The following is a 72,089-nucleotide window of genomic DNA, read 5'->3' as shown; positions in this document are numbered from 1 at the left end:
GTGATTTCTAAGCTAATAGGCTAGTTCCGTTAAATTTAATTTCATATTAGTGTCATCAACAGCTTTTAATCTTTATTCAGTCAATAAACAGCGCCTGTAATCCTAGTTTTAAATCTTTCAAAAACTCCTAAACTTATTTGCATCTATTTACCTATATTCGGGTAATAAAATCATACTACTATAAAATAACATTAAGTATTTCAATCATGACTGCAAAATACTTTTGGCCAGATTGTTCTTGCTGTTCTTTATTTTCGTGCCTTACAGACATTATAGTGGTACACGCATGCAAATACACCGCAGCATTCCCATAAAGCCCAATGCATCCAGCTGTCCTCAACGAACGATTAAAAATAAGATATAAAACATTCATGTAAACATCTTGCCATATACAGAATTGGCTATTACTAAAGCTATATCGGTATCAGACCACTACTACCACGGCTGTTTAAAGTTAAGGTTAAAGTTAAAGTAATCCTCGTCCTCTGTAGGCTCATAGGGCAGGCGCTGATCTCCCGGTTCTTAGGCCGACAGCCAGCGGGGGACAGTTCCCAATGCCTATGACACGTGGCCACGGCTGTTTACCGTATTATTATTATTATTATTATTATTATTATTATTATTATTATTATTATTATTATTCGGTGGTCATCTGACCGTTGACGTTGATTAGGAATGTGCGGGAGCAGAGTCCTTTGTGCTTCGCACTTAAAACTGCTTCCTACCTTCTATATAGAAAATGTCCTTGAGGAATGAATGAATTTTGTCAGAGAACAGAGGACTACCAAGGTCACTGGAAGAAAATTTCCCTCTTCTTGCAATGTTTATCTTTTTTTTTTATATTTCATCTTGTTATTGCAGGGTGAATTTATTATTATTATTATTATTATTATTATTATTATTATTATTATTATTATTATTATTATTATTATTATTATTATTATACAGTTAGTTCTTCAATATCTCTTTTGACAAGACCTGGCCTGATCTAAGCAGCTATTCCGGTCTTGATCTTCTGACAGTGAGAAGGGATCATCAAAAATTACGAGATACCTAAATCAATTACGTTGTCATCTGTAAAAATGAAGAAAAACGAACCTGAAAAGATTACAGTAAAAAAATGGAGAGGTGCGTTGCGCACCTGGTGAACAGAACCGACATTAATAGTGACCATGTAAACTCGGTTTTAAATTCCACTCCAGGAAGAATTAAAAAAAAAAAAATCTTTCAACGCTGATCTAAATCATGGTTCACTTGTTAAGGAAAAAGGTAAAACCTTTAAAGCGATTTTGTCTAGATATCCTAAGATGCTGATGGTATTCAGATCGAAGTTCGTAATATCCACGTGGCAGCGTTATAATATTTATTATTATTATTATTATTATAATTATTATTATTATTATTATTATTTCGGTGAATGAAACCTATTTACATGGAACAAGCACACAGGGGGCATTGACTTGAAATTCAGGCACCTAAAGAATGATGGTTCAACCTCCCACCGCAGACCCCACACTGCACCAGTAACTGATCATGATAAAAAAACCAGTGATTTTTCATCGCCCTGGGGGAGACGCAAACCCGCGACATCTGAGTGGCATACCACGACACTAACCGCTATACCAGCCTGACTAATAATAGATAACGCCTTAAAAACATTCAAATATTTTTTAAGAGGCAACAACAAGTGTTGTCAGATACTGCAAATCATGATAAAGAGTAATGTTATAAGTGCACAAATATTGTGGATAATGTCTCGTTGGATGAGTCAGTAGAGCTGTCGGCTAGCACTCTGCTAGGCCCGAGTTCGAGTCTCCGACCGGCCAATGAAGAATTAGAGGAATTTATTTCTGGTGATAGAAAATCATTTCTCGCTACAATGTGGTTCGGATTCCACAATAAGCTGTAGGTCCCGCTGCTAGCTAACCAACTGGTTCTTAGCCACGTAAAATGAGTCTAATCCTTCGGGCCAGCCATAGGAGAACTGTTAATCAGCTCAGTGGTCTGGTTAAACTAAGGTACACATAACTTTGTGGATACTGTCGCGTGATCGGATTATCAAGTCTTGGGGTCAACAGTGCTGAACCTCATCTACTTCTGGTACCAAACAAATCATAAATAAACTTCAGACTACTTTCTAAACCATAATTACTTCATTTTTCATCAAAGGAAGTAGAATATAATAAACGAGACATGGGTCATCGGTATTTTTGAAAACGCAAAGTTCACAGCGCACCAACAATTATATTATTCTAAAAACTCATGTTTAAAATGAATGCATTAACATTTTTTTTTTTCTACTTCCAAGCAGCATACCCTTCAGACTCTTACCATAGCACCTGAAAAGTTGTGAAATACGAGAGAGAGAGAGAGAGAGAGAGAGAGAGAGAGAGAGAGAGAGAGAGAGAGAGAGAGAGAGAGAGAACAACCAGCTTCGCGTAATAGCAGCAGCAGAACTCTCGTTAATCTGTCGACTATTAACGAGGCCAGTGTACTCACCCGTTAAATTAATAATAAATTGTTAATTGCCTTTCCAGGCTGAGAGGCAACCGTGCCTCCTGAAAGAAACGAGAACGACGGATATAATGGTGATGAAGAAGAAGCTTGTGAGGATGACGAAAATGAACAGGAACAAAGAAAAAAAAAAAAAAAAGAATTTTGCATTGCCCGCTGATCGACCGGGCAATCAGCACGTAGGGTTTATCAGAAAAATTACTCGAAGGTAAATTAACTATTTTCATATTAGGCAATGTTAATAAAGAAAATAATTAGTCGATTCATCATGTTTTGTAGTTTTTAAACAACAAATTTGCTCAAATTGTCATTTAAAAATTAAGCTCAAGAATCGGAGAGAATAAATATTGCTTATATCTCGGTACGTCAGAGAATTATTGCATCACTATTCATGGCTCCGTAAGAAAAATAAACATATTTTTACATTACTGCGGCACAAGAGTGGCGATGCAGCTATTTGCCGAACCCAGCAGCACATTCTATATATCGCAGGTTGTCTAGATGGTAATAGCACCACTGAGTCCGGTCAGTACTTGGATGGGTGATACTCAAAATGACCCTCGAAAATCCATAAAAATTTCTTGAAAGTAGGACGGGATGCACTTTCTGAAGTCACCCACTCGTTTGCATATTTATTATATATACGGGATATATATATATATATATTATATATATATATATATATCATATATATATATATATATATAATATATACATATATATAGGCGTTTAGAAATATATATATCAAATATATAAACACTCCATTTTCTCGTCAGAGCGCTAAGTCAGTGATGGGAAATTGGCAACACTGGATCCATCTGTTGTTGCAGAGACAGACCTCTCCCTTCCCCCCACACAGAACACACACACCAGTATAACACACACACGAGGTGAACTGTAGAAAATAAATGCTTTATTTATTGTCTGTTGCTTTTTATTTTCTTCTTCCCTTCTTTTCCCTCGCCCTCCACTCTCCCCCACTTTCCCTTCCTCCTGCCCATCCTCCTTTCCCTTCCTCCTCCTCCCCTTCCCTTTCCCTCCCTTTCACCCGTCCTCCTCTCCATTCTCCCTCCTCTCCCCTTCCTACTTCCCTCCCCCTACCCGTAGACTGTCATTCACAGTTTTCAGAGTTTTCCTAGACTAGTAAATATAAATATATATATATATACTATAGATATAAAAAATATTCTCAACTGTGTGTGTGTGTGTATATATATATATATATATATATATATATATATATATATATATATATATATATATATATATGTGGTACAATATACTGTGTGTGTGTGTGTGTATATATATATATATATATATATATATATACACAAATATATATATATAAATATATATATACTGTATATATATGCATATATATTCTTATCTTTCATTTCCCCTTAGAATAAGTCTCGGTTGGTTGGACTACACCAATCTCCTTATTCACTTTAGTACCTTACGATCATTAATGGACAGCCTTTGACCAACGCCCATGCTCCACACAGCCGGCTTATTCTAAAAACCACAACAATCTCCCCTGAGAAGGGAGCAGTTGCTAGTCTCATGCATTTTGCGACAAAACACCTCAGTTATCTACCTATCAGGTACATTTATTTCCTAATACTAACAAACACACAGTGAGTTTTAAACGGGGCTTGTCTATCCACTCGTCCTTGTCCAAAAGTCGAGCCTAGATCGCCGATGGGTCAAACACACCGATCACACCACGATACTTTCACACACATAAACACACAGCATATAGATTACATGCACACACACACACATACACACAGTTGACACCAAGTTATAAGTTATATATATATATATTTGTTGCAAATATATATATACCCGCAATAACACAAGTATATTTCATTATTTTCCTGATTTCAATAAAAGTGGTCAATCAATGAGCGTTGAAAAATAATGGAACTGCAAAAAATCCGTGCCAGTGTAAAATCCGGAAATAAACTATGTCTGGAAAACTAAAACTAAGCTATATCAATTTCTAAAAACCATGACAATAAAGACGGTATACTACAAAGAAAAAATATTTTGCACTGTTCCAGACACAAATTCATGTAAATAACAGCAGTTTCCATAATCAATCTCACAAAAATATCGCGCAAACAATGATAAAATACACATGAGTAAACTAGAATATACCAAATTATCCAGGAACAGAGGCTCACAAAATAAGTTGGTTATAAAACTTTTTTGTTGCAAAATCCTTTCAATCTTCCTGGTTCAGCAGTCAATCAATGAGACAAAATAATGGAAAAACGGAAAATCCGGTGAATGTCTGAAAAACCTAAGTAATTTCAAACCATGATAAAGCATTCGTTTGCCCTGTTCCAATTTTAGATTCATGAATAATAGCAGTTTCCATAATCAATCTCATAAAAATATATTACCGATAAAATACACAAAGGATAAAATTATCTGGAAGGTACAGGAAGCTTAAAAAAAAAAAAATAAAAACTTCGGTACACAGGAAGGAGTTCAGAAAAAAGAAAGAAAATGTATGTACGCGCTCCCTATATTATGTAAACAACTCCAGGGTGCACTGCGCGAATACTAACAAAGTAATTTACAAGAACATAACCAACTCCGGTGAAATTATCACATCACCCATAACGACAAAGTGTCGCAAAATGGACCTCTGAACATTGTCATTTGCGGCCGTTTATCATATCCCAGTGTACGAGAAGTGACTTTACAAAAATAAAAATGAAGTTAAAAAACGAGATAACACATCATTCTCCTGAATTATAGATATATAAAAAAGAATCACGACTAACACCTTCATTACGGTGTTCTAAATTTATCTACTACACAGGACAATATTTTATTTGCGTGGCATTAAGCGACAAGAACATGGAAGAGGCCGGACGGACGGCGCAAAAAAATGAGCCACACCTGTAACTATAACATTATTGTAAATCAGAATACTTAATGGGTACAAATCCTCTACCATGCGGAAAACCTGCCGTCCACTTCACGGATTGGTGGCAGAATTGAATAAGGCAAAAAATGCAAAGTAAACAAAGGAAACGTAACAATTTTTGTTCCTTCCCTCATTCGCAACTTCATTATTCGGCGGTCCACTGTTTGTCACCATTACTCATTATTTCATTCACAAGTTCCTTGGTTCAGCTCTTCGTTCATAGTTTCATAATTCACACACACAGATCGTTCGCCCATAGGACGCGAATCTGTTCATGTTTAACACAAATAAAAATATAAGTTCCCATTGCGAGAGCCCCCGTGGTTATGCCGCCGCCCGCTAGACTGCATTAGGTTGACCCGTTACTAAAAATATTTAGATTCAATTCTCGGCACTAATAAGAAATTAAAAAAAAAAAAGATTCAATTCTCGGCTCGGTGTGGACAGCAGCACGGCCTGTGGTTCCTTAAGGAGAGAGGCAAGGCACAAATCACGTTGCACAGGGAAAACTCAAATAAATAAATTGAACCTTAGCGTTCAGCCCAACAATAGAGGTCGTAGATTATGTGCTCCGAATGAAAGTCATCATTTTCAGATGACTGCATCGACTAGAACCCGGGGACGACAAACTAACCGTCCGACCGAAGAGGATCACAGGGAATCACATCAAGGCAAGAAGCACGTTCATGGACACCACTGCTATATCATACGTGCTCTCTCTCTCTCTCTCTCTCTCTCTCTCTCTCTCTCTCCCAAACCATTACAAACACGTAAAAATCTGTAGCCATTCGCAAGATAGTTACCGTGGGGACTAAAACCTAGAAGTAGAATAATCGCTGTGAATTACACTATCCAATAAGTCGGACAAATCACTGGAAGTTATCAAAACCTAATTTGGTCTCTGTATAATAAACATTCCACTAATTTCATCTATTCAATTATCAATTCTCAACACTTGAAAAAGTTATATCTTAATAAATCAAAAACATTCGGGAATAAAAAAAAAACTTTTACTGTTTTCCAGATTACTGGCAACAAACCTAACTCTAATTCCGGTCTTCTAGTAAACAACGACGTTCTGTCACGTTTCTCAATTTGGTCAGTAAGTAGACGCGCGGAAATATCTGGCTTCGTTAATAAAATTAAATATCATGGCGGTGTTACGTGCTGTCTTGTCTAGAGAACTGCCAAACTCCATCTAACTTTATGATTTATTTTTTTACATCTCGTTGTTCTCATTCATTCAAGTTAGTTTGATAATGATGATATCTATAGGCATGGGGAAGATGTAATTCCATTAAATTTTGGCTGGCAAGTCAAGCACTGGGGCACTTTCGGCAATTCAGTGCCCAAGACGATGAAAAGAGGGAGTCAGAGCGGTTGAACAGCATGATAAAGAGATCCTGAAAATACACAGATTAGGTACAAGTATATCTAAAGGTGGACGCAGTTGCACTGAGAAGTAATAGTTAGAGAGGCTGAACAGCCAGATTGATGAGTGCACTACGAGAGGTGCACTCTTGGCCCTTAGTCCCTCTACTGGGAACATTCAGAAGAGCACCAAGAATTGCAAATTCAAAATCGTTTCCAGCTGCTATATCGCAAAGTCTTAACTTTCTTCAAGCATAAATTTCTCTCACTGTCAAACAAAGAGATAAACGGGAACCCCATTTCAAAAAATAAATGTAGTTAGGTTGATCGCCTTATTGCTTATTTAGTAAAACGTGGAAAACTACAGAACTAAAATTAACCATGTACGTACTTTGAGTTCGGTATGTTAGGATTTTTGAGAGGAAAATAACATCAAAAACACCTGAAATTATGCCTATATGCTCTCTCTCTCTCTCTCTCTCTCTCTCTCTCTCTCTCTCTCTCTCTCTCTCTCTCTATCTCTATCTATCTCTCTATATATATATATATATATATATATATATATATATATATATATATATATATATATATATATATATATATATATATATATAAACACATATAGCCCTAGGAGAGCTGTTAATCAGCTCAGTGGTCTGGTTCAACTAAGGTATACTTAGTTTCTCACTTACGTTTTTGCTATGTTTCATCTTCTGCAAACCTTCATTTCTCTTAAGCCTCTCTTTTCGTAGTTCTCATCTAGACAGGTCTGGGTTTTTTAACTCTTCCGGTGCCCACAGGTGCCAAGCTCGAACTACTACGGGCTATTCTCCAAGGAGTTGTGGGTAAAAGGACATCCCACCAATCTCCAGTTCCCTGTCCTTATCATCTCACCAACATAATGAATTTCTGTAACCTCCGCTATGGTATTATTTCTCATTCCATTTCGCCCGGCAATTTGACTCTTAAAATTCTTCTCAAAACTTTATCCTAGGCGACAATATCTTATAACGAAAGCAAGCTTACCTTCGTAAGCAACTTCAATCGATTTGATTCCTAAATCTTATTCGTTTTTCGCATTGTTTGATTTGCCTTCCGTAGTATTTCGTTCAATTCCAATTCATGAGAACTTGTATAATTGTTATTGTTTTTAATTACCTGGAAGCTTCAACCTCATCAATCCATTCTTCATATAATGGTATTTCATCTCTCTGTGTATAATCTGTCCTCCTCACTAAAGTTTTCCTTTATTCTTTTGAGTCTTATCTATCTATCTATCTATCTATATATATATATATATATATATATATATATATATATATATATATATATATATACAATATATATATATATATATATATATATATATATATACATATATATATATATATATATATATATATATATATATATATATATATATATATATATATATATATGAAGCATTCTATTAGGAAAGCTGTTTACCTGATTTGACCAGCATCATCTGTAAACACATACATACTTACACATACATACAAACATACGTACATACATACATACTGTGGAAGCATTGTATGTGGGTATTGCAATTCTAATACATATCTAATGAAAAGTGATCAGTACTCTCTCTAATATATATATATATCTCTCTATATATGAATCTTTTCTCTAATATATATACTATTTAAACGTTGGTTTACGTTTTAAATATATATATATATATATATATATATATATATATATATATATATATATATATATATTATATATATATATATATATATATATATATATATAATATATATATATATATAATATATATATATATATATATATATATATATATATATATATAATTATATAAAATCTAGAATCTTGGACTCTCACAGCATTCTGTCTAATTATCAGTGAGTTTGCTGTACGACCGAGTCCTAAGCACATTTGGCCGTCATCTCTAAAGAAATCAGATAAATTTTTATCATCTGACATGTCAAAGAAATTTAAAAGAATCTGCCTTAAGGCCATGAAAGCCAAACTCACGGTTTATGGTTTTACTTCCCTCAAATTAATTCCACTTTCCTGTCAAACCAGAGAGTATCTGATATAGATGATGTTGGCACACCTATCGCTAGCCTTAGCGGTAGCGGTGCTACATAAAGATCTGCTTATTGATTTGTCATTTTTGTTCGTTTCATTTACGATCTTTATCCTCTCTTTCCTTACTCTCAATAAATATTTATTCTTTTCTTCCCTGCTCACTTCGGAAGTACGTAACAAATGCCCCATAATCTCGTGAGATGCTATGAATGTGGATTTTGAGGGCTTTTCTTTAAGGAACAGACAAGCTTTGTTACTATTTAGCGCTAACCAAAACCAATATTCTTCTTACCACAAATAATTTTCAGAATATGAAAACAAAATCCCAATCTGTAAATATTTAGAGCTTAGAAATAAAATAGCAGCCTGTGTCGTGAAAACCCCGTTATATGCCCGGCATTCAAAGGATGACAGTAGTGTGAATAGAGCTGCATTTTCAAAGATAATCAACGAACAGTATTAAGAAGTGCAGAAATAAATCTTGGAGGCATTGATCTCGACCAAAACGGTGAATATTCGTTAAGATATGGCTCAGGATCATAAATAAACAGTGAAGAAAAGCAAGGATGTCTCGGAAGTGAAGAAGACAGGATGTCTCGGAAGTGACGAAGACAGGATGTCTCGGAAGTGAAGAAGACAGGATGTCTCGGAAGTAAAGAAGACAGGATGTCTCGGAAGTGAAGAAGACAGGATGTCTCGGAAGTGACGAAGACAGGATGTCTCGAAGTGAAGAAGACAGGATGTCGAAGTGAAGAAGACAGGATGTCTCGGAAGTGAAGAAGACAGGATGTCTCGGAAGTGAAGAAGACAGGATGTCTCGGAAGTGACGAAGACAGGATGTCTCGGAAGTGACGAAGACAGGATGTCTCGGAAGTGAAGAAGACAGGATGTCTCGGAAGTGAAGAAGACAGGATGTCTCGGAAGTGAAGAAGACAGAATCATCAAAAAGAGACGAGGTAGATTGGAGGTCAATGACCAAGAAAATGAAAGAGAAGGCGAAGGACCCGGACACTGAAAACCACTTGCAACAAAATTCTGATGCCAGGTTTACTTTGAACTTGTCCTGGACAGCACACACCTCACGACAAAGAATATATAAAAATGTGTTGGTGGCTCCCTCTTCTTCAAGAGATAACCCAGTCCCTCGATGAAAAACATAAGAAATTGGACATTCATATCAAACGGGCCTATTCTTTAGTTCCTCATTCCACCATGAGGAATGTCAGTTGTTTCTATATACCAAAAGACTTACCAAATTACTGTCAAACAGAATTGGTTGAAAACAGAAGCCCGAATTGTATCGTGCACGGAAACACTTGTCTGATCCACATATATAATCCAACCATACACGAAGAAAACTATAGACGACTCGACTCCAGTGTGAGGTTGCCCGGTTACGAATCATTTGCCGAGAGCGCCACATCACGTCTACGTTCCCGTGGGAGTTCCGTTCGGATAAATGACATCACGTGGAACCACGAAACATTACCAAAACGAAGGCTCGCACGTATTATTGCTTCAAAGTAACAAATGGCTCTTAAGATGAAAGGGCTAAAATCATCACCATCTTCGATCCGGTAAGTGAATTAGGAAAAATCATTACAGGCACTTACAGCTGTGAAGTCTGTAAAATCTGCAAAACCAAAGATAAGCAAAAAATCGTCATAACATGGCACGGACATCTCCCTCTTGAAATGTTCCACGACCGACGTTTTCTTTCAGGTATCACAGAAGCCTCTTTCACTCCCGTTACATTTAATAAAGACTTACTACCACTACTATTTTTCTACCGCTGCTGTTAATGGTAATTATAATATTAATTCACTTTGAGGTTGACATAAACCATTCAATAGCCGTAGCTATTACTGCTAATATTACTATTATTGCTATTTTTCTTATGGCTGTTCTTGTAATCATTGATGCTCATATACTTATAGAATTTTAATTGTTTTCATCAGTTTTATCACCGTAATATGTTAAATGAATATTCTTTTAACATCTTAACGTGCTATAACTGACATAAAAAATTAATTAAAATAACATGAGTAGCATCAAATGTTACAAAAACTAAAACAAAAATAAAAGCATAAGCAGTAATGGCAATATTAGCAGTAATAATTACCACTATTTACTGGTCACGGTCACGGTCAACATTAAAAGGAATTATCATTACAATTATTATTAGCAGTAGCGGAAGTAACAGTAGAAGTAGTAAGAGGAGTAGGTTTAAAGTCTTAAGAAAGAAATGACAAAAAGTCTACGAGCCCAAAAAAGGACAGGCAGACAATTAGCAATTTTAATAACTGAGATAATTAGCAATTTTAGTAACTGAGATAATTAGCAATTTTAGTAACTGAGATAATCAGCAATTTTAGTAACAGATAATCAGCAATTTTAGTAACTGAGATAATTAGCAAATTTAGTAACTGAGATAATTTGCAAATTTAGTAACTGAGATAATTAGCAATTTTAGTAACTGAGATAATTAGCAATTTTAGTAACTGAGATAATCAGCAATTTTAGTAACTGAGATAATTAGCAATTTTAGTAACTGAGATAATTAGCAATTTTAGTAACTGAGATAATTAGCAATTTTAGTAACTGACATATGATGCAACATTAACACCCCTGCCTAAGAGGCGCAGAAGCAATTAATGTAAGGAAATATGCGCGAATTCTTAAGATAAATGTATCAGAATTCGTTGACAGATTGTATAATAATTTCCGCAATAATAACATTTTCAATATTGTCAAAACAATTAAGTCGCGTTTTTACCTGAAAGACCTCTTTATTATGAAGGTTTTCTTTCCACTAAAAACTCAATCACTAATAAAATCTGTTGCTGGACAATAAGAAAATTAACTAAAATATTTAAAATCCTCGAATATAAACCAAGACCAAGACAATAACACAAACTTGTTTATGTTGCGTGTTTAAACAATAAACACACTTCCCAATAAATCTTGACAGGATGCTGATCAGATATCATGAACGCCATTTTCATCTCATTTCTAAAATAAAAATAATTTCAATCACATGACTCATGAGAAAAAAAATTAGATTGCTTTGGCCTGCAAGAAAATGACACAAACAAAATCAGAAATTATCTGTAGCTAAATGACGCAAGAGCGTTAAAGGAATCATTAACGGAGTAGGTCCTCTTCCACTGAAACACAAGCCCAGGAAAGATATTTTATTTGGATTTATTCATGGCAATCTTAATAAACTTACATTTCTCTCGCATTTTACTGGCGGTTAAAACCTAAAGACAAATAAAAGCTATATAAAATAAAAAGAAGAATATTCGTGATTTTCGTAGGTGCAACGACAGAAGGAACAAAATTTGTGTAAGTCAAACTCCACTTCGCAATTTAATGTACCTAGATTTGATTTTTTATACAGCAAACTAAAAGTTATTAAATATTTCCAATAGAACATTATTGCTAGGAAGATTGGCTAAAATATGACATTAAGAAAAATTTCAGTACATAGTATTTAATACAATGTTTACGTCTCTCACTTCGTTCAAAAGTTACATGATTATCCTGTTCACACGGGGAGTTCAAGAAGACAGAATCTTAGAACAATTTTTCAAAAGTACATACGTAATCAGTACTTCAAATAATATAACTATGCAGTTCCTCATTGGACGGGTTGGTACCGTTCTCGGCTAGCGCTCTGCTGGGCCCGCGTTCGATTCTCCGGCCGGCCAATGAAGAATTAGAGAAATTTATTTCTGGTGAATTAGAGAAATTTATTTCTCGGTATAATGTGGTTCGGATTCCACAATAAGCTGTAGGTCCCGTTGCTAGGTAACCAATTGGTTCTTAGCCACGTAAAATAGGTCTAATCCTTCGAGCCCTAGGAGACCTGTTAATCAGCTCAGTGGTCTGGTTAAACTAAGGTATACTTAGTAACATGAAGAAATCTCCCAAATTGATTTGCCTTACTTTAATTTCAGGAAAGATTATGTCATCTTCTGAAAGACTTCATTTAAACCTTACACTCCTGAGAGTGACTGTTATCTTTTTACTTCTTGCTATAATTATTAGTCATTCTATGTATCTCAGATGAAAGAATGAAAGAAGTACGTCCAGATCATTCTGTTCCGCAAAAACAGTGACCATATTTATAATCATTCCTAAACGATAAGAGTATCCTGTCCACCACCGAACGCAACTGCCATTTATCTAAGAACTATATATATATATATATATATATATATATATATATATATATATATATATATATATATATATATATATATATATATATATATATTATATATATCTATATATATATGTATATATATATATATATATATACATATATATATATTATATATATCTATATATATATGTATATATATACATATATATATACATACATATGCACACTATATATACTGTATATAAATAAAAAAAAATATATATAACATATATATATGTGTATGTGTGTTTGCGCACCTACGCAAAACAATACAAGTTTTTTCTATTGAATCCAAATCACTAATTCAAATAACGACTCGCAAAAAGAGGAAATGAAATCGTTCGCAATTCGTTTTTATTTAAAAAAAACAATCGTTGAAGAGCCGGAATCACTTCGAAAGTTAAAACCTAATAATGATGTTGAGGAAGGTTTCAATTCTCCAGCTCTTTTAACAGAAGACAATAACGAAAAGAAAAAAAGAAAAAAAAAAAAGTTTTTACGTCAGACGCCGACGACGACGAAGCTAACCACACAGATTCATTTTCACGTAAGAAGCCTATTTTCTTTGCCTGGTAAAAAGTTAGTACAGTAATTACCAACAAAAAAAAAGGAGAGAGAAAAACTGCGGAGTTAAATGGACTGAGTCAATTACTCATTAACAAAAAACCGTTAAGGCCTTAAAAAACCGATTCGGTATAGTCATCAACACGTAGGTTCTCAAGGCAACAGCTATTTCAAGCTTTGCCTTTCCTCAGTCTTTGCGTAGTCTCTGCTTCTCTGATCTTTCTCTTCATTCCTTTTCTTATTATCCGATAACAGGTAAAAATTACGGAGTCAATGATTAACTTCAATATTTTAGTGATTTAACTCAGTGTCATGTTAATATACTATAAAATTCGTACATGCAGCGACCAAAATGCTCATGTAATCCCACTTCCACAAAATATTTGCATCATTACTTACTGTTCTTATAATACCGGAGATAACTGAATCGAATACAGAATTTAGGCCAAAGGCCAAGCACTGGGACCTATGAGATCACTCAGCACTGAAACGGAAATTGACAGTAAAAGGTTTGAAAGGTGTAACAAGAGGAAAACCTCGCCGTTCCACCATGCATCAACTGTTAGGAGAGGTTGGAAAGTAAGACAGAAGAAAGAGAATATGAAAGGAGGTACAGTAAAAGGAACGAAAGGGATCGCAGCTAGGGGCCGAAGACACGCTGCAAAGAACCTTGTGTAGTGCCTGCTACCGTGTACATACTTGCTTATGAAAACACCTCAAAAGGGAAGGGCCTCGCATCGCCACTTCGACACAATCTGCAATTCTTTTTGCCTTCACATTTCACTGGTTCATTCGGTCTCTTATTGCGTCCATGTTTTCTTCCTTAAACTTGCGTTATTCCAATTTTCACTACTCGTTTGCATTGCTAAAAATGCGACTTAGTGGTCCCGTTAAAACAATTCAAAATACTGATAACGAAGATATCTGGAAAAACTGAAACTTTAATGACCATGATGATTTCAGCAATTTGTATTCAAGGATTTTTCTGTAATACTTTTAAAATACTCATATTTAGCACGGAATTTTCCTAGTACCTAAACTAGACAGCCTACGTTTCAACTTGAATGTAGGTTACGTAAATGACAACCGCATAATGCTTACAAGGATCTAACGGTTTACTCAAATTCCATTATTACTCGCAAATATTTACTCTTGTGACAGTGATTACCATATGTTAAGAGAATACACATGAGAACAGCTTTTTCCGAGACTTATCTTTTTTTCGTTAACAAAAACAGATTATATATTAATCATCAAATGTTTGAAAAATCAATTTCAATACAGTGAAAAACATCAAATTCTGCCTGCTCAATAAATAATCCAGTTGACGGAACAAAAAGTTAAAAAAAATATGGGGCCATTAAAAACGTTAACAATTTTATTGTTACAACTATCAAAACTAACAATTCATTATTCTTTCTGATAGCCGCAATGACAAAAAAATCCACAGGAAGAATATGAAAATGGTTTCACTGAATGACGTCAGGCCTTTTTCGGGAAGAAGATTGTTCTCTTACCAAAGCTCTTCGATAACTACAGTATATGGATTGTAAGTGCAGCGAGCCAGTGCCATTATGAGAAGAGACTGTAGATATGTAACAAAAAAAAAAAGTTAAGTATATCTTAGTTTAACCAGACCACTGAGTTGGTTAACAGCTCTCCTAGGGCTGGCCCGAAGGATTAGATTTATTGTACGTGGCTAAGAACCAACTGGTTACCTAGCAACGGGACCTACACCTTACTGTGGAATCCGAACCACATTATAACGAGAAACGAATTTCTATCACCAGAAATAAATTCCTCTAATTCTTCATTGGCCGCTCGGAGGGTCGAACGCTGGCCCAACAGCGTGGTAGCCGAAAGCTCTACCCACCCCTCCAATGAAGAACTTAGATATGTAATAACTGAGGTTTGCGTATAAATATGGAAAAACTTTTGAAACACTGCAATGTGTTTGTGAAAGTTGAAGTGTAAGCTAGCCAGAGTAAGGTTATGAAACTAAATGAGTACCCAGAAAATGTGAGTGATGCATGCCAATATGCATGGTAGAGAAAAGGTGATCGCTTCATTTATTTTAGGAGTAAATGTTAATCATGGCAGAATGAAGGAGCAGGAGAATTACAGAATCGCTGAGACAAGAAATCGAACGAGAGTACAATAAAAGAAGAGTATATCCATGAAAAAATCAATTAATCTTCATGAACGTAAGAGTGGTCGCTAAATTTGAAAGAAATTATAAAAATATGACAGTGTTTTAAGGTGGTTTGGTCATTTCGTGAGAACGAGAAAAAGGTATATAATTTAGAAATACAAGGACAGGAGAGAGTGAAACAAAGTACTGGATTAACATTTGAAAATCTATTATAATGAATGGGCGATAACATTCAGGGAGCGCTAGGGAGCCTTTAGGCTAAAATGGTAATGATGATATATCTTAATGTTTTTTTTTTTTTAGCAGCTTCTGGTCACCAGTAATTTGAAAATTATAAAACTGGGATTACGTCAATACCTCGAATTCTCGTACAGTAACGAGGCACCATTTTTAGCTACAGTTTCTTAAGCATCTCAAAAGCAACATGACATGTAGTGAAAGGATTAAAATATCTAAACAGACATAAAAAAATGATACAGATTTATTCAAGGAATAATGAGGAGGAGGACAAACAATGACAGGAAAACAGCCGAAGGGCCATGTCTTGTAAAAATCGGGTGGGTGGTTGGGGGGAGGGAGCGAGACCACGAGTGAGAATGGGAGAGCGGGACGCTGGAAAGTACACGGTAGGAAGGGGGAGGGAAGGGGAGGGAAGGGGAAGGGGTAGGGGTGGGTAGGGAAGGGAGAGGGAGAGGGGAGGGGTAGGGGAAGGGAGAGGGGGTGGGTAGGGGAAGGGTGAGGAGGGGGAGGGGGAGGGGATGGGGAAGGGGTATTGGAGCCATTGGGGAAGCCTTGCGTGTCAAGAGGCGATAATTAGAATCATTGTATTGATGGTGGCGGCTTCTTTCTCTAATTCCCTCCTAACTGTCGCCGCCCGTTAACCCTTCCTATTGTCTTGCCAACACAGGAGAAAACTGTGAGAATCACCTCTCTCCCGCATCTTCAGTGACCTTTTCGATGATCGTTGAGGGTCCCCGCACAATCGTTCAAATTTCATCGCACACTGAATACGTCATCCGACGGAATGAAACAAAACAAGGCTTCAGTCGGCGTCCGCTTGAAACGGTAATTATCTCGGCTCTTGTGAATGGAGTGGCCAGTCTTTGACACCGCTGCCACTGCTGAGAAAGAAGTCGCTATTTGCTAGAAATGGCGGTGGCTTTCCTGGAGAAAGGGCCTTTGAATAGGGCTCTGAATAGGCTCGGGAGTAACGGGTTGCTGCGGGCTGAGCAAAGAAATGATGAATTAGCCATTATCAGAAACAGTCTCCGTATATTTTATTACAGTCTTGTTCAAAGTTCATATCGTTTGTACTTTTATAATGAAGGCATGGAAAAGCTTTATTTTTCACTTGAGAGTCATAATTATCATACCCTCTTCCTCAGCTCATGGTAGAAAACCACAAAAGCAATACCCTGAACAACTCTCCGCCGGGAGGCGGGAAGGAGCGGCCGAACGCAGTAACATTTACTGCAGCGGCTGAAGATCCTGCCGAGATAACCGCCGTCACTGTAGGATCCTCATTTCCTCGGCTGTTCGAACAGCCTCCGCTCGGTGCTTATCATCGTAATTTCCGAACGATTTTGGGGTGATATCTAAATGGAGTTCATGTGATGAATGGATCTGTGCTGCTCATGCGTCCTAGTGACAGGACGCAAAGCACCTGTTTGATGAATTTGGTATCGTTAGCCCGTTAAATATTTGACAGATAGTTTTCGTTAAAACAGCGGAGTATTGGGATTTCCATAAATATATTGGAGGATGGTAAATTCATGCATGAAATCAAGATATTAAAGTCTCGAAATATTCCTGGTTCTGATTATATGAAGAGTTTAATAGAAGAACTACTACTAAAACAAGTTCTGAATCGATTCCAGCTATCTATATTGATTTACCATCACGCCGCAACTTTAAATAAAACATTAGAAAAAATAATGTACATATAATAATGCTTCTCCAAGTAATTACGACCAATTTATTATTATTATTATTATTATTATTATTATTATTATTATTATTATTATTATTATTATTATCTTTTAATAAAATCAACCACAATTATACAGTAAACTATCTTATTTACCTTTAAATATATGTAGAAGACATTTTGTAATAAAAAACCACAATTATACAGTAAATTTTATTGCTATGTAGAAGACACAAGCATAGACATTCGAACGCCTGAACGGTGTTCCTCATCACTGTTTACGTCGAGATTGTGAATTTTATTACATTATAATTATTACTTTATAATGAGCATATATTCATTGTGGAACAAGCAAAAAATCCATTAACTGAAGGAGAAGAAACGGGTAAAAAACATGCACGTAATATTTTCAATAAAGAAAAAGATTTAAATGTGCAGTTGACAAAACAATAATCAACTAAAAATGTATAAAGACAAAACTGAATGTATCCCCAAGCAAGGGAGCTGTAAAACTACACGATGTATTGGCATACAGGCTAAGGCACATTCCAAGGTTTGGAACATGGGTTAGACGGTCTCCAGTTGGTGTAAGGGAATTAACTGCCGGTGCAGAAGCCACAAAAGCAGCGCACACGTACAATAAACAACGTGTAACTTGAAATAAATTCCTCTAATTCTTCATTGGCCGGCCGGAGAATCGAACGCGGGCCCAGCAGAGTGCTAGCCGAGAACGATACCGACCCTTCCAATGAGGAACACTTAATGGATGCGAGCACACACCTACTCACTTGTACGGAAATAGAAGAAATGCCACTTTTCAGTGACAATAACAAGGTCAATCTTCAATCATTAATTTTACGAACTGTAACAAAATGTCGTGAGAGATAAGAACAAATCTTTCGGCGACGTACTACAAAAAGTTTGGAATAAGTGTTTTGACCACCATCTCGAAGGTAAAATCGTGAAGGGAAAAGTAACAGTTTGTCAAAAGACCACTGTTTTTTTGTGTATGTCCAGAGAACCACTTTTATGTGCTGTTAGAACGTAGGTGAAAATCAGTAGGTACAGTATACATTTGTAGATTTACATGCTTGATTGTATTCTACATCAATTTCATTTATCTGTTTAAATACAAAACTACTCGCTTGTACATAAAGACTGAATAGACTGGGTGTGGAAATGTGTGTATACCTTTGTTATATATATATATATATATATATATATATATATATATATATATATATATATATATAATTAAATATATATATATATATATATATATATATATATATATATATATATATATATATATATGTACATGTATATATGTGCATACATACACATATATATGACTACATAACACATAAGCACATACACCAGTGCATTCACATACAAGCACAGGTCTGTCCATAAACCCAATAAGAGCTTACGCATTCGTATTATACAGATACATAACAACAAATCTATCCCTAACATGTAGAACCACTGGCCTGTGGAATGACCCAACGCCATTTGACTAGAAAATTTAAAATATGATCATTACATACTTCACTCTCTAACGTCCAAGGGTCCTCTATCCTACTCCCGACCGTGAAAATCCTACAATACCTAAAACTTAAAACTTACGATGATGAGAATGAGTCTTAATCATAAATGCAAATATCATCATTGTAACATCACGTGTGTAAAGGCAAATCAAACCCGACTCGATTCAACAGTCGGGAAAGTAATTTAGGAAATAATTTCGGTAATAATTTATTCTCTACTTTGTCTTGTTTGGCGTTCATGCATTTAAGTCTTATTTTTTCCCAAAGTAAACACTGCCATAAAATCTGGATGTTCAAACTACAGTGTGTTCTGACCAATACTATGATATGCATATCTTTGTCAAAAAATGTCGTTGCTGGATGGAATGATTTCATATCTTTTTATCATTCCGTTCCTATTACTTTGAACGTAAAATTGTGGTTATAGATTTTATTATGATTATACAAATATATTCACTGTGGTTATAGATTTTATTATGATTAAACAAATATATTCATATCTCAAATCTTTAAAGCACAAACATATTCACTGCATCACGATAAAAAAAAAAAAGGCAAAGTGTTGAAGACAGCCGTAATAGCCTCAAATAAGCAAGGATTTCAGTTACATGTAACCGAACAATCAGAGAAAGGGGGGGTGGGGGTGAAAGGGTAGGCCACAAATGTGTCCAGATGAGTAGAAAACGAACAAATCAGATCACTTTACAAGTGAATCTCAAAGTGAAGGGGTAATGGGATGGCAATGGATAGGCAGGTGATGGGAGAGAGAGTAGGAATTAAGTGATGGGTGTATAGGGTAAAGTTAAGGAAGAGAATGGAGGAGGAAGGAGAGGCTGACAGGGTTATTTGTTGGGTTGTGGGGTGGGGTGGGGTGGGGGGGGGTTATCGAAGGAGCAATCCGTCTGTTGTGTGTTAAGATTACCATCGAGGGTTCACACGTGGGTATCCAAGGATCACTGCACACGAGGCGCATCTAACGTGTTACCTGATCAACATCTTGCATAGTTACAATGACCTCGCAAAGGAGAGGTGGGGGGGGGGGAGGAGGAGGGGAACAGGAGGGCCTGCAAAACTCAGAGAGAGAGCAGAGGAGGCGAACGAGTGTTAGGAGAGGCCGTAGAAGAGCTGGGTGGTGTTGGATGGCTTATCTGATGGATGCATGATCGGAATATGCAAGATGGGTACGAAAATCGATGGGGCGCAATGGCTGTGATGTCAGGGATGAGATTAACGTTGCAGAACAATGGGGACAAGAAAATATTTATATACTCCGGCATCGTCTTAACACTTTACAATTTATTTCCATAAATATGACAGCGACGCAAAAGAAACCTCAGTCCCTCAGACTAGTCGACAGATTAGAAGATCCGTCACCACCATTCGCTCTAAAGCTTTCGGTGTTTTAGCTAATGTGAAAATGGCATAACAAGGGGCATTTAAATCCTCCGACATTCCCAGCCGTTCAGTTTTTATAACTGCAGGTGTCGTTATGTCTTCCATAAGTGAAAAGTAAGTAATATGGAGCGAACGAAAGGAATACTCAACTAACAGTGTTAAACCACACATTTAAAATGAAAATTAAAAGATACATCAACTAAATCAGGCAGATTATACCATCCCAAATATATAGATGCAAAAGGTGAAGGTGACCACAATCTCGAAAATAAGTTAGAAAGTCCCAATTCGATCCACGGAATAATATCAATTATGCTGACACTTGACTGTTGCTTTAGCCAATCGCCATAAACATACTCACTTTCAAAATTACGAGTTTTATTTCGTACAGATATTTAGTTTGGATATAAAATGAATGAGTATTCACAGTGCTGCATCATTAATCTTAAAAGGAGAAGGGGTGTCTAGGTTAAACAAGACCCACCGCTCCCTCCTAAAATGTCCACTGTAAACCCCACTTATCCTTCTCCAGTGATTAATGATATCTTTGAGCCATTAACAGTAATTAGAGGGAAAGTGTGGAATGGGACATACTGCAGGAGGGGGTCTCGCCATGAGGTCCACAGCTCCTCACCGCAACAATCATCACGAACCATTGCTCGGTGGTCCTCATTAACTCCTTCCCATCCTCACTGTCCCCATTTTTGTCGAATCCTACGCCAGTACTCATTTCCTGTTACTTCCTCCCATGAGGATGCATGAGCATCCGTTTCAACCCAGAGCGATTTATCTTTCCTTTTAACCACAGCTCGTAGTAGCTCAGGTTAATGGTCGTATCTTCTAGCCTGTGTTACAAAGTCATTTAAATTGAAATGCGCGCAGGAATTAAGTGTTTATTAACATCTACTCTTCATTTCACATAATATTAAGCCTTGCTATGTTCCTTTCTATATATAGAAACATAAACAATAAATATCATTACCAATCACTTTTCTGTGACGAGGATTTTTCTTCATCTTTTTCGCTTCCATGCAAATGATCATGCAAGCCTAGAGCTCTTGTTTCTCACAACCTTTAACAGTTACCTTTTCTTATTGCATAAAAATACTCTCTGCAATGCATGCCTAACCCACATTTTTCTCTTGAAGTAACTGTTTCATTTTCTGGCACTGTCATTCCCTGTATGAAATAGAGAACACAATATTGAATTCATTATTATTATGCACTTAACATACATTGCCAATATAAATACCAACACTTTACAAAGTTACACTACCTGGATATTATTCCTCTTAAATTTTCGATCATGGAATTATCGACAGCGCATTTCACAGAAGAAAGACAGCAAGCCTTGATTGCTGACGTAACTCGGTCACGAGTTCCTACTTTTGTAAAGTTCATGTCTCTGCAGATCTAGTTCTCATTAAGGATTTCTATCTTTCATTTTATTACTTGCTCTGGCACTTCCCTTTCGCAATGACCTTTGCTTCACTTCTCGTTTCATATTCATTAACTTTATCACTTTAACATCTCCATAACCTTTACTTTTCACTTTGAGACATGTAAATATAACTGAAAACGACAGATATTAGCGTCTAATCCATAGTTTTCGAGATCACTGAAATAATGGTGACACTTTCGATACCCTTAAGTCCAAGTTCAGCCCCGGCAGGAAGTGGGGGTGAGAAGGGGTGAAAAATAAAATGTCAAAAATGACAGATATTAGTGTCTAATCCATAGTTTTCGAGGTCGCTGAGATGAATAGTAACACTCCCAATCCCCCTTTAAGTCCAAGTTCAGCCCCATTAGGAATGGGGGGGTGAGAAGGGGTGAAATGTAAAATGTCAAAAATGCTGGGCAATGTAATTGAAGCAACTATCTTAACAGGAGAGAGAGAGAGAGAGAGAGAGAGAGAGAGAGAGAGAGAGAGAGAGAGAGATTTTATCATGAGTTTTGCCATTCAGAGTTTTGTGTGTGTGTTAAAATACCAAGTGATAACTACAGCTGTATTTTAAACACCATGAGTTTGTGGATACCAAATATTTTCGATCAGCTTTTAATACAATTTGTGAAAACTGTTGTAGGATAACTACACTTTTGACATTATTCCTGCAAAATCTATCATTAAACATCATTTAAAAGTTCTTGTCACGTTCATCAAGTAAGAAGTCCTCAGCAGAAAGATCATAAAACCATTCAAGGAGATATCCTCTCTTTAAAAGTTTCAATAAGAACTATGTAAGCAAATTAAGCTTCAAAACTGAAGAGTTCAAATGCAGAGTATTTAACAGTATTTAACAGATCAATTCCAATCTATATTGTTACTTTTGCAATAACAGTTATAAAAATACAGCTAAAAATTATTTATATCAAATTTATTACACAACTCCGGTATCACCGCCTATCAAGTCCCGAAGCCAAAATAAGGCCAACAGACAGCCCATGGGCATTCAACTTGTGTTCACTGGACAAATGGCATTGTAGCATTCGCCAGACCATTATCTTATCCATCCCACTCCCTACCATGTACGTGTCGCTTATTTGGGCAAAGTAATTACTGCAAATGGCTATACAGCCTTCCATCAATGCCCGTTATATCAAGAAAGTCAGTAATTACTCTGTGGCAAACAGTGTTTATGAACTTTAAATACAGATCCCGTTATCAAAAAAGTGAAGCATATAACTGTAACAAAGTTAGGGGAAAGCCAAATAGAATGACAGTTCAGTTCAACAAATCTCTCTCTCTCTCTCTCTCTCTCTCTCTCTCTCTCTCTCTCTCTCTCGAAGCTGTTATCATTACACCTGTGGCAGCGGCTCAGTGCTGACAATTTGGAACAGTAGTGTGTATATATATATTCTATGCATGTATGTATGTGTATATATATATATATATATATACAAAAACACATATATATGTATATATGTATACATGTTTGTGTATACTAACAATAATAATAATAATAACAAATGTCCAATTTACAAATATAACAGACACACTACAAGATATAATTAGGAAAAACAGGGGGATTGAACGGTCAAATTCATAATAATAATAATAATAATAATAATAATAATAATAATAATAATAATAATAATAATAATAATAATAACGGTGACGGAAAAAAAACAATAAAATGCGTTTTTGAGAAACAATGAAACAAAAAAAGCACTGGAGGTTATCCATATTGTCAAAAAAACGAGCCAGCCATAAGGACACAAAAATTTAGTTCTGACATCTTCCCCATACCTTAGATCTTCACGGAAAACATATTCTGGATAATCAAACTACACATATTCGCCCGATGATAATTTACTGATTATCTAGGCGGTTTCATATGGACGCCAGCAGTTCGGTTCCCTCTCACACAATGCAAATCTCAGTCCCCTGATACAGATATTCACTCACGATTCCCACCTGTGACTTCTGAGCAACACTGAATGCTCTTCAGTTTGTCTAAACGACCTAAGAAGCAACATGCACTAAATCTAGTTATGTGTAAATTATATCAAAATCGCTTGAATGTCTACGACAGACATCGGTTATTTGCTGGAGGCCTTGCACTAATGAAGAGACTCGATTCATATCATCTAAGTAGCGGAGATTGATAACTGACGTCCCCTTGATAGCTCATTCGATTGGGAGCAGCGTCAGTTTAACAATAAGCGCATCTGCGCGCAGATTAAAGAAATACGGTGATAGACCGTCACCTTCACAATATTTGATATTACCCTACATAACATAGGAGAGCCAGCAACGTGTGTGTATATATATATATATATATATATATATATATATATATATATATATATATATATATATATATATATATATATATATATATATATATATATATATATTTATATTTATATATATATATATATGAATTTTATCACATCACCGTGATTTATACAAATGTGTTTAATATCTAATTTTCCCTACCTAGGAAATAATTTATGTATATATGTGTATATATTATATATATATTATATATGAATTTTTATCACATCACCGTGATGTATATAAAAGCATTAAGCCACAAATGTTTAGCATCCAATTTGCTCTACTTCGGAAATTATATAATATATGTATATATATATATATATATATATATATATATATATATATATATATATATATATATATATATATATATATATATATAAAACTGAAATAACAAAAGAGCGAGCTCAGCCACCAGAGAATTCTGGCAACTGCTAAAACATAAATGGATCAATTCAGACGTAATCATAAGTGAACATTTGATGAACAGCTCATGAAATTAGCCAACTTCAATTATTTTCGCGTCGAGAGCGCTTCGACTCGCTGAGAAATCTTTTTTTTTTTTTATTTCTAGAAGAGGATTAACCGACAATATGTACAAAGTCAACATCAATTATGTATATTAGATGTATTATGAAAGCCAAAAAGTAATTTTTTACGCTCGAGTTATGCTATCATCGTCATTAAAACGCCCCTATGACTTGCTTTAGACAGCGGCTGTCTGCTTCAAAACCACCAGCGCCGACACATGATCATTATATACTGACATTTCCTGGTATTTATCTTTATTCTTTTGATTTATGTGCATTTAAACCTGAAAGCAGTGTACAAAGTGTACCACGTCTTGATACGAACGTAACAACTCGTCCGATGTTGTTACTTTTAGTTTTTACAAAAACGGAATCATCCGACTGCTTCAGTATTAATGGTTTTCTTGATAGTGTGATCAGGGCGTTATTTGTATTTCATCGCGTTGTGAGTTTTGCCGAGATTTCCTTACCATCAGCTTCATTATTCCACACCACACATGTATGGACTTAATCTATCTTTTGACACATTCGGAACTAGTAGCTCCGAAATGATCATCAGCAGTTATGACAAAACTTCTTCCGTTTGTAACTCTTGCAATATTATTTACCTCGTTAACCATTAGGAGCCCGGATTAAAGTAAATAACTTTTCCATTATAGTCGGATGGTCAAAATTACATAAATTTTCTCGCTCACAGAGACGTAACCAATTGTCTAGATCTGGCAAAAACTGTACAACTAATTGGCAATTTGACCAGACAAAATTCTTTGACCAATTACTCTATATCTTCTTGTTATATATCAACTGTTCAAACTTACTTATACAGCCTTTACAAGTGAGGATAAAAACATTAGCCGTCTATGTTGCTAATCTAATAACACCTACGGTTAATATAAAATCAAATCAAACACACTTTCAGGACTTACAAATCTTCAAATGAATAAATCATTGCACTTCTCATTCCCACACAAAAACAACTGTATTTTTCTATCTTTTAACCATGTCGTACTCAGGGTTTTTTGTGTTGAAATATAATAAGCATTCCCACGGTAAATCCCAATTCGAAAAGTAGCTTCCATTCCCATAAAGAAGAAAGTAATCTCTAAGTAAGAGCATAAAATATAACAGAGGCTTGTTTAAGATTTTGGGGGTAAACCCCATCCATTGCAGCACCATCGAAAAGAATTTATAGTAATTATCCTTTATAGTATCGGAATGTACTTCATTGTCAATAAAAATAAACTCTTCATGTCTGACTTTTCGTTAGTTCCTTAGGACGGCCGAACTGTTCCCACGCCCATATTTTTCGTTTTATATTTCTGCAAGTCCTTCAAGAAAATACAAAACTAATATTTCACCTTTCCTATTTCATTCATTATAGGCCTCGCGAAATATTCGGAAAATATTCACATAATCCTTCCAGGTTTCCTTACATCTGTTTTGACATTACTCTACAAGTTTAGTTTTCGATTTGGTGCTTCGATTCACTTCTTCGCCTGACAGGACCTGATGTAAACTTGATAGTAACGTGAGCCAGACGACGTGAACCCAAGTCTTCAGAAGACTGGGATGCAACAAATCAGTCCACTACAAAATCATACCACGAGCAAAAGTAGCATTTCCCGGCTTCTCTCACCTGAACAATACCTCATTTTCTTTTTGTTTTCTAAATGTATTTCCTTCTAGAAGACCTAAAACAACCCGAGATCTTCAATCTGTTTCAGTAGGGAGAATGAACTGAAATGGTATGAATAACACACTTACTGCACAGTCAGTCGAATATAAATCGCTAATATTTTAAGAGTTTCCTAAATCTTGGTAACAACAATTTCGATAAGTTTTTGCTTGTTCTTAAACGTTTTAAAGTATTACTGCCTCCGTTAAACATACAAATTACACGAGTTTATACGATAAACGATTCTCTGAGGGGCATTAATAGACACAAGACTGGAGATAGTTTAACGGTTCTTTTCTTATCTCAAACTGTTAAAAAGAGACTGAGTGCATAAAAGCTGACTTGCCCATGAGTGATTTGCATTGAAAACTACGATAACGTAACCCAGCAAAAGAGTACGTGCTCAATTTACTTTTAAGTCATCAATTTCTTAAGGAACATACTTTGTATGTTCTTGACAATATCACACTGACAAATGGCAGAGTGCCTGTCAGCTTGCTGACACATCCTAGTTTATATATATATATATATATATATATATATATATATATATATATATATATATATATATATATATATATATATATATATATATATATATATATATATATATATATATATATATATATATATATATATATCTGTATATATATATATATGTATGTATGTATGTATGTGTGTGCGTGTGTGTGTGTGTGTGTGTAGCCTTCATAGAGAAACTATCCATTCTCCCTCCAGTCCAATTTCAAATTTATTAAACAATAAACTTTATATTTGTGATCCTGTGTGCATGACTCTATAAAATACCATTTCCCTCTTTTCACAAGTAACCATTACGTTACTTTTTTTTCTTATTGTCATTCATTCTATAATTTTATTTGAGAGAATCCGCTCCCTTCTTACCATTCTCCCTCCTCGATATTCCCACTTTGTTTTTTAAGTTCTAATGAAGCTATGTGTTCGCTACTGGACAGCAAGGAACACAAACAAATTTGGCGTAGTTTACCAAAACTGATATTCTATATATCAAAGAAACAGCACTTCTTACAATATTTTACGTATCTATAACTACTTCAAGCGTGATTCATTCATTTAAGCTATAGCCTATAGTATTCTGTGACGATAAATACAAAAAATACTAAAATATTTTCTTTCTCTAAACTCGAATAACATCTGACTCAATTTTTGTGCAGCATTATGTCCTTAACCTTTGACAGCATTTACTCAACTCACTGTTTTCGTAAAAATGGTATTCAAGGAATTCCTTTTAGTATCTGCACGATGTCACAATTTCGAGTAAGTTGTAACTGTAACACTACGTTTTTGACTTACGATCTCAAAATAAATCAGGTCTGCTAAATTCATGAAAGAGAAGTGCCCAGTACCTTCCTATGTCTGACCAAAGATAACTGAGTCCTCAGTTCTTCATTGGAGGGGTGGGTAGAGCTCTTGGCTAGCACGCTGTTGGCCCAGCGTTCGACTCTCCGACCGGCCAATGAAGAATTAGAGGAATTTATTTCTGGTGATAGAAATTCATTTCTCGTCATACTGTGGTTCGGATTCCACAATACGCTGTAGGTCCCGTTGCTAGGTAACCACTGGTTCTTAGCCACGTAAAATAAATCTAATCCTTCGGGCCAGCCCTAGGAGAGCTGTTAATCAGCTCAGTGGTCTGGTTAAACTACGATATACTTAACTTAACCGAGTGCTCACTACCCAATAAAAAACAAAAGTGAAGAGAAAAAAAACTTCCTCTTCGTCAGGCGGAACACATAATCACCCTCGAACATCTGGAAGCCAGATTTCCAGTTCATTAAAGCTGCTTTATAATTCAAACATCGTTCACAAAGTTACACTGGCCATGTTTTTCTTGGAAATTTGTTCATCTTCCTTGGGCAAAAAGCAGTTACGTCGTTACCACCATTATCATCATTACTACGGTTATTAGTGAATTCACTGGTAGACTTGCGTCTTAGATTTTATTGAGAATTTGTCTTTTCGTAAGTTTCCTACTTAATGTTTATAGGAAGGCCACTCCAAAAGCTGTCAAATTAACGCAGAAGACTAGCATCAGAGTCACATTCAAATAAGAGGCAAAAGAAACCTGCCATTCACTAGCTTACAAACAAGATATGGAGGCCTCCTCTTTCTTCAACTGGAAACGCAGTTAACGGGGCAAAAATTACTCTTCCAATGATGAAGTAATTAAAGATGCACAGATGAACTATAAAGAAACCATAAAAATAAATGACTAGAGAAAAAAAAATGAACGTCTCCAGGCCACTTTCTATCACGCAATGTATGAATGAAGATATTACGAGTGACAGGTGTGTATATAAATCTGAAAAGGTACAAAATAACACACGCGGCAGAATACACAAGGGGGAGGAAAAACAACTACAAAAAAAATACGCAAAACATCTCGGGTTTTCCCTTTGGGGTTAATGAAGTAACAGTTATTCAAATGCAACTACGATTTCTCTCTTAACAACGAAATTAGGGCCGATATAAATTCTTTAATTCGCCCACAAATAAAACTTCAAACGCAAATTGCTGCCTGGCCGCGCTTAGGAAGCCTCCTTCGTATTATCGGGGTCATAGCTGACGGCCTCTGAATGACGAATTAAAAATAATGGTCTCTTAATTAGACGAGAGGGAGCCATTATAATTATGCCAGAAGTTAAATCGAGTTTATGGTCTATTTGTGGCCTTTAATGAGCCCGAGCGAAACTATTGTCAACAATTATTCAGTGTTTCCCATTTCTCAGACCTGGGAATAATTACCGGTTAACTGCGCGTTCAACCTAAGGATCGTTTTTTATCAATGGCTCGTTAATCCACGTGTCAAACTCGTTACTCCCGGGATCCTTCGAAGACGTTATTTAAACACCGTTATTGCTGACTTTTATTTTTCGCAGTGATTCGTCAACATGTCGAAGCGACAGGGCAACTCCGCTAATTAAGGCATTAGACTTCCCAACTCATCTCACGCCGGATGTTTCTACTTGCACTGAAATATCATTCATTCGCTCGTTACTTCTACAAGCTCATCCCTCCTCCGAGGCTCTGACAGGTCCCAGAAATACATCAGAAGTTATATATCAGAAAATAGTAAACAATAAATTCTCCTAAGACGAATAAAAACACCCAAATCTCCACAAGAATAACTTTTAAGTGGTTAGAATAAACTACTCATGAATGCCTCAGTTCATTAATGAGCAAAAATCACCTAGGCCTACAACTGAGAAAATGAATATGAAATATGTATAGGGCTGCACATGAATCAGATCACCTAAGCTTACAGAAAAATAGTTAGAATTACATCGAAACCCACAGATGGCTCAAAAATATCTATGCCTGCAGATGAATAAAAATTATTGTCGCCATTTCTTTGCACTTTGACCTTAAATTAAAAAAAGAACCAACTGGTTACCTAGCAACGGGGCCTACAGGTTACTGTGGAATCCGAACCACATTATGACGAGAAATGAATTTCTATCACCAGAAATAAATTCCTCTAATTCTTCATTGGCCGGTCGTGCTAGCTGAGAGCTCTACCCACCCGTCCAATGAAGAACTCACTTTTACCTTAAACTTGGCTACAACTCACTGACGTGAATGAAGCTCTTGAATGTTTCGTGATTAAAATATAATTCAAATTTATCACAGAAATGCAGAAAACGTGTCCGTCATTAACGTTGCTGATAGAAATAACAGGTACCTGTAATGCCAAAGGAAGTAGGAAAGACTACAAAGGAAACTGCAATAAACACAGAAGGAAATTTTAGGTGCATTTAAGCACAACTGTCACCAAGAGTTCTACTTAATGGCTACCAAAAAGAGTTGCCAAAATATTCATAGCCTAGTCATAAGATCTTCCAGAGAGAGAGAGAGAGAGAGAGAGAGAGAGAGAGAGAGAGAGAGAGAGATTCATGAAATTATATGCACTCTCATCGGAAATTTGTTTCGCCCTATCGGCAGTCGGTTTGTTGGTGAACTGACATCACAGTGAATATGTTTCCAGACCGTGGAAACATTACGTCACAGCGTGTGAAATTGCCACTCGAACCGATTTTGATGCGTACAGGTGGCCCATTCCTCTAGTGTCCACTAAACAGGAAGTTACGTATCAAAACACTCCCGCCTATCTAGAGATGAGCACAAGATAGGATTTTCCCAACTATTTCTAGAGTCGGCCTCCCCCGAAGACAAACTTTTAGGCTATGACGAAATCTGTTCGCAACCCAAGAACTGATGAATGAAGACAAGTTTTACAACAACAATTGCTTCGGTCACCACATATATTTGCATCGTCAGGATTTTGATATGTAAATATACTACATAGGAGATGTTATTCTCCTAGATGACCTCGAATGTGCACATAAAAGCGATTGGCATTTCTTAGGCTACCAGTGTCCAGGTGTACCACTTAGGACCATCGAAAATAATAACAGATATTAAAAGCTAAACAACTTGGCGTTTGTGACTACCACTGTCCTCGAGAGAAAGAGCAAGGTCTTGAGAAAGAGGCCCATCCATCTTTCAGGGGCCTTTCTCCCTATCGAGGGGTTCACAAAATTCGCTGGGCTCTCCTCTGCCCTGAGGCCTTATGAATTAGTGTCCCAAACCAATGAAGTTTTCTAGTGCAGCTGTAACTAAGTTGTATATATGGTGGTTTATCGACTGCATGGCGGTTAAACATTCTTATTCAAAAGCGTGCCATTCTTATTCAAAAGCGTATTATAAGTGTTTGAGTCAGGTAAATATGAACTACTGTTGTTTCAAATTAAGTTTGTTTAAAGGCAAAATCATCCTCTTGCATTAAATTTTTTGGGCATCCGATATTATGTCAATATGATCTGTACTGTGTATATATACAGTATATCTGTACTGTATGTATATAAGTTAAGACTCTCAACTGCCGCGTTGAAAATCACTATTTCCTGTCCAAAAATTACTCCAAAAAACCACCCTGTGAACCCTTTCAAATGAGATTCTGTTTTGCTGGTAAATAAATAAAGAGGCACATGGTATCTGCAACAGAACCAGCTACAGCTCTGAAAAAGTAGCACAAAAACTTAATCATGATGAGCAGCGAATTTAATTCTAGGCGTCGTATCTCTCTCTCTCTCTCTCTCTCTCTCTCTCTCTCTCTCTCTCTCTCTCTCAAATGAGTTTCCGAACTAATGTATGGCAAACATACTTCACAAATATGAAAAAAAAAAAAAAGTTTCGTTCAGGAGACCTCTCTACACAAGCATAAGTCTACGAATTTAACTAATTTCCACCGGGATTCCCAAAAGCAGGCTTTAAATAGACTCTTCCTTTTATGAACCTATCATAAGAAGTCTGAGCAATATATTAACCGACGTCTGCACCCTCTGGCCAGAGAGCCATTTGCATTTAGCTCTTTGCCTCATATTGCACTCTTATCCATCGGCTAAATATTCAGCTCATTCCTTATTACCGTTCGCCCTCTCCTCCACTTCTCCTCCTCCTCCTCCCTCTGCCCCTCTTCGGTCGGCCATCGCACCATCTTCGGCTTCGGCTTCTTTCCCCCTGCCACTTGTTCCCCTGTAATCCAAGTGGTCCTCTTAATAAGTCAGACTGGCGGGCCAACTAAGTGGACCATAATTGCATACAATTAGCGGTTAGGATTGAAACCCATAAATCAAAACTCAGCCTCCACTACCGTCCGTCTCTCTCTCTCTCTCTCTCTCTCTCTCTCTCTCTCTCTCTCTCTCTCTCTCTCTGCAGCAGCACATCCGCCAATACCGCCAACATTGCATTTGCACTTTACAAAATATGGTGATAAAGCAACAACAGCTCGGAGCTGGTTCGTTGGTCACTATGCAAATGTGATGACAACGGCCATTATCTTCCTTGCGTCAGCTATATATAAGGCATAATTTCCTTGTCACCCTAGATAAAAGTGGCGCATATAAACTTCACAAAATATGGAATAAACTATCGGGTCTAGCAGTAAGATGTATGCAAATATGGAGTTATTAATGAGCATGACCCTTAAGTTGTCGGTCAATAAGGGTCACATTCCGCTAGACGCCCCAAACGGGGAAAAAACGAGAGCATATAAACTTCGCCAAAATATGGAAGTGACTTAGTATTTAGCAAGCGCGGGGTTACGCACCTCGGTGATTGATTCATTGCAATTTCGCCCTTGGGGCAACGTAGCATTAAGGGTCGAGTGTCCAGGAGGGAATCTGGAGTTTTACGACACACACACCGCCACCCTCCTACCAGGGGCCCCTCCCGCCCCCCCTGCTCACCCACCTCCCCAATACGAGAAGGAACGACCTTCATCCAGTAGCAATTACAGACCCGCAAGCACAACCAAGTTATGGCAAGGAAGAAGCCCAAGGGGATGATTAGAAATGCGCCCTCCCGCTATCACCTTATCGCCCAGTGCCCAGAAAATTAAAAAGGAAAAGAAAAAAAATATTGAGTCGTGGGGGCGGGGGGGGGGGGGCGGCGGTTAGGAAGGGGGGAAGAAAGTTCATTACGAGGAGACTTGAAAGTATTTAAGAATGGTAATCTAAAAGGGGGAAATGAAATGGGAGGAGGATAAGGAGATGAGAGGGATGGGAGGGTGGTAAGGAGAGAAGACAGAGGTGGATGTGATAGGGGAGGGGGAAGAGGGAGGCATAATCCCCCAACTTAGTCAGGTGGACAGCGGTGCATGAATTAATCTTCCTCCTGCCGTATCCGAAACAAAGCAACTCCTATATTTGTGCGCAGGAGGAATTATCTCGCGAACATCATAACTCGAGCATCAGCGTAGATGGAAGCCGATCTTTGGTAGCGCCATATTAGTAAGCATGATTTCATAGCTAAACTGTGTGCTATCCTTTGTTAAACACATCCTTCGTTCCTTCTTTCTCTTTATTTGCTGTGTCATCCGATCTAGAAATTGGTCCTTTTTTATAGAAGTCATTCTGGGTACAAAGTAAAATAACAGGCAATTATTCGACATGAACCTAAATCCAAAGTTGGGGTCAAAAGCTCTACATACATCATTCATTCAGTTACTCTTTTTTCCACTTAATTATTCGACCTTACTAAAAAGCGACTACGAAATTTTCAGTTCACAAAAGTATGATTATTTCATTCATAAGAAATACAATCAGTGATGTCTCTAGACTTCTGACATCAAGGTTTCGTCATTCTTCATCCAAGTTTTCATATTCTAGATATTACTACAAAATACACTGAAATTCATAATAAGCAAGTTAACTCCAGCAGTCAAATTTAGAATATTCACGATAACAGGAAGAATAAGGAAGTGCACAGAAAGAAACAAAAAAAAAATCAAATTCTCAATATCATGGTTATTTCATATTTGCTCGATTAATATTGGCCTATATAGAGCCATTACTACAATACCAGTTATGTAAGTTAATTTGCTAACTAAGAAAAGCTTTTCCAGTTCTTGAAAATTTACTCGGTCGTCCTACAGTAAATTCTAAAAAAAAAAAAAAAAAAAAATGAACAAGCCTTGCAATTGATCAGGTTCTTGAAGACCTCTAAGTCTTACCTTATTTTCCTTTCTTCGATAATGGCCCATTCACAAATATTTTGTGGAATACCAATAGGAAGCATCTTACAATATAGACAAAATTGCAGTTTACATGTACTTTAACAGAAAGGGTCTTTAACCCACTTGATCCATGCTTTTACTGTAAGCGTTTATGAGCAACGCGTTCACATGTAAATTGTTTGCAAACTCCACAATATCAACAAAAACTGTGAAATTTCCAAAACTACAAAATGAGAACGCGTGGAAATATAAGCAGTCAAGAAGAAATTCACCCAAGGGATTGCATCCTTCTCCCTCAATGATATAGCATAAATACCCTTTTGCGTTTTCTCTCATTCCAGTAACTTCTAAAAGGAGGGTCAGTCAAGACCAAAATTCACCAATTTCTTCCAACACCCTTCTCCCTACTTCTTATTTAGCTTGGGTATCTTGTGGGCATCGTTGTAATGAAAGAAGACAGTAAGCTCTGAAAACGGACACACACATTCAGGCACAAAGCAAACGCAGTACCAAGGTTAGTAACGGTTCTGTAAACGTGAATGCCATGGAATAATATAATAAGGATTTAGGACATACATCTTCGCTAATTTTGTTAATTGGAACAAATGATGTGTATCACACAGATTTATGTAACGGTGATGACGGGCGAGAAAGTTCAATCAGAGTAAACGGGAAAACAGTTTGGCAACAGCTTCAGTACAACTTGCAAAAACATACAGTTCGAACGTTAAGCTTGTTACGTCCTTGCTAACAAGCAATCAGTGCAAGAAATGAGCTCAGGTAACAACAGTGTTCACAATTCATTCAAATGTATTACTGATCCATTGAGAAATACTGCCTCCTGAAGCGATACAATCTTCCACTCGTAAATGGACGCCACCGTTCCAATAATGGCGACAAAAAATCCTCATAGGCAGGAACGAGAAATTCCCTAATTATCTTCAAGGTGGTAGACGTTCAATAAATAATTAGGCCAAAGCAAATATGCCAAATCAAACAGGGCAATAAAAAATTCATAGCCAAATGACACGTCAGTAACCACTCACTGAAGGCTTATGCCATTTCTAAATTGCCGACCTATGTTTATCTATTACAGGGTAATTAATCTATTGGCTAAAAGAACAAGGATCGAATTGCTACACTGCTCTCCCCTGCTCTTAAAATTAATTTATCAGAAACCAACCAAACGTGTTATATTTCATATATATCGTACTTAAAATGAATTGAACAAAAATATGTTGTCTAGTTCGCTTTTTGTATTGTTAATACAAAAAACCCAACTAGACAACATATTTTTGTTCAATTCATTTCAAGTACGATATATGTGACATATAACACGTTTGGTTGGTTTCTGATAAATTAATTTTAAGAGCAGGGGAAAGCAATGTTGCAATTCGATCCTTGTTCTAAAGTTAATAGATTAATTACCCTTCAATAGATAAACATAGGTCGGCAATTTAGAAATGGCATAAGCCTTCAGTGCGTGGTTACTGACTTGTCATTTGGCTAGGAATTTTTTTATACGAATGACCTTGCTCTGTTTGATTTGGCACATTCGTTTTGGCTTAATTATTTATTAAACGTCTAGCACCATGAGGATAAATTAGGGAATTTCTCGTCCCTGCCTATGATTGTCAGCGTTCCTGGATAAGAAATTCACAGACGATTCCCGTAACGAAATTGGAACAGGGGGGAAAAAATGAAATAATGGCATCCATTTGCGAAGTTCTCGCAGTTTAACTGACTCCGTTCGCGATGAGGGTCAAAAGCCTCTTGCAAGGCAACCCCAGCTAAAACTGAAATAAATGTACACAAAACTACAAGTAACGAAAGCAAACCACGATCCATTTCATTTCGTTTCATTCCAACCTTAACCCCGCTGTGCAAACCGAGAATGAATAGAGCTTTCGAATTTTACTGGGCATTTACTTGTAAAAGCATATTTTGCTAACTAGATGTTCATATTATCTTTATTACTGATTACACGAAGTCGCTCATTTGCGAGAAAAGACTTTCGTTCGAACGACCTCAAAACTAAACACAGAAACGAACGAGCAAATTTCTCTCCTACGACTTCAGAAAAGCATCTGTTCCCCTTGCAGGTTTAAGCCGAGGTTTAAAAACCACGGAGGAAAAAAAGGCGCGACTGAAGATTCCAATAGTGTATCTCGTCGTAAACTACTTAGCAAAATGATACACATGAAAACACCGTCTGAGCAGAGGAAGAGACCGCTTTGGGAGGGCGAGGAGAGAGAGAAAGAGAAGAGAGAGAGAGAGAGACAAGAAGCACAAGTAAGGGGGAGGAGACGCTCGCCGATAAAAAAAAAAAAACAATGAACCAATCAAGCTTCGCGTAACACAGGTAGCGGCAGTAGGGCATGAAAGCAAGCACAGGCAGCAACAGAAGCAACAGCGGCAGTCACAAGCACAACCGATAAAAACCCATAGTAGCTTCATGAAAACTTCCCTCTCTCTCTCTCTCTCTCTCTCTCTCTCTCTCTCTCTCTCTCTCTCTCTCTCTTTACTCCTCCTCCTCTACCTCCCACGACCCCGAACCCCACCCGAATCCTTCCTTCCTCCAGTAACAACCGATGCGATGGGAAGGCGTTGGTTGTTTCGGGAGCGTTGGTAGCCCTGAGGCCGAACTCAACCTTGCACTATTGCGGTTTTGCGGTTAATTACTGGATAAAGGCATATCCAGAGAGAGGGGCCAGAGGTATTCAGACGCCCTCCGGCACTACACATCAACCGACCTACTGTTGTATTATGCTTAATTAACAGATATTATGTGACTTTTTTTTTTTTTGGGTATCAGGGAGGATCAAAATGGGTGGAGGGTACGGGAGGCACAAATCTGTACCTTTACAATGGAATCTCCTCTCCTCAATTATTTACTTTCACCACGATTACACCCATATATATATATATATATATATATATATATATATATATATATATATATATATATATATATATATATATATATATATATATATATATATATATATATATATATATATATATATATATATATATATATATATATATATATATATATATATATATATATATAATAATACATATAACTGTATAAAGACAACAAATAAATAGTATAAAGACAACACAAGAAACTCAACGCAAGAAACTTTATGCTACCATCTAATAGTAAATTGAAAGATATTCCTATCTCCTTAAGATCTTCGGAGTTAATGCAGAAATTAATAACAATAATACAATAAAACAAGCACTTTTAAAAAACTCTTCCCAGAATAATAATGCCTATATCAAACGCCATTAAGTCATGTGTCCACTTTTACAATGGTCAAATCAGCAAATCGGTCGAGATAACAGACCAGCATAAAGAATATATAAGATACGCACATAAGAACAGTGTCATTTTCGTTCATGCTAGTGAAAACCTTAATGCCATCAATTTTTCAGGGGCTAAAACGTTAGTTTATTCCAATAATGTAATGGAAAGAAACTTAATTAAACCGTTTAATAAAGAAAGGGATTTTTAAGATGAACATCGGTCCAGAAATGCATAAATGCTATCCATTTATTTCAAAAGAAATACGTAAAATGTATAGCTTTTAAGAAAGATAGTTTACCTGAGCCCAGAGCAAAGGTGTGAGACATCCTGCATAGATAACCTACATTTGTAAACGGACTGCTGACCTCAGACACTAATTGCTGAGCCTCCACTTTTTCCTGGATATCAAATTTGAGTATTTCTTTTAGTCTGTATTGTAACTCTGGCATTTACGTATCAGTCCTCTTAAGATGCCTTACAAAGACTAAAGATGAAGCTGGTCAGTGCTTCATTTTTACCTGTGGTACATTACATATAATATATATATATATATATATATATATATATATATATATATATATATATATATATATATATATTTATATATATATATTTATATATATATATATATATTATATATATATATATATATATATATATATATATATATATATATATATATATATATATATATATATGGTTGTTTTCCCAAGCGCAGAATACCTGCAGAAGAAATCAACACTATGATAATGACACATCCACTAATACCACAGTGCAGAAAACTTCGACAACCTTAGCTGATTCACAGACATACTGTACACAGAAGAGTCGCCTGCAGCTTGTCCAAGTCTCTACCTGGTCACCTCAATCTTGAATTCGCCCGCACTTTTCGACTCTTCTGCATCAACTATCGAGCGTTTTCTAGGTCTTCCTCCCTTCTTAAATTTAACCATCCTGTTTCTTCCATTGTTTCCATATGACCATACCATCTCAAAGTCCATCGATTCATCCTTTAACATAAGATAAATTATTTACCACTTCCATGTGTCTCCAAACAGAGGACGCCCCTGATCTCCAGTCCAGAGATCCAAGTCCAGGTCCCCTCTCTTCTCCCGGCCTGGCTCCGCTACCAATGCCGGTAAGAGAGAAGGATCCTCCCGACCACAGTGGAAGCTCACCCAAAGGTGCGGCCTCGCAACCCGTGCCAGAGCTGATCATTCTTACCTTCGAGCCTCGCATGCCCCCCACGACCGCCTCCTCTCTGTCCAAGTCTGCCGCAAACACAACAGTGAGTAGGATTTTGCCATGTCTCAATTGGCTGATGAACTCATGGGACTGCGACAGATCACGGTAGAGCTTGTAAAGAAGGTCCCTGCGTCAGCCGTCAAAGAAGCCGACACAGGTGGCACTCAATTACCCTCCCCGGGCTCGGTTCCGCTGATTCCCTGACCGAGACAAACCATCACAGTAAGAGAGGTCCATGGAGGAAATACCATGGGCGTGGATAATTCCAGGTAGCTTAAAGAGAGCCCCAAGCTCCTCTGGCACCCATGCCAAAATGGCACAGTGCCATCCATTTTTCTTATGAAGACTGGCACCTCTATCCAGAAGAGGATGTCAGAGTCCTCCCCCTATTTTTTTTTCCTTTAACATTTCCCTTCCTTACTTTTGATTATTACTCACATTTATTTTATGCCTTACCAAGGCCCCCATTTTACGTTAATCTTCTCGGCAAATACAGAGTGCCACTGACACTAGACAATCATCCAGTGCAATATTCATTCATTTAAGTGAAAACTCTCACAGGATCAATTGGACTGACTGTTCAGTGATCGCCAGATCGACAGATTTCTCTTCATGAAATCTTTTAGAATCTGCAATTATACAGCTTACTTCCAGCTGTAATTTCAACCTTAGACCTGGCATGTATTATTTGGACCACTGTATTAGTAAAATGTTCAAGAATCACTGACTTAATTACTAATTAGTTACTTTATATATATTTTCTATGTATTTGTATGTTTAACAGTTTTTTAAAATGTTCATTTTGCAAAAGTTTTTATTGCTTACCAAAAGGGGAACATATCAAGTGTTGCACCTGTATAAATATGTAATCATCTTACTCATTCCAATATCATTTTTGCATGTCATTCTCTTCCCCTGTATATTCCTTTAATCGACTCCTCCCTACTTCCAAGCCAGTTGGGCTTAATCCTTTGTAGAACCTCTGAAAGATTTACCTTTGTTTTGGTAGGTCCACTAATTCTTCGACTGTATTGGATTCCAGGTGCATCTGTTCCTTATAATCCCCATCCTCAGGGATATCTGTACGTCATCGGTCAATTATACGAGCTTCTTTGTAACCTTAATTTTATGTTTTTCGTCATTCTGCTAGTAAAGGACCGTGTATTGAAAGGCCTAGCAACCGCTTTGTTGTTCCACTTTTCCTTCATTGCATTTGCCTTTATTTATACATTCGTCACATTCCATATCTTCGTGATTCAGTTATACATACATATACAGTTTATATATATAAATATATATATACACATACATGTGTATATTATATTTATATATACATATATATATATTATATTATATACACACACATATATATATATGTATGTATGTATGTGTGTGTGTGAGGAAGAGAACGAGAGTGACATAAAGCTGCATTCTTATTAGAGCGAAAATATGATGCACATCAAATTATTTCGGATGACTAATAAAAATAATTTGAAGCAGGTATTTATTTCGTAAGTTGGACATATTTCCTAGGGCATATTTCTCATACCTTCATTTTCATACTCATCTTACTGATAAAGTGACTATCATAAACAAATTTCATTTTTTGAAGCTGAACGTCTTCCGGACGAATAATTTACCACTGCACTCAGCACAAAGCAAATGTGACATACAACTAGAATGGCTTGATAAACGGAATCAAGAGGCAATTAAATGTCAATAAAAGTGAGCAAGGTAAAATAATAAACACAAGTTCTGCTTTTTAATGCTTCGATGTACATCTGTAATGGGACTTCTCGTATCAAAAAATCTACAAATCTACAACCCACTGATAAATACATCTCCCAGTTTATTCTTTCGTCGCCACTTATTCGTAATATACATGCGATTCTTATTCTTTGCTGTGGTAGGATAACCAACATCTCCTAAAAACGTAACAGACACCTCACACTTCTCGAACTGTCGACCTAACCGCTCAACGTCTCCTCGCTGCTGGGAGAAAGGGAGCTGGTGACTGGTACGATACATGTACCTGCGCAAGCGATGTCAAAGCCGATCGAGACTATGGTCTCAAAGCCAAATCATTCCTTCAAAGAAGGCATCGTGCTTACCCCATACAAAAAATGGGGAAAAAGCACGTTAAAAGAAGAAGTTGTGGAAGGATAAATTTCTTCTTAATCTAAGTTCAATGGAAGTCCAACTAATGTTATCTTATCACCACAATTGCCATGGAGTACCAGGCAGGATTTTAGATCAGCAAAGGAATACTTATTTCATTATTTAATAAACCAAGGCAACAGAGTAGGTAAAATACGTTTCCCAAAATGGTTTATTTTTCGTGGGATCTGAATCTGATCAAGCGTATTATCAAACTCTAGTGGATTTGAAGCTGGTTCCTGGAGGACCTTCCCAAAATGTTTATGAATGCCTTAATTACTTAAAGACTCAGAATGCATTGCTATGACGGGATGGTTCTTATTTCATAAAGCAGACTCCATAGGGAGGTACAGCTAAATGCCCGCATTTATCACAGGTCAAAATAAAAAGACCAGACGACTGCGGAAGGAAATATTTCTGTCTCAACACAAAGGAAAAGAGACCTGGTTCTACAGAACGCAAAACTTTCATAAATATCAACTAAACACTAAAAATTCAATATCTTTTTAACAGTATTTGAATTATTCCAGTCGACAGTACCACAGACTGTTCTCATGCCCAATGGTTCTCTGTACCTGTCCACACTACCGGGCATGCCCGTCGGGCACTTTCAGCTGTTTATATTTTCTCTCGCTTCTGAAGCAGTGTTACCAGACAATCGCATCGTTGTGGCTCCATACTCGGTCGGTCAGTATAGTGGTACGGTTATGGGAACAGTGTTTGCCCGTCGGTGAGTGTCCGCTAGTGTGGACAGGGCCTAAAAGGATCTAGAGCCAAGTTGCGTATCTACTATACTTCCTGATTATGATCCTGATCACAAGACTAATTTTGCAAAATATTCTTTGTCCGATAACTAAACTTTCTAATTAATCCACGTTTTGCAAACATCTGTCCATATATCAATCAAAAGGAAACAATAAGAGAACTGAGCTACGATGCTTTTCTTTACCTAAAACCTTTCAGGTCCTTTTAACAAGCGTACTGCACAAGTACATCCAAGATTTGTTTTATTTGTAACATATTATACTGTATGTAACTTGAATGTCTAAAGATTCTTTCGTTGCTTATGAAGCTATCTCAATCAGAACTTATTTTAAATGATAAAGATATTCACGTATGTGAAAAATATCTACGAAGGCTGAAAATTCACCTCATTTGCATATAATTTTCAAATGAAGTTATTTTTACAAATAATGTTTGTTCTAACCCTTCCTTCATTTATGCCTTCAATATTAACAACCTTATAATCTCACTTCTTCATTTAATAACTGCTTTTATTCCCCCCGACAAGATGTTGTCCGACAAACTGCTCAGATATCTTTAACCTGCAGACGTTACGTATAATCTTTGAAAATGAGTATCGTTCAAAAGAAACTCATCATCAAATTGATAGATTAATGATTGCCATATTTAGACCGAAAAACACAGTAAATTATAAGTGCTTGTCTTGACTAGTTTATTTAAAATACTTTTCGTCCTCAAAAATAAACATAGACACCAAATCTAATCAAGTTTCTCAATCAGAAAGGATTCTTTAACAAATTCTTGCTGATCAGATGGCTCTGCCACAATCGGTCGTAAGTGGGAGTTTGCTTAGCTGATTCTCTTAATGATGAACAAATAATTCGACACATATCCCACGCAACCAGACAAAATGGAAACCAATCAGAGATTTTTTGTACTGATAATCGCCAAATCCAGATCCACCAACTGAAAAATACAAACATCTCAAGTTGGGGCAAAAGGACGTATGACGAGAGAGAGAGAGAGAGAGAGAGAGAGAGAGAGAGAGAGAGAGAGAGAGAGAGAGAGAGAGAGAGAGAGAGAGTTTATCATAAGGATCACCGAACACAACTGATAACAAATAAAAGGAAAAGAGAAGTGAAACCTCTGTTTCTCTCTCTCTTTTATTTGTTTTATTCCTATGCTTTATCACCACTCTCGTAAGTACAAATATCAAATTAGTGGATTATTAAAACAATACGAGAAATACAAAAGTGGATAAAAAATATCAGTTAAAGTAAGAAAGTGGAGCAAAATTAAAAGATAAAAAAAAAGAACGCGGAACGATGTAAAGAAACTTTAAATTAGTGACGCAATGTCCGAAAAATAAATTGAATGAAATGTGAAAATGATCTGAACCTAATCAGAAAAGAACAAATCAGAATTAATACTAAACAATATCAGCACAGATCAGGTGTAATTCAATATAATTAGATCCAAACTAGAGGGTAAGGGCAAAAACAGAAAAAACACAATGAAGTGAAAGTTCGCCAGATCAGCCCATTGTCGAGGACTATGATTGCTGGGCGGGGGAACAATAGTATGATTCTGATACGTCTCGCGAAGTCTTAAATCACTTTCAAACGTGCGCTGGCGCATCGGACGTATTTGCGTGCATGCAGACCCAGTAACTGCATCATGCAACTTTACTTTCAGGTCATAGTACAGATGATTATACGATTACACCGACCACCGATAAGATAAGCATGAAATCCTATCTAAGCCAATTCTCCCACAGCATGCATTCGACTTTGGAATTGCCCATTTAAGCCTGTTCAGACTGAAAACGGCTTCATCATCAAAACTTCCCTCGAAAATAATTCGTCAAGAAGAAGACTTCAACTCTGGAATCTCCCATTTAGACCTATTTACCCATAATGTGCTTTGGCTTCAGAATCTCTCACTTTAACAAATCGGTTGGGAGACAATTTCGGCTTTGGAATACACTATTTAAACCCATTTGTCTAGAAATCGACTTGAAGTTTGGTGTCTCCCATTCAGACTTTATCGTCCATATTTCAAGCAATTCATTTGCAGCACGACTCTGGCTGCAAAATCTTCCAGCTAACCGAGTCGTTCAGAACACGGCTTTGATACTGGAGTCTACTGATGCAAAGACATGATCCAAAACACGGCTTCTTCAGAATTTTCCATTTAAACCAATTCATTCGTGACAGGGCTACGACTTTGGTATTTCCCATTTAGAGCCATTCAGCTAAAACCAATTCTTTCAGAATCTCCTGTAATACAGTTCTCCAGAGTCCGACTTCAGCTTTGGAATCTTCCTTTTAAACCAAACTGCCCAAACCACAACCTTGGGTTTTAGGATTTATCCTCCAAAACAATTTGGTCTGAGAACTGTTTCGTCTTCAGAATCTCCCTTTTAAAACAGTTCATTCAGAATATGATTTTGGCCTTGGTATCCCTATTTACATATGTTCTTCAAAAACAAGGCTTCCTCTTGCGATTCTAACATTTTAGCCAATAAGTCCTGAATACTCTTTCGGCTTTAGACTCTATTTAGAACAATTCATTAAGACTGCGACTGAACCTCGAGATGTTCCATTTAAACCAATTCAGCCATGATAATGTTAGTTTAAGATTTTCCATCTATTAACAACACGATTTCGGCTTTGAAATTTCTCATTCAAACCTGTTTTCCAGATAATGATTTCATTTTCAGAATCTCACATTTAAAATAATTCATTCTGAACACTTACCTTTTCAATCTCCCATATGAATTAATCGTCCAAGCTAAAATCTGGATATAATTTTTGCACCATTTAAAACCAAGAAATTCAGAACACTCCTTCAACTGCTGAATCTCCTACTTAAATCAATTCGTTCAGACAACGACTTCGGCAATGGCATCTTCCAATTCAACCAATTCATCATGAATACTGCTTCAGATCCATGATCCCCATTTTAACCAATAAGCACCTAACACGATTTTGTCTTTGGAATCTTCCATTTAAACCTCTTCGTCCCAGAGCACGCCTTTGTTTTCAGAATATCTCATTTAAAACATTAAATTCAGCAGACAACTCCAGTACTCACAATCATTTAGATAAATCATCCAAAGCAAGATTCATAGAAAAAATAATTTCAATTTTGGGATCTCCTAAATGAACCGGTCAACGCCCCTAACACCGAGATTTGGCTTCAGAAACTTAACATAAACATACCTTTCAGCGTGATTTCGGTTCGAAAATACCCCATTTAAACCATTTCATTCTAACAACAGCTTTGTTTTTCAAATCTCCCTTTCAAATCGACTGGTTTTATTCATGTTTTCAATTTCAGAATCTCTCCGTTACAACAATACGTTTAGTGCACTACTCCGGCTTTAGAATTAACCTGTAAAACCAGTATGACTTTGGATCTAAGATCTCACGCTTAAATAAATTCGTTCAGGGTGTGGCTTTGTCTCTGAAACTGCCCATCTCAACCAGTAAAATCAAAACACGGCTAGTAAGTTTCCCCCAGCGAACAGGCTGTGTGGCAGACACTATAAATAAACTTTATAAAAAGGAAAATACGCGAATAAAATACATAAAAGCGGGCAAAAAAAAAAAAAAAGGGAAAAGTAACTCTTTAGCTTCTAAAAGGTTTATGATCATCAGGTTATATCCTCAAGGTGGAACGAAGACTGGCAGAGCTACAAAGTAAGGGAAGGGAAGATAAACATAACTCTCAACAACAACAACTAATAACAACAATAACACTATTACTGTTTCTGCCATTAATAACAATACTAATTTTACATTAGTAATAATATTACCCTTATAAAAAATCTAGAAAAGATAGAGAAAACGTGCTGCTATTAACAACAGTAAAAACTACTGCAAATATTATTATTATTATTATTATTATTATTATTATTATTATTATTATTTTTTATTTTATTATTATTATTATTATTTTTATTATTATTATTATTATTATTATTATTATTATTATTATTATTATTATTATTGTTGTTGTTGTTGTTGTTGAGGGATAGAATATCAACTGTATTGCCAGTAGAAATAAGAGACTTGTTAGAAATACTGTCAAGAATAAAGACAATGATACAACTATATTACTCATCAATCCGCAGAAAACGAGCAAATTATATTCGTAGGTGTGACAGCAGCTCTGATATTAATGTACAAAGGCTTGAGTAAACACAATACAACGAATACTTATACACATTCACTGACAAAGGCGGATGCGTACGTAAATTTCAAATAACCCTAAAACATTCAAGGATCCACTCTGCAAAGTATGAAATACACGATCAAGAAAAACTCAAGTATCCACTCTGCAAAGTATGAAATACACGATCAAGAAAACGCTAGCCAGAAGTTGTGTGACGGAAGGAACACGTCGTCCATCTAAATGGTCTGACCCCAAAGGAGTACAGCACAGTAAGATCCGTCCCAGAGAGGCGTCAGGCCTGGCTCAAAGCACACAAGTTGACGACAGCGACAACACTCAAATGAGTTTTCCCTGCGCTGATGATATTGGTTCTGTGGCCGCAGCCTGGCCCTGGCAATGATCCTCCATCGCTCTATAGTCTAAATTGAGGAGCTGTCTTCTTTCAATAATGACTGTAAGTGATGACCTTGCGGAATTCCGCATCTTTTCTGGTGGGGAAGAATGACGTGAAGCGAGTGGATTATTGGAGGGATCAACTCTTAATGACTTCATGATTAGAGAAAGATTGACTTTCCAAAAAGTTAAAGAGAGGTGGAAACATGAAAATGACAAGAAATATTTTGATGAGGCATAATAAATGAATAGCTAAGGACTGAAAACGTAAGCTTTGTATTTTAAGGAATAAAAGCTAAATCCACAAAAATTTTCAAGCTATCGAATTGACTTGCTGAAACAGCTAAACAAGCAAATGTCAGTGATAAAGCTAAGAATGAAAATGTTTGCGGCAAGATTGAAATTTATAATTATGGTTCTCAATCTGCATCAGTGAAGAAAAGTAATAATTACATTTTCTGTATATATTAAATGGAAATATTCTTCTCTTCATCGAAGGGTACATGTATCAAGAGTTTGAAATATGAGTGAATATGGAAAAAATTTGTTGACAGTAACATATATAGTTTCAGAAGATGAAAGGATATTTATAATGAATATATATATATATATATATATATATATATATATATATATATATATATATATATATATATATATATATATATATATATATACATGTATACATATGTATAAATATAATTTATATATATTTAATACATATATATATATCAATTTTGTCACATCACCGTGGTTTCTTATACATAAACATTAAGCTACAAATATCGTTTAATATCAATTCGCTCTACCTGGGAAATAATATATGTATATATATACAATATATATATATATATATATATATATATATATATATATATATATATATATATATATATATATGGCAGATTCGGCATCAACTTATACCTCTCTTGGTGGCTCAATGGTTTGACCGTCGAATGGAGTCGCTGGAGGGTACCGTGTCGAGTGATCGAGACCCGGCGGTACCGATCCATCTATCATTTTAAAAAATTCCCCTTCGGTGATAATTCCCCATCTGGGAATTCCCGAATCAGCGAGAACTGGATATTAAGCGACATTTGTAGCTCATGAATATATATATATATATATATATATATATATATATATATATATATATATATATATATAAATATATATATATATATATAAATATATCAAATATTTATATATTATATATTCATTATATATATATATATTATCTATATATATATTTTATAAACTCAAACAGTTATCCATTGATATTCCTCCACTGTACATTATCTACGAAGTTTTTAAAACTAGCCTGTCCACAGCAGGGAAATCACAAGAGAAAAACAGCAGCAACTATAACGAAAGTCTACGAACGTCGCCAAAAATTCTAAAGATATGTGATGTATCTCGAGACGACATCTTCTGAATACGAGTCATGAGAGGATCATGGTGAAGGAACGAAACTTACAAAGCTCTACCTGTTTACTGCGGAACCAATCAACTAGCACAACAAGAGCAAAAAGAATGCCGAAAGAAATAAACGTTTACTCTTTTCGGTTCAGCAAAAACCCCAGTGAATGAATTGCCCAAACGCAAGAAATTCCCGTCTGACCAATAGCTTAATTGTAGCTGGTGTGGTGAAGGTACAAAGATGAGTTCTGCAGAAACCTAACTTCATTTTTCTGTGGAGTTAATTTCCGTCAAAACGTGAGTATGCAATTATTATTATTATTATTATTATTATTATTATTATTATTATTATTATTATTATTATTATTTGAACAAAACTGCCAATATGAAAAGGTTCTAGAACTTCATTCCATTCAACTATTTACCAGTCTCTCGACTTTCAGATCTTCAGGTAATTCTGACCAAATCAACACAAATTGTCAAACTATTCGTAATGCAGAATCGCGACACACTACACGCTAACGATTAAGAAAGAGGCATACTACGTTAAACAAACAATGGACATATCCATCACTATTTATAAAAAATGAAATCTCAGTACAGGGGAAAAAAAATTAAGAAATATAAAGACATTTATACGGGACGTCTTATAAGACAGAAACCGTATCAGACGGCAGATTCAGGACTGCTTCACGACTCCCGCAATAACTCATTGTTGCAGATCATGCAAACTCACCACTCGTCACTTTCAAGTTCATCACGATTAGCGGTGATGAAATCCTGGCGATGGTGGGGGTCGGTCGGTCTCTCTCTCTCTCTCTCTCTCTCTCTCTCTCTCTCTCTCTCTCTCTCTCTGTAATTAGAGCTAAACAAGGCGAACTCGCCGCGCACCACACGGACTGGAAGGAGGGTCAAAGATGATTGGAAGGAGGATCTGAGACGATTCCATTCCATCAAGAGACGTGACGAGAAAATCGAAGTCTCCAACCGATCAGTTTTTCCACGAAAATATTTCATTTCAGCGAAACCGGGTTAATTCCACATCATTACGGACGAAGAAAACTTTAACAATCTTATCAGAGGTTTTCACATCAATTTACAGTCCATTTTAATTCTTGTATTTGCTGTCAGCAAATACTGCAAACAATAATATATATATATATATATATATATATATATATATATATATATATATATATATATATATATATATATATATATATATATATATATATATATATATATATATATATATATATATATATATATATATATATCTAAACGGCACCATATTTTGGCAATCACAGTTTTAATTAAATTCATGCGAAAATGTCTTCAGGTTAAATATTTTCATACTGTTAGTCTAAGACTTAACTATACAACCGGGTAACGGGTGTTGCCCAAAAGAGGGGGAGTCATGTTAACGGTTACACACCGTATACATCTTGATGGGCCAGTGATGATTATTCGCTTCTTTTGCTCTTTCCCTCTCGCGCCCGTTGACCAACAACTGTCGATTGACAATCAGCTACCTAATTTAAATAGTAATTAGGTGCGTAAGGGTGTATTCGTGGTATTTTTGTAACATTTTTGTAACCGAGAAATGAAGTAAACTCTACGAATTTGAAGCTGAGAAAAGAATTCAAAAGTAGCAAACTGGTATTATCAGTGCCCCAATTGCTTGCTTGTAGGACATCTGCACGGTTAATGAATGAACTTTACCGAACTTGTACAGAAAACTCATATCGTCCTTAAACATTAAGAATACAAAGGTATATAATAATAATAATAATAATAATAATAATAATAATAATAATAATAATAATAATAATAATAATAATAATAATTCATGCCCCGGGCAGCCAATCATAATTCAGCACCGACCAAGACCCCCCCTATAAATACCAACCCGAGCACCTCGTTTCTTCAGACCTTCTGCAACCACGTCCAGAGGATGACCAACGAGCTGGTCGAAACGTGTCGACGGTACCTAAAATAGAACCTGAACCCAGACGAACGATTTCTGATTGGATATTTTAATAAAAGACTTCCCATATTCCGCAATAATAATAATAATAATAATAATAATAATAATAATAATAATAATAAAATTTAATAATAATGATAATAATAATAATAATAATAATTTTAATAAAAAAAATTAAATTGCATCATTTCACTTGGAAATGGAAACCTCCACTTTTGAGAACACAACGCGACAGGCACCCGGAAACAGACTAATGTGAATATGATGTTTTGTATGACGAAAGATGCGGAAAACCGCCTGTTTTAAAATAAATATTTGAAGGGATGAGAGTGCAAAACCCGAGTAGCACCTTAGAATGAGGAATCTTTGGTGCTACGGGCTGCTAATTTGAGTTAAAAAAAAAAAAGCTAAGGCTTCAACAGAAGGGAAATACACCAAATTCCCTATACCAGGTGATAGCTATTAATGTCCATCGTCTGAGTTCGCCAGTAAGCTGCTCACATATCACACAGAGTACTTAAAATTCTTTGATAAATTCGTTTACGAAGTGACTTGGAACAAAATACGGAAAATCCTTACTACCGATGTCTTAAGAAAAGCCGACAATAACATTTATACGAACACGACAGCTGGAATTAGCTCGAACACCAAAGTGCAATTCAAAACACCCCGAGTTAACTTCCCCTCCAAAGTGCGTGCAATCACGGAGCTCTCTAACTGGACCTTCGGCAGCAAAGCGAGACAAATTGAAACGCAATTAACAAAATTGAGATCTGTCTTATAAAACTGGGATAATAAATCTGGTTCTGAAGCAGAAGACAGCCCTATATTCTCCAACTAATCGATTCCAATTACAGCCACTTATGCAGCGGAGAAGACGCGTCGCGAACGCTTCCAACCAATGCTTCATTCAAAATAACTCCATAAACTATGCTGGTAATGGCCATGAGCCGGTGATTATAAATGGGGTAAAAGCCAAAAAAAAAAAAAAAAAATTGATTAAAAGTTTTCGTGTTTGTGCGCGCGCATCCGCTTCCGGAGGTGGGGGATTGGGGAGTGGGGAGGGGGTTCGGATTCCAGCCTGATACTGCATTGTCATCATAATCTATTATTTATCGTCGTTTCCTGCTTTACAAATGTTTGATTGCTCTCGGCTCTGAGTTCCAAACCGGCTGATTTTCTCGTTTTCAGTAAACAACACACTTACTTGACACTTGTCTATAAAGTGCAAATTCGCACTTACTTCGTGAAGACCGATTTCCTGTTTACATATTTTAGCAAATATTCATACCACATAGTACGATGGATGATGCAAAAGCGTATTCGGAAAATAAGCATGTTGGATGTTACGTGCAATTTACAGCTATGTTCATTTTTTTCTCTCTGATGCTGCGGTCATTACAAATGATATAAGATTGAAACATCTGCCTAGACAAGAGATTATCTATCAATTATGTATCAAGCCATTTAAGGCTGGAAATTAGCCATTCTGCCATTTTATAAAGCAAATCTGTATAAAATTTTCCAAATCCTACTATTGAAATCATTCAAATATTCTAATGAAATTTGATAGATTCTCTCGACTGAACCATTTCTATTACTCTATTCTGTTACCTCAGATCATCTATGCTGGAACTACCACCGGAATTCCCTCTCCTGAAATAATTCGAGATCTTTTAGGTGAAATCATTCCATTCCCGCCCCCCACAAAAATAATCCTTGATCACTCCTCTTGAACCTTTCCTGATTTTTTATTTACAAGAAATTTTTCACACATCCCCATTAAACCTAATTTCAATAGCAGCCCATACGCAAATATAAATATAAAACAAAATAAAAGTACATAAGCTACTGCTTGCGATAAATAACATCAAAATGAGTAACTGGCCTAACTCAGCTCACGGAGGAACAAGGGGAAAATAATACTCATAAATTCAGCGGCTTGTGGAACGGGATATGTGACATTTGTCTGGGACAGACCTCATGAATACGACAAATGAAAAAAAAAAAAAAAAAAAAAAAAAAAAGTGACTGGGTTTGCCTCCAAAGAGCACTACAGACCTGACTCTTAAAGGATAAAAATTATGAGTCACGGATAACATACGCAGAAACAGAATTCCTAAGCTTCTGACCTACTGTACATTTAGATCAAGAAACAGGCGTCACACTACTACTTGCTGAACGGGCCAACAGGCCTCGGCCTCCGAAACAAATGTGTCTACGCATCCTAAACTTCTTGCCTTTGAAATCTTCAATTGATACTGCGAACGCAGGTCACCCCCACCAACGATTAGCGATCGGCTTCGAGAAGCCAAAAATGGCCCTCATTACACATCGTAAAAGTCTCGAGGTCCGTTGCTACACTTTCTTTCCTGACATCACGCAGGTATAATTCATAATTACTGAAGATAATGCATATTTCTTTATTACCTTAACTTCGAGGGAGATAATTTGCTACGCTAATCTCCTCAAACATGGCTTTCGCAAGAATCGCCAGCCTCATGCATGAATAATGTCTGTGATGGAAGACCACCGCCTCTGAAAAAGAGATCTTTCTCAAATGTATTTCCTGAATAAACTTCCCACTTTATATCGTAGGAGAAAGGCAGTTCACTTCGCTTTGCTCCTTACACATATCTTCGCACGAGAACTATTATGCACGATGATAATAGCCAGTGAACAATTATACGTAATCTATACGAAGGAACTTCATATAATCATAAGTTTTAAGCCATTTTTTTATACTCCATTGCTTCTTTCATTGTCTGGAAATTTGATGACGAAACTTCATAACAGGGCAACATTTCCATAAAACTCATCTGAAGCTCGTAAAAAACAGAGCCAAACCTCAGAAAAAGGAAAGTATAATGACTAGGCTCGCGTGTGTATTTTCCACCAGAAATATATTAACATACCGCTAATTCGCTCAGTAAACGGTAATAAAAATATGTTGGTATTTCTGTCGTTCGTAACTGTTATGTGCTAATTCCTCTTGAAAATAGAATAGTTAAGCAATCCTCTAATGACAAAATGAGAGGAATAAAGGGAAAAGCTAGACTAAATTCTAAAAATCTCCACATGGTCAAATACGAACAAATTCAAGAAGTAAAGCTTTGAGAAAATTAATCTCATGGTAAGCAATGCAGATGAAACATCCACAAAAACACATTGAACAATAAGTTTAATTGTGCTCCTTGTTAAAAAATAATGCAAATCCAAAGCAAAATGCGTTGACAGGAAGAATCATTTAAACTCCCGATAAAAATCATAATGAAAATAAAAGTGAAAATAACAAAAACATCATATATGGAACTTCCGAGTAATGAGAATGTAACGCTTGAGCGAGAGCAGTTGCAGCGAAGAAAATGAGAAATATTCACAAAAGAGAAACGCAATTGATTTGATCTGTGGCGTAATGAGACCATGCATACCTAATCCTCCCTCCCCTCCCGCTCCATGATACAAGACGGAGGGGAGGGGGAGGGGGGGGCAGTGATTAACAGCTGGGAAAAGATTAGGAGGAAGACACGGATGCTTGTGACATTGAAGGGTTTCGTAAAGGAGGGCGAATCTTGTTAAGATGTGATTTTATAAAGAACTTACACAAACTGACACAAACAATTATATATATATATATATATATATATATATATATATATATATATATATATATATATATACATACATACATATATGAAATACATATTTATATATATATATATATGCATACATACACATATATATATATATATATATATATATATATATATATATATATATATATATTATATACACACATTCATATATATATAAAGTATATATGTATATTATATAGGCATATGTATATATTTATTTGTACATACATGTATACATATATACATATATACAAACACACACATATATATATATATATATATATATATATATATATATATATATATATATATATATATATATATTTATATTTTTAAATTATATACTGTACATGTATATATATATATATATATATATTTATATATATATATATATTTTAAATTATATACTGTACATGTATATATGTGTATATACATGAAAGGTGAAAATTGTATATATAAATTAGTACACTTCTTAAAATGTACGCAATACACGAAAGCGCTTGGTAGATACGTGCAGTTTGGTGACTTATTGCTGATATGTATATAGTATATATAAAATATAATTTAAAATAGATATAGAAAGGCAAAGGAGTCACGAAAATACAATTAAATAATTTCAGATAAAATGAGAGAGAGAGAGAGAGAGAGAGAGAGAGAGAGAGAGAGAGAGAGAGAGAGAGAGAGAAAATCGTGATTAACAAAAGCGGAAATTAACAAAAGCGGAAGAAGAGACACACCAGATGATAAGCTACGAAAAAAATCACAAAAGGAGAGAGAGAGAGAGAGAGAGAGAGAGAGAGAGAGAGAGAGAGAGAGAGAGAGAGAGAGAGAAACGAGATGAACTCGCGAGGCGATATTATTATCTCATTATGTTTATTATTCTCTATTATGCGGTTGGAACTCATGAGAAGCGAACAATACGCGGAGGGGCTTTTATTATACAGCCAGCGAGTGATAAAGCATCCTGAGCGACTATTATCTCTGCATTAACTACCGAGCCGAGGTAAAGTAGCAGCGAACGGAGTGGGGAGAAATTGTCGAACCTGCCTTGGCCTCTCTTGACCCCCTTCATTGTTGGCAGAAGTTTAGGAGGTGAACACCTCGAGCGTCGGAACACAATCAATCGGCGAAAAACGCAATCCTCAAGGTTGGAAATCAATATACATATTGGATATGTATATTGATTTGTTGGAAATCAATATTCATATTGGAATATGTATATTGATTTGTTGGAAATCAATATACATATTGGAATATGTATATTGATTTGTTGGAAATCAATATACATATTGGAAATCAATATACATATTGGAAATAAATATACATATTCAAGGTTGGAATATCAATATACATTTTGGAATATGTATACTGATTTGTTGGAAATCAATATACACATTGGAAATCAGTATACATATTGGAAATCAATATACATATTCAAGGTTGGAATATCAATATACATATTGGAATATGTATATTGATTTGTTGGAAATCAGTATACATATTGGAAATCAATATACATATTCAAGGCTGGAATATCAATATACATATTGGAATATGTATATCGATTTGTTGGAAATCAATATACATATTGGAAATCAATATACATATTGGAAATCAATATACATATTCAAGGTTGGAAATCAATATACATACTGGAATATGTATATTGATTTGTTGGAAATCAATATACATATTGGAAATTGGAAATCAATATACATATTCAAGGTTGGAATATCAATATACGGCTTAAACTGCAACGAGGGAGATTGTGGTAATGAGCCTTGGGACTCTGGGGTTTTCCAGTTACAATTAAACGTCAATAACATCCACTGAATGTAAACCATACAATTCAAAACAATGTGTAAAAGTCATGCAGAATTACAGAATGTTTTTTTTTCCGGAATATAGTGTTTTTCATCATTTTCGACCAGCTCCTGTAAATTTGGTCACTAAAATACATACTGTATATCCTTGTAATTTCTCAAGATTATTCTGAGCCTTTTACCTCATACATACATACATACATACATTTATACTGTATATCTAATCTGTAATCTTTTCCGCACACTATAATGTTAACTTCAAATAAATAACCAGTTACACGATCAAAATCCAAGTAAATTGCAGAAGGCCCCAGACGTAAAAAATATTTTACCCAAATGAGCTTCTATTCTCAATTGCCTTTAACAATACTAACATTTTCCGCCACTTGGCAAATGAACGACTTTTTTCTGTTCCCTTTCCTGCAACTGCGTTGTACTGAAAGCACTTTCATAAAATTTTTAACGATTTCTATGCGATCATTAAGTAATCCCGAGCCGTCATTGTTCTTGTAAAAACACATTTTCATGGGAAACTCTTCACCGTGAAGCAATCGGCTCCTTCAAGAACAAGGGCAAACAGCCTAATTAGCACAGCTGCGCCAATCATATGCAAACAGTTCCATTAGCAAGGGTAAATATGAAAATCATATAGTACCAAGGAGGAAAAATGTTAAATGTAATTGCCATGTGGCGGAAAATTTTCAATATTGCTCACACAGAAGTAAAATTTATATAGAAATGTAAATAGTTATTCATACTCTGTATATATACATATATATATATATATATATATATATATATATATATATATATATATATATATATATATATATATATATATATATATATATAATTAGGCTATTTCGGCATGATGCGACTGAGTTATCTGCTAAGTGAACATAACGTATAATCTACAGTCCTTCTCTTAAGCTTCAAAATCTCGCCAAAAAATACTTGAATTATTTTATAAATCGTTACCATTCGCACATAATTCCGTGCTCAGTAAGCATTAAATTTTTTTTTATAGTACTAATACATTAACACTCCTTAATAGGCATCGTGAACTTCACTTGTTAACCACAATATTGTGTGCTGGGTTTAAATCTGCCAGAGACCAGTTCAGCATCTTTAGTATCAAGTTTCCAAGTATAAGTATATCTTAGTTTAACCAGACCACTGAGCTGATTAACAGCTCTCCTGGGGCTGGCCCGAAGGATTAGATTTATTTTACCTGGCTAAGAACCAACTGGTTACCTATAGCAACTGGACCTACAGCTTATTGTGGGATCCCAACCACATTATGACGAGAAATGAATTTCTATCACCAGAAATAAATTCCTCTAATTCTTCATTATCCGGTAGGAGAGTCGAACGCCGGGCCAACAGCATGCTAGGTGACAGCTCTACCCACCCCTCCAACGAAGAACTAGTATCAAGTTTCTAAGATAAAAACTAACCAATTAAACTTTGTTTTCGAAAAATTTCGGCCTTTCGTATCTAAAACAAAGCTGAGACTAAATCCGTTCTTTAGTCTTAAGCCAATACACCCGACTAGAGAATACAACTGTCCTTTAAAGTTTCAAATAAAATTACAAGAAGAACATTGAACTGCAGACAAAACGGCACGTTACTCTCACAAGAAAGCTGTTTTAGCCTTCAGCACATATCAATGATAGATTTATTTCATTATCAGATCAAAACTTCATCCAGAAACAATTTAAAGTAATTTGAAGTAGCACGTCCTTAAGCAACGAATAACAGCCACAATTCAAGTAATGGAAATTTCTTATAAGTGGCATGTAAATGAAAACTGACACTATATATATATATATATATATATATATATATATATATATATATATATATATATATATATATATATATATATATATATATATATATATCACAAACATTAAACAACAAAAACCACTTGATATCGAATTCATGAAATACCATACACCCAAGCAGTTAGGGAAATTATAACTGATAGGTGCATCTCCACCTGATATTTGTGGCTTTATATTTATAAGTATATATATAAAAAGCAAACATTAAAAAGCAAAACGTGTTTGAGGGTGCATCTCCCTGATATTTGTGGCAAGTACGTGTTTGAGGGCTTGGGTGTATTACACAACAATGACATAACTCTGTCTTTGCTGAAAATTGGAAGGATGGCACCTCTGGAGCCACACCTATTCAAGGAAAAGACGTTTATTATATATATATATATATATATATATATATATATATATATAATATATATATATATATTATACACATCACGTATATATACTTATATGTGTATGTATATATATATATACACACATTACAAATACATTTTCCTCTCTCTCTCTCTCTCTCTCTCTCTCTCTCTCTCTCTCTCTATCTCTATATATATATATATATATATATATATATATATATATATATATATATATATATATATATATAATTAAAATATATAAATAACCGTCTTTTTAAGGCTGAATTTGATAATCGCTTCACGAAAAAACACTCATAACTAAGACAGTAAAATAATGTAAGCAATTATGGTACCTAAAACCATCTGTGCTATTTATATTTGTTAAATATAAAACGAAGAGCAAAACAGATAATTCCCTCATTTCCAGTGCCTATACTGGAAACATAAAAAAAAATAGTAATGAACGCACTGGGGAAAAAAAATCTGGAAATACCTGCAATTAACTGTAATTAAATATAATGCAGCACTTTCTCGAGCTATAAATCACGTCAAAGAATGCTGAGACTCTCACTCGGCAGATCATTTGTAACGCGCGAATAAAACCACCCACTTCCATAAATAGCCGAGACTATTCACGAGGGCCGGAGTCGCTTTAAATGAAGGCTAAGTTACATTTACGTCACCCTGAGCTATAAAAAAGAACCCTCCGGATAATCATGAGAAAACTATGATACGAACAGAGTACGTAACAGCGTAAATTATATGGCATGACGTTTATCTAAAGTACAGGAGCCGCAGTAACAGCACTTGTCTGCCGAGAACAAGAACATGCCATTCCCACTCATTTGGTTTTTCTAAGTCTCTTATTGTATGGAGGGTTGGTCCCTACGGACGGTTACGTGGCTACATCCCATTCAAACGCCGGAGAGCGTAACTCAGTATCTTCGAACACCTGTCCTCCTGACAATGTTCCATCGTGCCAACCATCCGAATTCTGACGACCGATTCCGAGGTGCTCATTCAGCCTGTGCATTTTCATAAGCGATGCCTGAAACCTCACTGTTAATCTGAAAGTTCCATCAACTCACACTTCTCCGAAAATTAAAAAGCTGGCCTAAACAAACAAATAACGACAGACATCAACTTCAACAGAAACAAGGTCAAGAATAATAAATACCAAAAATACTAAGGTGTTTGATATATGGATAAAGTTTCTGCATTAAATGAAACCCATTTTACCGATACAACTTTTGGAATAGGGGACAGTATCTTTAATACAACACAATGAAATGAAAATAGACTTTGATGATTGTGCTACATAAATTAACTGGATGCTATATAAATTAACTGGATGTTCTATACATTAACTGGATGCTATATAAATTAACTGGATGCTATATAAATTAACTGGATACTATATAAATTAACTGGATGCCTTTCCGCGAGGCAAAGTCTCTTGTTACATTTGCAAGCAGTGGCAGGGAAAGCTGCTATACATAATTTCAATAGTGTCATGTCAAGGAAATTGTAATTTGGAAACATTTTTAAAACGTAGCTTATATATACATATAAGTTTAAAAGACTGCCATTTAAGACGTTAATTAGTCAAGGAACAAGTTTAAAAATAAGACAGGAGAGATTCAGTGCTCACAGAGAGATCACCCGAAGGCAATTCTTAACTAGTTTATCGAGGACGACGGCTGTCAATTTAGAAACTTAAATACAAGAGATGCCGGATCTAGGAAATAAATCAGGACTCCAATTTCCAGCCGTCAAAGTTCTCTGTTGCAAGACATGACTTTGGACACTAAACCACAGAAAGGACTTAAAATAATGTAAAAAAAAATTCATTGTCAAATACTTGTCAAAACAAGGGACCAGTGTGTGACGAAAAATACAACCATAAATTTGAAAAAATGCAAAGAAAAGGAAAAGCCACGAATTAAGAAATCCCCGAGAAAGGCTGCAGGCCTAATTGCATGTACATGGCCTAAAATAAGAACCATCAAAATTCTGGCTGGAGTGAAGAGGAGTCCCAAACGCCCTAACTGAAAAGCAGTATATAAAGGAAAGAGAATACATTAAAGAACATATTACAGTATGAAAAGTAACTCATATCCTTAAATGTACTGTTCGACTCTCGGTACTTTCCACAGAGATAATCAGCGTGACCACCTCTTCCCATTTTTACTGATCAAAAAATCAACAAATCCTTTCCCTACTTCTGTCTACTCTGATGCGTATAATTTTTCCCCTTTTAACAGGAGAAGCAATATCTTATTTCAGGGGGAGATCTCATACCTTTAGTCCTTTTTATTTTCGTTGATCATTCTTTCAGTGTTGCCTTTTGGCCTGAGATTTACACGTCGACTTATTCACAGCGTGAACTCTCTGGACAGGCTGACTCTTCTTTGATTCTGCAGGTTTTGGATAAATATGCCAGTGACTGATGTTTTAGTTTTCTCTAAAACCATCCATCCCCTATTTCACGAATGTCTTGCTTATTAAAAAAAGTGTACACACGCATACACATACACAGACATACACACATCATATATATATATATATATATATATATCATATATATATATAAAAATAATATATATATATATATATATATATACTTATTTTCATATACATTCAATTACCACAGGTGAAAAATAAAGAAGGGTGAGGTCTGATTAGGTTTCGACTTCATTTTCAAGCCATTCAATGGCTTGAAAATAAAGTCGTCAAAGTTATTATAATCATATTTTTATATATGGTAATGTGTGATAAATAATCATATACAAAAGTGATTATAATCATATATATATATATATATATATATATATATATATATATATATATATATATATATATATATTTATATATATGAATCAAGATAGGGAATAAACAACGAAACCAAATGATGCCTCGTGCGAGAGTACAAAGCCTACCATGAAAGGGAAAGTTTATTCATTCATTCCCCGTCTTGATTCATGACTTGTGACGTGCATACCCCAAAATTATGATGAGACTAAGCACTCGCATACACACATGCACGTAACAGTGAATACAACATCAAGAAGTCTAGAAGTCATCTTTCTTATTTGAAGTACAGCACAGGCTTTACTGAAGACTATTTACAGAGTCCCTTCGGTCCCTGGCTGCACCCACTTCTCAGCATTTTACTTGACATCCATCCACCCCTCTAAGTATTACTCCTTAGTGCAACAGTGAATGCTCATTCAGTTCCACCTTCAGGACCTTGCACTTCATCACCTTTCATTTCTGGATCGTTTTACCTTGCTGTCCAACCGTTCCAACTCCCTCTTTTCAGTGTCTTAAGCAATGCCCAAAGTGCTTGGCTTGATAGCCTAAATTTCATAAAATCATAAATCATAAATCTTTGCTATTTATTTGAACCCTGTGGGAGTCATTCCCATCATCACGGCTACATGAAAAAAAAATAATACAATTAAATCCAAATTAGGAATTGCACAATCTTATAACAATTTCCTTGTAGCAAATATACTGTTAAATATTCATTTATGTGGCTTCGGTCATACCACTGGTTGCTTTTTAAAATCAAGAGAATTTTTAGCGATAATAAATCATTCAAATTTACACAAAATGAGTCTCCTGTACAATAATGTCGATATACTTTCTCAAACCACCAATTGCCTTTCGGTTCTTCTTTTAGAATCTTTTTGCATCATGAAACTGTCGCTTTCCCTAAACAATCACACTACTTCCACACCATCATACGTTGCTTAACACTCTCTCTCTCTCTCTCTCTCTCAGTATTCTGTTCAACTCGTTTACAGTTTTCAGCCACAACTCTTAACGGTGAGACTGGCCTACACTTATTCCAAATTTGATTACTTATGTGCTTGATACTTTCGTAATTAACCATATCTATACTAGTTTGCAAAGGATTTCAGTGAATCACAAATTTGCATTTTACTCAGATTTAAAAAAAATTATCTTTAATTTTTCAATACACATATTTCGTGTGTACTGCAAAGTGATTTCCCACAGTGCATATAAAGGTAAATGCATTTCAATTATCTTATTTTCATATGATTTTGTTTTTTATCAATTAGCAAACGGACTTTTTGTAAATGTACAAATTCCTAATTTGAATAAACTGTATTTTCAAGTTGTTATGAAACGCCTGATGACTATGGTTGCGTGTATTACTTTCTCAAGCTACATCACACCTTCCTACTGTGCGTTAATTTATATCTTTACAGTAGCATCTAACTGGTAAATTCATTAACTCTTGGTTCCACTCCATTCTTAAATCTTCAGAAATCATTTCCTTAAGCATTCTCAAACTTAAGACTAAAACCATCTACTCTTACGTCTCTCAGACCTGCATCCCTTCTATCCTCTACATCTAACTACTCTTCAAAGCACTCATTCTAATGACACAAGACTGCAATCTCTTCAGAAAGTATTTTTGTAGATGCATCAGTAATTCTATTATCCATTTGCTCCTTCACATTTCTCCCTGCAATTACTTCTCACCCATAAAATGTATTTCCCCTCCATGCTCTCTTCTGACTTGGCATTATTATCTTCAGTCATTCGTATTATCTATGGCAGTAATGTCCTACTAACTGCTTACTACCACTGCAGTAGTAATCTAATAAGTTGACTGGCTCCAAAAAGGTGCTACCCCTCCAGTTTTCAATGGGCACCTGGGACGCTGTTGCTAACCCCAAGCCCTACCCCCTGGGTATTCAAGGGCCTTTTGTGTTGAAGGCATCTTGCATTTTATGATGCTATCAAGTACTGAGCAGCCATATATTTTTTTCTTTTTTAACTTTAAAGATCCTATGACCAGAAATTTCCTCTTTGTGAGAGGGTTTCTGGAAGGTGTCACCCATATGACTTTCAACTTACGCAGTATGTTGGAATGAGGCTGCTGGCACCATTCCTTTGTCCACTCCAGCTGCGATATGCTGCTTATTTCTAAAAAAAACAAGTCCCTGGTGAGGGGTGAACAAGAAGGCACGTTTATTTAAAACCCATTATTCTTCTGTTGATTTAAGCACTGAATTATTTGGGTGCAGCATATTGCAGCTAGAGTGGACAAAGGAATGGTGCCAGCAGCCTCATTCCAACACATTGCTTAAGTTGAAAGCCGTATGGGTGACACCTTCCAGAAACCCTCACACACAGAGGAAATTTCTGGTCGTAGGATCTTTAAAGCAAAAAAAAAAAAAAAAAAAAAAAAAAAAAAAAGGCTGCTTAGTACTTGATGACATATATATATATATATATATATATATATATATATATATATATATATATATATATATATATATATATATATATATATATATACACTAGGTATGTATGTAAGTATCTGTGTGCACAAAAACAGACAAGAACGCACTGTACAATTTCCGTAATAGTTTTTGACTACCAAGTTTCCCTTACATAGTAATCGGTTCGCTTCTGCTACCACCTTGCTAAACCCAAATAATTTCACTTTATATTACTTTTTAACGCTAAGGGTCATAAACATAAATGGATATCTCTTAAAACTTGACATGAAACTCATTAAGGAGAGGGAATCTTGTACCGAGTTCTCTTCTGCAATAAAAATCCACTAAAATCCTACTTAAATATAAAAATTCTGTTAACGCAAGTCCTCTAAGACTAACAACAGCAGCGAACCTATATGAAACGTTGGAATTTAATTAAAATTTACGAGCAAGTTACATTGGTAATTTTATGCATGTGTCAGAAACGGGTGAATTGCCTAATTTCTTCTAAAGGGCCAAGACAAACAACATAACAGATTTTGAGGCATTACACTTACGTACAAGCGTCCATGCTTGTTATTTATACGTATTTTATCAGGTGCTAAAACCTTTTATTTTCCCGAGTATGATTATAGACCGTAAGTAGTGTTTTAGCTGAGTTGATGCTTCAAGTCAACAGTAAAAGAGGACCGTGTCATAATCCAGTTTACAGCAACACTGTATTTATTCATTACTTTTATCTGCATTTTACCCTTATTTTCTTCTTTTGCCCTTTTAACATGTGGCCACCTAGTTTTGCGGGGATTTGTGGCTCTATTTTGTTTGTTTGCACTATGAGTGATAATAATAGTAAGAAGAAGAAGGCGGCGAAATATCCGTTAATGACGTCGCTGTTTACTTGGACCGAACTCATCAGAACGGATCCAGTGTTGAGAACTAGACGCAAAAACCACACCACCAGCCGCGGGACACTTCCGGACCCTCGTCAGTGGCCTGAGCAATAAAATGCAATGTTACAAGTGATTTTGTACTACAGATGAAAGCATAACACCTACCTGACCGGTACAGTATGTTTAAATGCGTTCCATCTTCAGTTGAGGTGTAAAAACATCAACTTGGAACGCTGTTAGCAAAACAAGAGCACATCGTAATTTAGGCTTTCGTCTAAGCGGCAAAAATAAAATAGAATGAAACAAAAGTACCTTCAACAAAACCAAAAGGAAAAACAACAGCATATCACAGCGTCATTTCCACAAACATCATCTTTCTACAAATACGGGGAAAAGCAAAGGAAATAAATCAACGAGAAATGCCACCAATCCGACCGAAAAGTACGTGATCAAAACAAGAAATGAATCTGTCATGGCACGAAAACAATACCTATTGAAAGACAACCAATTCCAACAACCTGGTCACCTCCTGATCTTTAGGACCATAAATCCATCAGACCCTATTGCCTCCTCTATTTCTTTTTTTTCTTTTTTCACAAGCTCCACGACTTTATTCTGTCTAATCGAATTACAACCATCCACGCGCGATTTATTGGTTCCGCCGCAGCAGCAGGATTTATCCAACAGTTCCAAGATGTAATTAGGTGATTCGTCAACGGAGTCAAGAACAGAATAGAATACAAATCAGAATATGTCCCAAAGGCCAAGCGGTGGGACCTGTGAGGTCATTCAGAGCCGAAACGGAAATTGACAATGAAAAGGTTTTAAAGGTGTGACGGTAGGAAGACCTCGTAGTTGCACTATGAATCAATTGTCAGGATAGGGTGGAAAGTCAGATGGAAGAGAATATGAACAGAGATACAGTGAAAGAAATGAAAGAGGTTGCACCTAGGGGCCTAAAATAAAAAAAAAAAATGGAAGATTCCGATAACAAATCTCTATAGGGCCTTTTGAACCGAATTTCCTGCCTTTCGAACCGAATTTCCTAACTAAAATCTTATTAGCACTAAAAACATTTCAAAGCTTTATTTTCAATTGTCAGCGCAGGTTATGCTTTCATAACTGTACCCAGTTTTGCATCGAAGCATAAATAAAAACTGTACTTTACAGATGAAACAAAAATTTTCCTTCTCTCGAGCAATATTTTTCAAACGTCAACGTTACCTTAATTATTCTATAATTCATTTTTTTAAACTTGTCGCAATATCTACTAAATAGAAAAAGACCCATTTAAAGCAATGACCAAAATGATACTACTCAATATGGGTGCTTTAATAAAATACACTTTTTTTTATTCTTCGCATTCAATTAGCAAACTTCCCCTGCTTACCGTCGGAAACATCTCACGAAACAAATAAACAAACACAAGTCGAAATTTACGAGGGAGAAAATGTGTAGATCACACTCCCCAAGGACACGATCGTCCGAGCAAAAAATTGGTATGAACTTCCTCAGAGATACAATAAATTCCAATTATGAGAATCTTGTTCTCCAGAACATAACAGCAGAACACTTTCACGGTGTCTGTCCCCTGACACGAAGAGTGATGAGAACTGTTACGAAAAAGACGAAAATTAAAGCCACCAAAACAAACGAAGATAATTCGTTTTCAATTGTCTCCACAAAAAACAATTGTAGCCGCAGCAATCTGTTGGAAGAGATTCTTTTGACTTCTCTAAATATAGAAGCGCTAAACACTTCTACTTTATTATCACGAGTAAAAACTCGTCCGTCTCAATGCACATATATAAGCGGCCCACAAGGATACATTCAAATAGAAAAACACACATACCGTAATCGGAAGGTGGAAATCTTTAAAAGGTTAATTATTTACGCGGAAAATAATGTATACCGTTTGAATAAGATTACGATACCGATTTTTTTCTCACTTTCTGACTCTTATCTCCATTGTCAGAACGGGCTACCAAAAGGATATGATTACTGCGCATGCAGATGAAAAAATATTGCTACATGGACAACAACATATGTTCATATCCAAACGCATGCACACATGAAACCTTCCTAACATATGGAAGTTTTTTCTTGAGAATTTGGTTGAAAACTTTTGCCACTGTCATGTCCTAAGAAAGTAGATAAACGCCTCGCCTTCTCCACTCTAGGACGACAGTAGAAGTCTCTCGCCTTGAGAACAATTCAAATCAGGGAAATGTGGGAATGTAAATTCGCAAATTGTTAATTGGCAAAGACCGAAATGAAGTGGTTGGAAAACTGAAAGTAAAAATAAATTCTAGCCAATACAAAAGCGATAGAACCTACTTTTCAGAAAAAAAAAATGAAATGAGAGAGAATTCCAAAGCTTGGCCGTAAGGGGAGAGAAGCATTCTTCAAATTCGATCCTTGATTTCTGCCAAGTAAAGTGAAGGACGCGGTAGCCTGGAAGGTGTTACGAGGCCGCATCAGCCAAAAGGAATTCTCCTTCCAGACCTGCCTCTTTCAAATATCCAATTTAACTTCTTTCATTTTTACATAGATTTCAAACACGAAGTCGAATGTGATCAGCTTCAGAAAAACCACCTAATTTTTTTTGCTTCAACTGAAGACAATCTAATAATTATGTCTAATTGTGAGCGCAGTATTAATCCGAGGCTTCAGCAATTTTAAACTGAGTAATTCTTTCTATTAACATAAACACTACCTTTCACATATTTTTTTCTATTAACATAATATCTAACTTACTATTACCTTCAATATCTAACACTAAAGGCTGCGGTTCTTCTATTCTACGAACGCAGCCTATTATTTTCTTAAAACCAAGTACGAGCAAACAACCATTACCTGAGCTTAAAATTACGATCTGTACTACATTTCCATTTAATGAACGAAACTTCATCTCCTAGAGGACATTTCCGCTTGACCACCTACTGTATTAATCAGTCCCGAGTAATGGGACCCATTTCGTTTAGGTATGGGCCTTAAAGACGGCAAAAATTGTTATATAAACTAAACGCGGTTCGATAAGTACCAATCACTATCATACGAGATAAACCGTTGCGGAAAATCCCGACTGGTTTCATAAGGATGTCTTTTAGTCGCGTTAACTTTTTGCTTACAATGAACCAGGATCCGGAGCCTGCATTGAACCACGAAGTCCTTGTACCGTTCCGTAAATTGACCAATCTGTTCCACGATCAATTTTTCCTGAATCAAATTCCAAGATATTTTAATTTAATGTAAGAATATAGGTACAAAATAGGAGTACGCATGTGCGTGGCTAGACAAACATTTTAAGCATGTATGTAGTGCACGCAACTACATCATGACAAGAATTTAATGCTAAGCACGATACTCGTCATTCAAAATTCAAGAAAAAATACCTTATTAAAAGCAGCAAAACCCTAAAAAAAAATAATAATAAACGTGGTAATACTTCACTGACTAATTTATTCTAAAACCCGAAAAACTGATATCAAAAGATAACGTTCACCAGACACATTGTAAGGGGGGGTGAAGACAACAACGAAAAAATAACGATAACTAATGAAAATGAAGAAGTCATCATCTTTCAGGCAGACATTTACAAACCTTTGTTTCCGCCTTTCAAAAACGCTCATTAGGCTTACCTGCAAACAAGAAATAAAAAGACAATTAACGACCGGTAAAAAGCATATGTCAAGGCATTTATGCATATGTAGTTATTCCAATTCTCTCTCTCTCTCTCTTATGTACACATTTCTGAAACTAGAGGTGGATATCAAGCATTATTAGTGAACAGTTTACACGCACACACACACACACACACCCGTGCACTTATGTACACATTTCTGAAACCAGAGCTGGATATCAAGCATTATTAGTGAACAGTTTACACGCACACACACACCCGTGCACTTATGTATACATTTCTGAAACTAGAGGTGGATATCAAGCATTATTAGTGAACAGTCTACCACGTTCCTCCCCTTACCCCTAAACAGCAAAAAAATGGGAAAATTCCAGGTGTCCGCATAATTTGCCACAAACCAAAGGTAGTACCACATTCTCATAATTTAGCTGTTTACCTGCCGTTGGTTATAGACACATTAATTAAAAGCCAACTAGTGGAACATGCTGACTGACGCCTGCTTACCGCCATCGATGACGAAAGAGGCTGCGGTAAAAAGGGGGTGGGGCAGGGGCGGGGGGGGCGGATATGGAAAGGAAGAGTGTCTGCGGTAATGGGGAAAAACGAGACCAGAAATACACGTAACTAGAGCGACACGTTGAAGCAAACGAGTTACTATACAATAAAATAGAGATAAATATAATAAAAATAAACACGAAACGTTCCCCTTGTTTTGTTTATACGTGCTACTTACCAAAAGTCATTGTATCTTGGAAATAACCCTTGACAACCTTTCTATACAATACAGCATCAGGACACAATATACTGTGCTGAAGGTGTGTCATTTTCTAACAGCGCCAAGTTTTCATAATCTGATTTGTCCTTGACTATCAAAACAATAATAAAAAATACCCGTTAAAGCAACGATAAACTAAATTTAACTTTAAATCACATAATAAGGAAAAAGAAAGGATACCATGAACCGTGAACCTCATCAAATAGGCAGAAGTGAACGGTGAACGCATGCGCACGTTCACCGCGGAAAAATCGTTCAGCAGTACTTGACCGAAGCATAATGGTCCGAAGGAACTTATAATTAAGAACAAAATTCCCATGCTCAAGCCGATCCATCAGTAGAGGTGAAGGATGTTCTGCTCTTGTGTGGAGCAATTATGTACTTTTGGGAAGAAGGCTACTTTTAAAGTCTCATGTGAGAGGGAAGAGATGAATTTTAGGTCAGAGTGTAAGTTCACGTCCTTTGAAAGTACTCCCGCAATTCTTTTACAACGCAATATAACGGCAAAAGATAATCGCGGAACAGTCGTTCTTGCTTTTGGTCTTTGAAGAAGGAACCGGGTAGAAGTTCTGGCAAAAATCTGTCCACTTGTTAATATTTATTACGATGAATACGCAGGCGATGATCCCAAGATGTCACGAGGGAAAAGATACTCGGACTAAGAAACTCGACTTCGCCCAATAGTATGAAACGTCAGTCCTTGTTTCAGAATATTGCAAAGGAGGTCACATCACGTTTTTCCTATATGTAAAATGGTCAGGAACGCAAGACGACGACGAAATGTCTTTGTGAAGACAACCCAACAGGTAAAATGTTCATGCCGTATGAAAATAAAAAAAAAAAGTTTGCAGGTGCGTGAACGCTGAAAAATAATAAAGGATCTTTTGGAGGTAAAAATAGGGAATATGGATTGCAATGTTTATGATCATAATTTTTTGGTTGGTTCATTTGACTTTACACACAAACATCAAACAAGCGCAGAGAGAGAGAGAGAGAGAGAGAGAGAGAGAGAGAGAGAGAGAGAGAGAGAATTTGGGGGTATATGCACGGATATTACGAGGCAGTCAATTAGGTACTTGTAGATCTTTTAATTAGAAATTTCTAATCTGTAAGCCTTGATTTACCAGTTACATTGAAAGGTTTAAGATAATATCCCTGTAAAGGTTATTGTATTTGGATTTGTTGAATTTCACGTCTTATCTACTGCACTTTAACAGTCTTTGGCTCCATCTGACACCGGAACTCTGAATTTGGATTCATGGCTACTTTTCTAACTATTTATACTATTGACTTTGTTATGTAATTAATAAAATCTGTAACCGCTTTCAAATATTTTGAAGCTCATAATACTATTATTCTCCCTATTGGCTACTATGTACATTAAGCTACAGTTCTGCTTTCCCTATCTATACATGAGAGAGAGAGAGAGAGAGAGAGAGAGAGAGAGAGAGAGAGAGAGAGAGAGAGAGAGAGAGAGAGAGAAATTTCAATGTACACCTTCAGATACCTTATTATATTTCGGACAAAAATCTGAAGCCCATAGATCTTTTGCAAGGCGATTATTTCCAGCACGGACAACGATGCGGTCATGGCAAAACCGCCTTTTTACGCATCCTCTTCTTTTTAATTAACACGAGGCATTAACAAGGCAAGAATGTGTTATGCTGAATAAGCAAATCTTTTTTTTTTTATAACGGGATGGATACTATGATAACACTAAATATCCAAAAAATTCATTTAACAGAATCTGTTATGAAATCAATGGATGAAATGGTAATAATGAATCTATTCCCAGACTAGTGCATACCAGTTTGAGCTTGTATGAAGGCAACAAGGAATCCTTCCTCTAATCTGCAAAAACTCTTTCATCCCACTTTATTCCCATTATTTATATCCCTTTTAACCATTATCTTATTCAGTGATTTGCATTCACTCCCTTTATTGAGAATTATGAACGGTCGCTACAGTGCAATGGCAGAAGAGAGCATACGACTCCCTACTTCATCCTATAAGACTCCGAAAACTGAAGGTCTTGCTGTTACCTTTCTGGAGCAGTCCCTCTAATTTAAAAGGCGGAAGGTGAAGTAGTTTTTCAGGTTTTTCAGGCGAATTTTTGAAAATGGTCACCACAGGGGTAGATCCTCCATTTTCTGCCCAAGAAAATACAATAAAGTTTAGTCTACAAAGCACATTTTCCATTTTAACACACACACACACACACACACACACACACACACACACACACACACATATATATATATATATATATATATATATATATATATATATATATATATATATATATAAGTATATATATATATATATATACTAAGTCGGTGAATGTCTGAAGCTTGAAAAATATGAAACTTCCACTTATAATGGATGAACGATGTATCTTCGGAGCTTTGCATTTTTAGGGCTGACGTAACGTATATTCGTCGTCTAAGCTCATTTTTGTTAGTTTTCATCTCATAATTTCGTTCGTGCATGCAACTGCCTGATAGGAAAAAAAAAAAAGCATACCAGATTCATTTGCTAGCGTGACGCCAATAAAAAAAAAAATTAACATAACTCGCTACAGATACAGGATCACAGTCGAAATCCATTTTCCTGTACCGGTGGATAATCCCGATCCTTTATCATATTAAGGACTCTTCTCTGACTTGATTTTAGGCTAAGGTCCTGTCGACAAAAACCCAGTACCTAGAGTAGGCTTGGCATTATTTTGGCAATCATAGAAACGATCAAATCAATAGGTAATAAAATATTGTTCGTCTCAACACAAAGCGAGTTACCATACCTAGATAAACGTCAGAATTTACAATCCTAAAGGATGAAACTATCATATACATGTAATTAATTATTATCATTATTATTACTGTTATTAGACACATTAACTATTTTTAATAGGGGAAATATTCATGGACCGATATGCCAATAATGGCGTTAGTATTTGTTTCTGCAGCAGATCCATTTTGAGCAATTTTAGTTTCTATTTAAAATTACAAGATCTAATCAAAACACCCTTTTTCACGGATTCCATTTCCTCATTTACATTTCCATAACTGTTTGAATTTGCTATTTCATGAAAGTTGTGTGTTTACCCTTTAAGGCGAGTACTGAGTCTGGGAATTCAAAAGAGCACACGATATCCTGATAAAAATCCAGTAAAATAAACGTCGCAAATGGACACCATACACAATATTCACATTTGTACTAGAAAAAAAAAAATAGGCATCGCCTTTAAAAAATATTACCGATTTCGTATAGGTAAACTAAAGGGAATGAAATCTCCTTGCTATTAATACTTACACTCAGATACAATCGTAGGAAAATAATACCCTCAACATAAATCATCACTAATGCGCATGGCCGTCAATGTGCTAATGCTACATAAAAAAAAAAAAAAAAAAAAACGGCCAATTTCATCAATCTTACGGGTTTAAAATAACACGAGTTGCCTTTCAAGTGCATTCGAGGATATCCGACAGGGACGGCTAAACCGACTTCTGAGACCATTACTTAGCCACAGTATTATTGACAAAAAACCAAAGGTTTCTGGTGCTGCTCCGACAACATCAATTTTCGTTTTCATACAACAAACATTTCCTCCTTTTCAGAATTCAAAATCAAGAAAAGTCAGAAAGTCGCGAGATGGCTTAACGAAAATCTAGAATAACAGAATGGTAATCGACTTCGTGCGAGCGCTTTGACGTAAATTTAACAATTTAGAAAACATGTACGACTAATCTAGTTAACCACAAATGTAAACGCTTTGACTGGTTTCAATGTACGATACTTAACTGAGGTTCCAAAGAGTAATATTTTATTGAATGCATACATACTGTACATACATAATATAACATACATATATATAATTAAGAAAATATTACCTTTATTACATTCATGAGTATATGCTAATGCACAATATGACGGAAGCACTGAAAGATTTGAAGCTATCTGTAGATATGCAAGTAAATTTGAAGTTCCTCAGGTCTTGTCAAGACCTAAACTATATGTACGATCTGAGTACGGTTGCATATCCATAATTACAGCCTTGTTAAAGTTGCTAATACGTGTATAAATGGCTTATTTACACTATCTAAATATTACGAGTTTCTTTTAAAAAATAGTTAGGAATAATGAAAAACATGCAATTTGGCAAAATAATCAGCCTT

The sequence above is a fragment of the Macrobrachium rosenbergii genome, chromosome 20, assembly GCF_040412425.1.
Source record: "Macrobrachium rosenbergii isolate ZJJX-2024 chromosome 20, ASM4041242v1, whole genome shotgun sequence".
NCBI lineage: Eukaryota > Metazoa > Arthropoda > Malacostraca > Decapoda > Palaemonidae > Macrobrachium > Macrobrachium rosenbergii.
Note: the sequence above shows the minus strand (reverse complement) of the source record.